The sequence below is a fragment of the Muscardinus avellanarius genome (genome assembly GCF_963383645.1).
Source record: "Muscardinus avellanarius genome assembly, chromosome: 11".
Taxonomy (NCBI): domain Eukaryota; kingdom Metazoa; phylum Chordata; class Mammalia; order Rodentia; family Gliridae; genus Muscardinus; species Muscardinus avellanarius.
In genome coordinates this window covers 51,918,503-51,989,852 of record NC_137797.1, presented here as the reverse complement: position 1 = coordinate 51,989,852, position 71,350 = coordinate 51,918,503, and the positions used below count along the sequence as shown (strand labels likewise).

Below are 71,350 nucleotides of genomic sequence, written 5' to 3'. Positions count from 1 at the left end.
TTGTTATAAAGAGCAAGCCTGGCCCCAGAGTCCTCCTGGCCTCCTGTTTCACCAGTGATCTCTTCCACATGGCCTCTACCATTGTGATGCCATCCCAAGAAGCCCTCACCAGCTGGGTGTGGTAGTGCATGCTTGTAATCCTGGTACTTGGGAGGATGAGACAGGAGGATCACAGGTTCATGGCCTGCCTCAGCCACTTAGGAATTCTGCAACTTAGTGAGACCCTGTTTCAAATGAAAGAATAAAAAATGGGGCCACGGTGTAGCTCAGAGGTAGAATGCCTCTGAGTTCAATTCCCAGTACTGGGAGAAAAAAAAAGTCCTCACCAAAGGCCAAGCAGATAAAGCACCTGATCTTGGACTTTTATTTATATCTGTGAACTAAACAGATCTCTCTTTGCTTTGTTTTAGGTACTGGGAATTGAACCCAGGGGCATTCTACCTCCACGCTACACCTCTAGCCTTCCCTCCTTTTTTGTTTGAAATAAGGTCTTGCTAAGTCGCTGAGACTGGCCTTGAACGTGTGATCTTCCTGTCTCAGCCTCCTAAGTGCTAGGATTATAGGTAAGAACCACCATGCTCAGCTCAAATCTCTTTTTTTTTAGTATGAAATACTGAGCTGTGGATAGATTGTTATAGCAACAGAAAACAGACCAAGACATAGTTTATCAGACTTTGTTTTTGACATCCTTGACAGTTTGAAGAGTACTGGGTTAGATATTCTGTAAAATAAGTTTTAACTGGGATTTGTCTGATGTTTTTCTCTTGCTCAGGCTGTTATGTTTTAGAAGGAATATCACAAAGGTAAATTATTATTTATTATTATTATTATTATTATTATTATTATTTTGGCAGTACTGGGGATGGAACCCATGGACATTCCACCTCTAGTGACACCCCAGCCCTATTTATTTATTTATTTATTTATTTATTTATTTATTATATATTTTTTTGCTCTGGGAATGGAACCCAGAGGCATTCTACCTCTGAGCTACAACCCCAGCCCTATTTTTTATTCGTGTGTGTGTGTGTGTGTGTGTGTGTGTGTGTTACTGGGGGTAGAACCCAGGGGCTTTCTACCTCCAGGTTATACTCCCAGACCTATTTTATAATTTATTTGGAAACAGGGTCTCACTAAGTTGCTGAGAGCCTCACTAAGTAGCTGAGGCTGGCTTCGAACCTGTACAATCATCCTGTCTCAACCTCCCAAGCGCTGGAATTACAAGCGTGCGCCACCACACCCAGCTTATTCTTTATTTTGCAACAGGGTCTCACTGAATTGCAAAGGCTCACTAAATAGCTGAGGCTGTCCTCAAACCACAATCCTCTTGTCTCAGCCTCTCAAATGCTGGGATTATAAACATGCGCCATCACACCCGTTGTAAATTATCATTTTTATCATATATGAAGGATACATATTATCAATGTGCCTTATCATTGTTGATGTTAACCTTGATCTGCTGGTCAAGATAGAATTTGTCATTTTTTTTCCTGAAAATTGCTGTCTTTTCCTCTTTTCATACTGTACTTTTTAAAAGAAAGTCACAGTGCACAGCCCACACTTATAGTCTACTTCCTTGTAAGCAGAGTATCGACATATTTGAAATTCCTCTGCAGTAGAGACTTACCTATTCTCCCCTTCCTTTATTTTTAAGTATGTTTACCTCAATCCAGAATGTTAGTATTACAAAACAATTTCAATTTTTTAATAGCTTAATACACATTTTTATTTCTTGCTCATTCCCAAATGTCTATTGGTTCAGCAGCAAATGCCTCTAACTCTACATAGTAACTCAGAAACCCAGGCTGCCAAAGGTTCCACCACCAGGTAGCTACACCTTCTGAAGCATGCAACTTCATCAGTGGCCAAGGAAGAGGAACAGCACTGGAATGCTTTGTTCCAGCAAATAAAGGTGTCAACTTAGCAATGACATTTCTATCTGATAAGTTGGGTCCCTCCCCTCCCCCATGTGATCTCCCAGCGGGGACAGGAGGCGGAACCCTGGAAACGGAGATAAGGAATCCAGGTGCCTCGAGACTCCAAACATCACGAGACTACAGATGTCTCGAGAGAATCAGCATGCCTATAAAACATTGGTGCTTCTGTTCCACCACATGACTCCGCCGATCAGAACTATGTGCAACTCTCCAGATGCATGGCCCATCGGTCCCTTCCCCCACGGCTGGATGACTCTCCGGAGGGTGCCAGGTTGGGTCCGAATAAAGCAGCAGTCTCTGATAACCCGGTTGGTGTTTTTACCTTCCTCCTAAACTCCCTAACTCTATTTCCAGCCTTTCACTATCCATCCTTCAATGACCAGTATTACACAGCTCTGCCTAACTACAAGGAGGTGAGGAAGTATCATTCTCCCCTGCGCTTGGAAGAAGAGCCAGGTATGAGTGAATACTAGAAGTTTCTGCCACAAGTCTCCTACCCTAATTGCCCACAAAATAAAATTTTATTCTTCCTCCAATTATCATTCAGCTGAAATGCTGTGAAAATGTATTGTCTCTCATTCATTGACAGATTTCTGGTCACACAAGCACTCCATCAGCACTTTGTTGGTATCAGCATTAAACAACTATTATATTAAATTGCAGTTTTAGTCTGCATGTCCAAAGGAGAAAATAACTATGTTTTGTTCACCTTGGTGTCTTCAGCATCAACCCAGTACCTCTTAAGTTGAAACAATTCAATAAACTTCTATTAGTTGTTGAATCAATTGAATGAATGAAATGAATGCTTTTTTTTTCTTTTTTTGAGGTACTGGGGTTGAAACCCAGGGGCATTCTACCTTCAAGCTACAGCCCAGCCCTATTTTTTATTCTTTATTTTGAAACAGGGTCTCACTAAATTGCAGAGGGCCTCACTATGTAGCAGAGGCTGGCCACAAACCTGTGATCCTCCTGTCTTAACCTCTCAAGTATTAGGATTATAAGTGTACACCACCACACTCGGCCTGAATGAATGAATTCTTAACATTTAAAACCAAATGTTTCACAGGACCTTCTTCTATAATAAAATCACTTGTATGTAATATATTTTCTTTTCTTTTTTCTCTTTCTTTCTTTCTTTCTTTTTTTTTTTTTTTTTTTTTTGGCAGTGAATGGAACCTAGGGACGTTCTACCACTGAGCTACATACACCCCCAGCTCTATTTTTTATTTAGTTGCTAAGGGCCTCACTAAGTAGCTGAGGCTGGCTGCGAACTGCGATCCTCCTGTCTGAGCCTCCCAAATGCTGGGATTACAAGCATGGGCCACCACATCCGGCCTTACTTATATGTAATTTCTTGATAATTCAGATGGAATCTTTTTCCCTTGTTAATTTTTCGGGGGGGTGGGGGTGGTACTGGGGATTGTACATGAGGGCATTTTATCTCCGAGAAAAACCTCCAACCCTTTTTTAAATTTTGAAACAGGGTCTCACTAGCTTGATGAGAGTCTTACTTCTTGCTAAGGCTGTCCTCAAACCTGCAGTCCTTTTGTCTTAGCCTCCCAAGTACTGGAATTACAAGCATAGACCACCACTCCTGGCTGAGGTCTTGTTAGGTTTTTTTTTTTTTTTTTTTGGTGGTACTGGGGTTCCTGGAAGCCCTTCTACCTCCGGGCTACACTCTCAGACCTATTTTTTTTATATATTTTTGAAACAGGGTCTCTTACACCAGTGCGGCTGGCTTCGAACCTGCGCGATCATCCTGTCTCCGCCTCCCAAGCGCGGGGATTACAAGCGTGTGCCACCACGCCCGGCTATGTTAATTTTAAATAAAATGTTTAATCATACCTTCAACTAGATTCTACCAAGAATGACGTGAGAAATTCTGTGTATCAAACATGGAATCTTATCTCTAATTTATTTCAGAGGACTAAATTAAATGTGCATTTAAAAATTATTCTTTGTAATTTTTTGGTAACTCTAAGTTATCTTTTGTAAGTATTTTTCAGTACTGAAGATTGAATCCAGTAGCACTCCAACACTAAGACTTTATTTTTTTTTTTTTTATTTTGAGACAGGATCTCACTAATTTGCTCAAGCCATCCTCACAACTTGTGATCCTCTTACTTCAGCCTTCTAAGCAGCTTTATTCCTAGTTGTTAAAAATATCCATCTGGCAGATCAGAGTTTATTGTCCTGTTATTTTACATCACTTGTAACTTACCAAGTTATTCTTTAATTGAACATCAGTTTGAATCGGCATCAAGGAAACTATTTTCCAATATAAATGTGTGAAATACCAAGACCAAGCCAGGAGTGGTGGCGCACACTTGTAATCCCAGCATTTGGGAGGCTGAGACAGAAGGATCACAGTTCATGGACAGCCACAGCTACTTAGTGAGGCCCTGTTTCAAAATAAAGAATAAATAATAGGGTTGGGGGTATAGCTTGGAGGTAGAATGCTCCTGGGTTCCATCCTCAGTACCACGAAAGAAAGAAAGAAAGAAAGAAAGAAAGAAAGAAAGAAAGAAAGAAAGAAAGAAAGAAAGAAAGAAAGAAAGAGAAGAAAAAGAAATACCAAGACCAGCTGGCCCTCTCCTCATTTTTGGGTTAGGCAGGCTTCACTGAAAGACCCATGTGTATGTGGTACTGTTTATGAGTTTGAGTGAATGAGTTGGAAGTAGACTGACCCATCTTGGCAACCTCACAGAAGTTTGAGTTATACTTGAATGAGTTGGCCAGGCGTGGTGGCGCACACTTGTAATCCCCGCGCTTGGGAGGCAGAGACAAGAGGATCGCGCAGGTTCAAAGCAGCCGTGCTGGCTTAAGAGACTCTGTTTCCTAATATAAAAAAGTATAAAATAGGTCTGGGAGTGTAGCCCGGACATAGAAGGGCTTCCAGGAACCCCAGTACCACAAAAACAAACAAACAATACTTGAATGAGTTGGAAATAGACTGTCCCATCTTGGCAAGCTCACAGAAGTGTGCTATAGACTGGAGTTGGGAGGACAGGGAAGAAATGCACCCAAAATAACTTGAGAGTGATGTCAAAAAAACAACAGCATCATCTCCACATAAACGTGTCCATGTAAATTATTGTTAATAAGAAGTTAGAGCATTTTATTTTGCTTGTTAAGGGTTGTAACAAATGGCTTGTTTGTCAGGGTGAAAGAATCTACAACAAGAAATATGTACCCTTCCTCCTACTTATGGCAGTTTATTCCCTTTCCTAACATGTTGTTATGTTATCAGAGCTCATTTACAAGTAGAAATCACTGAGTTCTAGCTCGATGGAAGAGAATTTAATGAATATACTGGCATTAGGTACAAATGGGAAGATTATATTATTGGGAACTTCAACTAAAAGTTCCTACTTAATATAGAAGTGAAATTCTAAAAGGAGGAAATGAAAATGAGAACATGTCCAGTTCTTTGCAAACAAAACCACATTTCTTCACATGTTTGAAAATTAATTATTTCATTATAGTTTCTCAATATTAAATTCCAGTTATTGTGTAAATTGAGAGGGGATTTTTGTAACATAACCAAACTGGGAAGGAAATTTGTTTATAATGTAGAAAGGAGAAGTGGAGAGTGAGGTTCACCAAAGTTCTAGTTGCTTTGGCCACAAATAAGATGACAAAAATAATTGGCTATTGAGAAAACATTCGTGAAAACATCAAAAGCCCTTCAGAATTGCTTAATCAGTGGTTCAATACCAACACCTACTCATAAAATAGCTTCTAGGCAGTCAATCACATTCCATGTAGAAAACTCACCTTTAAAATAAATACATATGAGTTTGTAAAACTATCAAGAAGTGAGATTTTTAAAAGAGTAAACAAGTTGGGCACAGGTGGCATGCACTTCAGAGTCTGAGATAGGAGGATCACATGCTCCAGGTCAGCCTGGGCAACTTAGTGAGATCTTCTGTTTCAAAACTTTAAAAACAGGCCGGGTTTGTGGTGGCACATACTTGTAATACCCATGCGTGGGAGGCTGAGACAGGATTGCGCAGATTCAAAGCCAGCCTCAACTATGTAGTGAGATTCTCAGCAACTTAGCAAGACCCTCTTTCCAAATAAAATATAAAATAGGTCTGGGAGTGTAGCCTGGAGGTAGAAGGCCTCTGGGTTCCATCCCCAGTACCACACACACACAAAAAAAGGCTTGAGCTCAGAGGTAAGATTGCACCTCAATCCTTAGGAAAGAGAAAAAAGAAGAAAGGAAGGAAGAAAAGAAAGAATAAAGGAGGAAAGAAAGAGAAAAAGCCTGGCGTGGTGGCCCACGCTTGTAATCCTAGCATTTGGGAGGCTGAGATAGGATGATGGTGGTTTGCAGACAGCCTCAGCTACTTAGTGAGGTCCTTTGTAACTCAGTGAGACCCTGTTTCAAAATAAAGAATAAAAAGATAGGGCTGGAGGTGTAGGTCGGAGGCAGAATGCCCCTGGGTTCCATCCCCAGTATTGCAAAAAAAAAAAAAAAAAGAAAGAAAGGAAAGAAAAGAAAAGAAAAGGAGAAAGGGAGAGGAGGAGGAATGAGAAAAGGGGAAGGTTTGGAGAGGAAAAGAGAAGAGAGAAGAGAAGAAAGGAGAGAAGAGGGAGAAAAGAGAAAAGAGGGGAACCGGATGTGCTGGCAGATGCTCGTAATCCCAGTATTTGGGAGGCTGAAACAAGAGGATTTCAGGTTAGCACCCAGCCTCAGCAACTTAGTGAGATCCTTCACAACTTAGTGAGGCCCTGTTTCCAAATAAAAAATAAATAGGGCTGGGGATGTAGCTCAGAGGTAGAATGCCCCTGGATTCAATCCAAGGAGGGATGGAGCTCTACTTTGTCAAGGAGTTAGACTTGGATCTCAATAGAATTTATTCTCTTTTTACATCAACTTTTACAAGGTAGTATGATAGATTTTAAAAAGGACAGAACCGAACTGAATCTAAATCCCACTCTGCCACTTCTTTGTAATATTTATTTGGGTGAGTTACTTTATCTCTATGGGATGCATATTGTTAATTTATAATATGCAAATAATACCTATAAGACCTTTGTAAGAATTATACTGTTTATTAAGTGACTAGTGCCTTATAAGCATTCAATAAACAAGAACAAGTATTATTTCCTTTTTTTTTTTTCTTTCTCTCCAAAAGGTCTGGACAATCACCAAGGTTGATAATCCAACCTCCTCAGTGTCTCCTGCGTCCTCTCTCTTCTCTCCATACCTAGATCAATGGCCATTTGCACTATCTGGTAGTTATTTTTGTGTGTGGTACTGGGGGTAGAACCTAAGAGCTTTTCTACCTCCAGGCTATACTCCCAGACCTATTTTATACTTTATTTGGAAACAAGGTCTCACTAAGTTGCTGAAAGCCTCACTAAGTAGCTGAGGCTAGGTGCTAACCTGAAATTCTCCTGTGAGATCCTCCTGTCTCAGCCTCCCAAGCGCTGGGATTCCAAGCGTGCACCACCACGCCCAGCTTTATCTGTTAGTTTCTTAGCAGCTCTCCCTGAGTCCATCTGGAGGAACTTTAAAAAAATTGTGGGGGGGTCCTTATTTAATCTTTACCTTAATACTCATGAATAGTTTCCCATTTTGGGGGGATTAAGTTCTAAATCCCACTGTCTTTGGGGTTAAGCTCCAGGTCTGGCTCTGCTCCCTTCAACTTTTTTTTTTTTTTTTTTTTTTTTTTTTTGCAGGTCTGGGGATGGAACCCAGGGGCATTTGACCTCCGAGCTACACCCCTGCCCTATTTTTTATTCTTAATTTTGAAACAGGATCTCACTAAGTTGCAAAGGGCCTCACTAAGTAGCTGAGGCTGTCCACGAATCATGCTCCTCTCATCTCAGCCTCCCGAATGCTGGGATTACAAGCGTGCGCCACCATGCCAGGCCATTTTCTTTGCTATTTTTTGTCACACATCTGAGCACTGTCTTCAGTGTGGTCCTCAGCCCAGTCCTGCTCTGAGCTCCAGAACATGCTTTCTCCGCCCACTCCCCAACTCTCTCACGGGGCAAACCACAATTCATCATGCAGATCTCCGTGGAACTGCCTAGAAGATTTGTTATCTCTGTTATACAGTTTCTCCTGTAAATACTGTGCTTTCCTTTTTGTAGAACTCACCAGACTTACTAGGTTTTGTTTTTGCTTTTGTTTTTGTTTTCAGTACTGGGGATAGAACCCAGGGGCATTCTACCTCCAAGCTATACCCCTAGCCCTATTTTTTATTCTTTATTTTGAAACCAGGTCTCACCAAGTTGCAAGGGGCCTCACTAAATAGCTGAGGCTGTCCTCACACTGCAATCCTTGGGTCTCAGCCTCCCAAATGCTGGGATTACAAATGGGCACCACCACGCCCGGCTGGGGTTTTTTGTTTTTGTTTGTTTGTTTGTTTGTTTGTTTGTTTTTTTCAATTGGAGTGACTTTCTTTCTATAAATGCTATGAGGGCAAGAAGGTCATGTGCCTTGTTCCTGCTACAACCTGAGATGCAAGCACAGTGCTTGCCTAGCAAATAGCAGCTGCTCAATAAACACTACCCAACACTTATTTCCCACTAACATCATGGGTGTGTGGCACACAGCAAAGCAACTACTGTAAGAAAAGTGTTGTCTGGGTCAATGGCACACACCTGCAACCTCAGCAAGCAGCGAGGCTGAGGTAGGAGGATTGTCCTTGAGGTTCAAGGACAAGCCAGGCGTGGTGGCACACCGCTTGTAATCCCAGCGCTTGGGAGGCTGAGACAGGAGGATCGCACAGGTTCAAATCCAGACTCAGCTACTTAGTGAGGCTCTTAGCAACTTAGTGAGACCCTGTTTCCAAATAAAAAATATAAAATACATCCGGGAGTATAGCCCGGAGATAGAAAGCCCCTAGGTTCCACTCCCAGTAGCAGAAAAAAAAATCAAGGACAGTTTGGGCAACCTAGCAAGACCTTAAAAAGGGTTGGAATATAGCTCATTAGTACAGAGTTAGTCCCTGGGGGTTCAATCACCAGAAGTGTTGGAAACAACTTAAGAGCTTCAAAGCCAGAATGTTTCCCATAAAAAATGTTTCTAAACTTTAAACATTCCTCTAAAAGGGCCTTGACTTCAAATATCCTTTTTGCAGAAATGTGCCTACCTTTGACACCATTGCTGGTGGTACCTATAGACGCCTTCCCTCCCTCTGCTCCACGCCTGTGCCCACCTTGCCAGTGCAGCCAGGACACTGCCCACCCCCAACCCCGCAGGCCCCCAGCTGCCCCGCAGCATCGCTTTAAGACTCAGCACACCTCACTCCCTTCCCTCCACACCTGCTCCCCACACCGCTCTGTTGTCTCGGGAGACCCTGCACCGGCACACAGCGGGCCAACAGGTGCTCAGATTTTGTTTGGCAAGTGAATGCCTTCAGGATGATGAGACACGGAGTTTCTCCTGTTGAGGGATTTGTGCTCTCAAGAGTAAAGTAAGACCCATGATGACACGTGTGTTAGAGTCGTCTAACACTTGAGTCCCCTTGTGGTCTTCAGTTTGACCATGATGGTCGCACTAATAGGTGATTATCATTGCAGGCCTAGCATGTGCCAAGCACAGGGTAGGCACCACAGCAAAAGGAGGTAAACCAGAGAACTATCGGCAACCAACCCAGCGTAAAGGAGATTTTCTGAAAATGCTCTTAGAATAATAGAAAAGAATATTGCATTCTGATGACGTTCAGTAGAACCTTCATAGAGTTTGGCAGGGTTTCCAGAGGCAGAGCAGCTGGGGAGAGCACATCTAATTGCAGGAATGGCAGGAATCAGGGCACAGAGGAGAACAAGCGCACAGCACAACCAGGAGCCATGAATTCCCTTCTATGGCTAGAGGTGGAATGCACGCCCAGCTCTTGCACAGAGGATCTTACCAGCGCTATTTAGCAAGCTATTTCAAACACAGCTGCTGTGGGTTTTGCTAGAGACTGGCTTAGTATTGGCCCTATTGTAGAAATACTTTCTTTTACCAAATCCTCTGATATAAATTGAATAATATTTCCTCTCAGTGGTAACCAGTTTCCTGATTGAAAGGCAACAATAGCAAGATCATAGCATAAATTAAAGTTAGGTGATTTCTGGAGTTTGGATAGTCAGGAAACCCAAGAAGGGAAGACCCAGGAAGGAAAGTCTCTGCCCTATTTGATCTAAATTTCAATGAGCAAGAATTTAAATTACAAAGTTTTTTTTTTGGGGGGGGGGTGGGTCTAGGGATGTAACCCAGAGGCATTTGACATCAGAGCTACACACCCTGCCCTATTTTGTATTTTTTATTTTGAAACAGGGTCTCACTGAGTTGCAGAGGGCCTCACTAAGTAGCTGAGGCTGTCCGTGAACCTCGATCCTCCGGTCTCAGCCTCCCAAATGCTGGGATTACACGTGTGTGCCACCACGCCCGACTCATGAATATTTATTTAATTATAGCATCCTTGCTTGTTCCATGGATGTGATGTGATATTACCTCTCTGAAATACTCATTATAGTTTGTATTTTATTTTGTGTTGCCTCTGTTTTTCTGAATTCTTATTTAAATATTTATTTGGATCTAAAGAAATAAAGAATTAGTAAATTATTGTTCATTATAGTACAAAATAATCTAGTATCTACAAATACCTTGCCTATAAAGAACAAATGTATATGTTGCATCAAATAAAACATGCAACCTGGACATGGTGGCACATGCCTGTAATCCCAGTACTTGGGAGGCTGAGATAGGAGGATCACAGGTTCAAGATAGCCTTGGCAAGTAGTGAGATCCTCCATAACTTAGTGAGACCATTTTTCAAAATAAAAATTAAAAACAGAACTGGGGGTGTAGCTTAGAAGTAGAATGGCCATGGGTTCAAGCTCCAGTACTAAAAAAAAAAAAAAAAGAAAGAAAGAAAAAAGAAAAAAAAACCATGCAATGCAGGGCGTGGTGGCACATGCCTATAATTCTAGTATTTGGGAGCCTGAGACTGGAGGATCACAGGTTGGAGGACACTCTTAGCAAGCAGACTCTCATCAACCTAGCAAGACCTTGTTTCAAAATAAAAATAAAACGGTGCTAGGAGTGTTATCTCAGAGATAGAATGCCCCCAGGTTCAATCCCCAGTACCACACACAAAATAAATAAGTAAATAGGTAAATAAATAAAATAAAACATGCAGTATATACAGAATTTCTGGGAGGAATTTCTCTGCCTCCTCAATTTCATGTCTACCTGCTATTTCACTTTTAAATTCCTTGCTCATTATTTTAAATGAATTATTAATAGCCAGGTGTGGTGGTGCACATTTGTAATCCCAGCTTTTGGGAGGCTGATACAGGAGGATGGTTAGAAGACAGTCTCAGCTACTACCTAGTGAGGCCCTTTGCAACTCAGTGAGACTCTGTTTCAAAATAAAGAATAAAAATAGGGCTGGGTGTGTAGCTTGGAGGTAGGATGCCCCTGGGTTCCATCCCTGGTACCACAAAAAGAAAAAAGAAATATTAACAATATTAACTGAATGTTATCATTTCCCCTATCTCCTGACCTAAGGGAAAAAAACTAAGGGAATCAAAAACATCTCTTTAGCATAGTCATACCATATTATTGCTATCAGTTTGACTCTGAGTATTCTTTATAGTTGCTCAAATTCATAATAAAATAGAAATTTCTTGTTTTGAAAACAGTGCTACTTTCCCAATTCTTCCTGAACCAAGTCTTTAAACAATATTGTTTTCACCATTTTCCTGTAGGTTAATTCTCAGAACATCACAATGTGAGCCAGGCATAATCCCAGCACTGAGACTGGAGGGTCGCAGATTTCAGGCCAGTGTCATCAACTTAGTAAAAGCCTGTTTCAAAGTAAAAGATGAAATGGGGCTAAGAATGTAGCTCAGAGTTACAATGCCCCAGTACCCCCACCACACACATATACATCACAATGTGTCTCTTCAAAGGTTTAAAGAAGAAAAAAAAAACAGTTTTTTTTAAGATCGGTGAGTCAATAAGTAGTTCCTGCTTGCACACAGCTCAAAAGGCGGAACTCCCAAACCACTAGAGAAAGAAGGAAGTTAGAAGATGTTAAATACTGGGGCCGGCTGACCCCAGTCAGCCTGGTGGTCTGGCTTCCCAGTCAACATGAAGGCTTTCCTTGTTCTGGGGCTTCTCCTTCTTTCTGCTGCTGTCCAGGGCATGGTCTACGACAGGTGTGTGTTTGCCAGATATTTAAAAGGAAAGGGAATGGACGGCTTCCGGGGAATCAGCCTGGCAAACTGTAAGTCCGCTCTCCTTCCTAACTCTGAATATAGCCACATATGGAACAGGTTCTGGGAGAGACTGAATGATCAGAGGGGCTTTGAGTGAACAGATGGTTTTATATATTTGTGGGTTTATGTACTTACAATGGTTAAAAACATCAATTTGGCCCCTTACAATGAGAGTGCAGGTGATAGAGTAAGGAGGGGGAGGGAGAGTCTGCACCATTCTAAGACAAACAGGGCCTGATGTCCTCTTCTAGAGCCACTAGGTTAGCTGCTTGCTTCAGACTCCTTGGCCCCTGTGAGCTGAGTGAACGACACACTGGTGGGCCCCTTTGGAGCTGGCGTTCTGAGAACTTAGAGTGAAGCAGCTATTCTCTTAAATTCCTCTGCCATGACATGGGGTTTTTAAGAGCAAATTTTGTAAACAACGTAAAATCTCAAAAAAAAAAAATTTTTAGTAGGAACCTCTTCCCCCTGCTTCATCACTACTTATAAAGATCTCTGAAATTCAGCATGAAATATTCTTTTTTTTTTTTTTTTTTTTTCGGTGGTACTGGGGGTGGAACCCAGAGGCTTTTCTACCTCCGGGCTATACTCCCAGACCCATTTTATATTTTATTTGGAAACAGGGTCTCACTAAGTTGCTGCGGCTGGCTTCGAACCTGTGCGATTCTCCTGTCTCAGCCTCCCAAGCGTGGGGATTACAAGCGTGCACCACCACGCCCGGCTCAGCATGAAATATTTTATTATTCTTCTTAATTCTAGATTAATTTTTTTTCATTTTCTTTCCCACAATTTAAAATCTGCCGTAAGGAAAAGTTTCTTTATGGCATACTCCATATTTTCCAAGGTAAATCAATGTACTTTTCAGATTGAAGTCAGACTATTCAATAACTATTTTTAAGTGAATGAGCAAGTGAATCATGAGTTAATGGAAGAAATCACAGAATAGCCATTCCCATTCTGTAATTCTTCTTTTCAAGATCCTAACTTGACATTCAAGTTTGCCTTTAGGAAAAGAAAATCCTTTTTTTCTAATAAGAAATATTTTCCCATCAGCCTGTATCTCTGCTATGAAATTGTAAAATCCACCCAATAACTCTTGATTTTTCTATTCTAGGCTGAATGTTGCCTGAGGGATGAGAGTAGGGCAAGAGTAAAAGCAATAGAAATGTGAATGGCCTCACTAAGTAGCTGAGGCTGTCCACAAACCGTACCTTACCTTGCCTCATTAGTATTACAAGTTGATTTGCACTACAAAAGGATCCTCTTGGGCCCCCTTAATGATGAAGGTGTTGAGCAGGATGTGGGGGCTCTCACCTGCCATCCCAACTCCTCAGGAGGCTGCAGGAGGGTCACAGGAGTGAAGGGGATCCACCAGGGCAACATAGTGAGACCCTGTTTCACAACAATAACAACAAAAACCCTAAAGTGTTGAGATGTTCCCTGAATGAAATGCACCTGTTTACTTACAAAGAAAGTCACTAGTGAAGTAGTATTAGCTGAGTAGAACTGATTTGGATGGACAATATAAATCATTAAGTGTTGCTGTTTATTACTAAAAACAATTTCTTTTCAGGGGTGTGTTTGGCCAAATGGGAGAGTGGATTTAATACTGGAGCTAAAAACTACAATCCTGGAGACAAAAGCACTGATTATGGGATATTTCAGATCAACAGCCGCTACTGGTGTAATGATGGCAAGACCCCGGGGGCAGTTAATGCCTGTCGTATATCCTGCAACGGTAAGACAAGGGAATCTGGTCATACGTGCAAGAATAGAAATTCAGTGTAAATGAGGTAGCTTAACGGGTTTACCAGAGAGCCAGAAAAAAGCCGTCTCAGCTTCTAGAAAGTGTTTGTTACTCTCCTCAAAATCTCCTAAGAAATTAGGGCTGAATGCGTGGTGGCACATGCTTGTAATCCCAGTTCTTGGGAGACTGAGACAGGAGGATCATGCAAGTTTGAAGCCAGCCTCAGCTACTTAATGAGGCTCTCAGCAATTTAGTGAGACCCTGTTTCCAAATACAATATAAAATTGGTCTGGGAGTGTAACCTGGAGGTAGAAAGCCCCTGGGTTCCATTCCCAGTACCACAAAAAAAGAAAGAGAGAAAGAAAGAAAGAAAGAAAGAAAGAAAGAAAGAAAGAAAGAAAGAAAGAAAGAAAAGAAATTAGGGCTGAAGATATAGTCCAGTGTTATTGTGTCTGCTTAGATCCTGGGTACATACCCAGCACCAGAAAAAAAAAAATTAAAGAGTCAGTATCATAAAAAGTTGATTTTTTAATATAAAAGCTTCTGGATAGCAGGCATGGTGGCACAACCCAGGGGCATTGTACCGCTGAGCTATAGCCCCAGCCCTATTTTATTTTGAAACAGGGTCTCACTAAGTTTATGAGAGAGTCTCACTACTTACTGAGCCTGTCCTCAAAACTGCAATCCTGTCTCAAGCTCTCAGGTACTGGGATTACAAGCATGCACCACACATCTGGCTTACTGTATTTCTAAATAGTTTGCATCTTGAAAAATACAGTTTCTAAGCCGGGTGTGGTGGCGCATGCTTGTAATCCCAGCATTCGGGAGGCTGAGACTGGAGGATCGTGGTTCGCAGATAGCCTCAGCTACTTAGTGAGGCCCTCTGCAACTTAGTGAGACCCTATTTCAAAATAAAGAATAAAAAATAAGGCAGGGGTGTAGCTCGCAGGTCAAATGCCCCTGGGTTTCAGCCCCAGACCCACAAAAAAAAAAAAAAAAAAGAAAGAAAAAAGAAAAAGACAGTTTCTAGATAATCATTATCACACCTAAAAAAATTAATTTATGGTCAGGTGTGATGGTGTATGCTTGTAATTCCAGTACTTGCGAGGCTAGATAGGAGAATCACAGGTTCACAGCCAGCCTCAACTACTTAGTAAGGCCCTCTGCAATTTAGTGACACCCTGTTTCAAAATAAAAGAATAACAAATAGGGCTGGGATGTAGCTTGGAAGTAGAATGCCCCTGGGTTCAATCCCTAGTACTGCAAAACAAAACAAAACAAAACAAAAAACTTATGGATATATGCTTTGGGGATGAAAAAAAATTTTTTTGCAGTACTGAGGATTGAACCCAGGGACATTCTACCTCTGAGCCACACCCCCCAGCCCTATTTTTTTATTCTTTATTTTGAAGCAGAATGTCACTAAGTTGTGGAGGGCCTCCCTAAGTAGCTGAGGCTAGCTGGGAACCTGTGATCCTCCTGTCTCAGCCTCCCAAGTACTGGGATTACAAGCATGGGCCACCACGTCCAGCTGGGATGAAAGTTTTTTACAAGAAAAAGAACACACATGCTTGTAATGTAAAACTTTATGTGTGTGTGCGCGCATGCGTGTGTTTGCGGTACTGGGTACTGGGATTGGAACCCAGGGCCGTTCTACCTCTGAGCTACAACTCCAGCCCTACTTTTTTTTTTTTTTTTTTTTTTTTTGGTGGTACTGGGGTTCCTGGAAACCCTTCTCCGGGCTACACTCCCAGACCTATTTTATATTTTTATTTGGAAACAGGGTCTTTTAAGCCACTGGCTTCCAACCTACAAGATCCTCCTGTCTCCGCCTCCCAAGCGTGGGGATTACAAGCGTGCACCACCACGCCCGGCCAGCCCTACTTTTTAATCTTTATTTTGAAACAGGCTCTGAGTTGCAAAGGGCCTCACTAAGTAGCTGAGGCTGTCTGTGAACCACGATCCTCCAGTCTCAACCTCCCAAATGCTGCGATTACAAGGGTGCACCACTGCATCCGGTTTATGTAATATTATTTTAAATCTATATCATTAATTCTACCATATCAATACTCCATAATGTATCAATCCAATTCTTATTGCTACATACTTAGGCTATTTCTATTTTCCCCTTTTATAAATAATTGGTATGGGCAGATTTGTATATATGTGCATGTGTATACATGTGTGCCAACTGGGTACATTTCTTCTATTAACTTATTTATTGGCTAGTCAACTGATTGATTGTGGTGCTTGAAACCAAACTCAGAGCCTCCAGTATGTGACATAAGTGTTCTACCACTGAGCTACCCAATGCTTTTATTATTTCTTTAAGATAAATTGTCAATGTAGAATAGGTGAGTAAAAAATTATTAGATACATCTCTTTTGTGTGTGGGGGGGTACTGGGAGTGGAACCCAGGGGCTTTTCTACCTCTGAGCTATACTCCTAGACCTATTTTATTTGGAAACAGGGTCTCACTAAGTTGCTGAGAGCCTCACTAAGTAGCTGAGGCTGGCTTTGAACCTGTGCGATCCTCCTGTCTCAGCCTCCCAAGAGTGGGGATTACAAGAATGCACTACCACACCAGGCAGTAGATACATCTCTTTAATAGTGTCAAGCACAAAGAAGACCTTCCAGCATTTAAGTTAATTTCAGAACTTCCAGTGGCTTTGGAAAATGAGAAACAGAATAAGTTATTTTATGTCAAATGGGAGAAAATTAAGAAAGTCTCCCAAACAATCATAAATATGGATTCTTAGAAAATAATTTCTGAACATACTTGCCTCAGCTTAGCAGAATGAAGCTATCTAAACTTCAAATAAGCCAAGTGTGATGGGGCATGCTTGTAATCCCAGTACTTGGGAGGCTGAGACAGGAGCATTGTAGGTTCAAGGCCAACCTCAGCTACTTAGTGAGGCCCTGTTTCAAAATAAAGAATAAAAAATACAGCAGGGAGTATAGCTCGAAGGTCGAATGCCCTTGGGTTCAATCTCTAGTGCCACAAAAAAATAAATGAATGAACCCCAAATGAAATTCCTATGGAAGTCATTTTCATTTTTCACCATCTCTCTTTCAGCCTTATTGCAAGATGACCTCGCTCAAGCTGTAGCTTGTGCCAAGAGGGTTGTCAGTGATCCCCAAGGCATTAAAGCATGGTATGTTTTTAAGGGGAAAAGGGGAAAGCTGTTTTACCCTATGTTGATACATTGAGAAAAGACTTTCAAAGACCAAAGTGTCATTCTGGACTGAAAGTTGCAGTTTGGACCTTATGTAAAATCATGTCTTACCTCCATCTCTGAAGGAAATATCTGCTTTGACTGATTGAGATTCTTATTCTTTTACCCCTCAGTTGGTTTTAGGGGACATTTAGAATTTTAAAAATTCTCCACATTCTATTAGTTCCTTGTCATATCTTGAAACTATTTGTAGAAAAGTAAGTATGCAAAATATATATCCCAACATTTATGTTTGGCATTCTGTGCTTTACTGAGGGCTCTATAAACATATCTCCATTTAATAAATAGCAGTCCCTGGGTCCACCTATGGCCCATATTTCATTTACTGATAAAATGTTTTGGTCCCTCAAGGTTTTAAATTGTGTGTGTTACAATGTAGATGTGTTTTAACCTCTGCTCCTGTGTTTTGCTTTTCTCTGCAGGGTGGCATGGAGAAACCATTGCCAAAACCAAGATGTCAGCCAGTATATTCGGGGATGTGGAGTGTAACTGAAAGATTTTCCTTTTTCAGCTCATTTTTTCCCCTCTTTGTCGCATTAAGGAGGAGTTATTAAATGAAAGATCAAATTACCATTGTTGCCCCTTCAAATAAAGAGCATTTTTATGAAAATAGGAGTGAAATAGAGTCTTTGTTGAAAAAACCCTACTGTTCACTGATGTCTTTATTATTTGATATTGACCCCACATTTTTCAGTTATTGTGAGCCTTACTGAGTTGCTGAGGCTGGCTTTGAACTTGTGCTCCTCCTGTCTCAGCCTCCTAAGTACTGGGATTACAGATGTGCACCACCACACGCAGATATTTTTTATTTTGAAACAAAGGGTCAGTGGGTTCTCACTCTCTTGCCTAGAACCTGCAATTCTCCTTCTCAGACTCCCAAGTACTGGCGATTACTGCACCTGGTTGTGTAAACGAAATAATAACTGTATTAGCTGAATGTTATCCCTCCCCTATAGCCTGCCCTTGGGGAAATAACTAAGGGGTTTAAAAATAACTTTTTCCTTTAAAATAGTTGCACTGTACCATTACTATCAGTTTGGCTCTTGGTGTCAAGCAAATATTTGCTCATTCCACTTCAAGAAAGTATAAGGGCATCATTGTTCAAATATTTGTCCAGAAAAAAATTAATCTTGGCCGGGCGTGGTGGCGCATGCCTGTAATCCCAGCGCTTGGGAGGCTGAGACAGGAGGATCTCAAAGGTTCAAAGCCAGCCTCAGCTACTTAGTGAGGCTCTCAGCAACTTAGTGAGACCCTGTTTCCAAATAAAGTATAAAATAGGCCTGGGGGTATAGCCCGGAGGTAGAAAAAGCCCCTGGGTTTCACCCTCAGTACCACCAAAAAATAAAAATAAAGATAAAAATAAATAAATAAAGGAAATAATTAATCTCACTCGCAGAAGTCTGAAACCAATATAGATAATAACTGGGTGTTCCTAAGTAATGAGTTAGAAAGAGTACAAGGGGACCAAAGACTCTTAACTGGTCTCTTTGGGTCCCCCAAAATCTGTCTCCCTGTTTATCATTATTATTACTATTACTATTTTATTATAATACTAGGGATTCAAACCAGGGGCACTCTTCCACTGAGCTAAATCACCAGCCTTTTGTTTGTTTTGTTTTGTTTTGTTTTTGTGAGACAGGGTCTTGCTAATTTGCCCAGATGCCCTTGAACTTGGCAATCCTCCTGTCTCAGAGTCCAGAGTCGCTGGGATTACTGGAGTGAACTACCACAGCCAGCTTCATTCTTTTTTTTTTTTTTTTTTTTTTTTTTGTGGTACTGGGGTTCCTGGAAACCCTTCTACCTCCGGGCTACATTCCCAGACCCATTTTTATATTTTTTATTTGGAAACAGGGTCTCTTAAGCCAGCAAGGCTGGCTTTGAACCTGCACGATCCTCCTGTCTCCACCTCCCAAACTCGAGGATTACAAGCGTGCGCCACCACACCGGCATTAATTCCTTATTATTCTATATTAAGAATCAAAAGTAGGCCTAAGTCAGGTGTGGTAGCGCATGCTTTATAATCCTAGCATTTGGGAGGCTGAGACAGGAGGATTGCAGTTCGCAGACAGCCTCAGCTACTTAGTGAGGGTTATTACAACTCAGTGAGACCCTGTTTCAAAATAAAGAATAAAAAGTAGGGCTGGGGGTATAGCTCGGAGGTTGAATGGCCCTGGGTTCCATCCCCAGAACTGTAAAAAATAAACAAATAAATAAAAAATAAAAAATAAAAAAGTAGGCCTTGCCTAGACAGTGGAATTCTTGATTTTTTCTCAGATCCTCCTGTCTCAGCCTCCCAAGTACTGGGATTACAAGCATGTGCCACCATGCCCAGTAAATTATTCTTTATTTTGATTTTTGAATGGAGTTCCCAAACAGTCATTTAGTCAAAGCAGAAAGTAACTGCCACTGATGAAAAATAAAGGGTAACTACAAAGTGATGACATTTTACACAGTTCAGAATCTTTCTTTGTAGCAGAACCAGAGCATAGTTGTGTTTGAATTTTTGTTGTTTTTTGTTTGTTTTTTGCAGGTCTAGGGATGAAACCCAGGGGCATTCAATTTCCGAGCTAAACCCCCTGCCCTATTTTTTATTCTTTATTTTGAAACAGGATCTCACTGAGTTGCAAAGGATCTCACTAAGTAGCTGAGGCTGTCTGCGAGCCATAATCCTCTGGTCTCAGCTTCCCAAGTGCTTGGATCATAAGCATGCGCCACCACACCGGGCAGATAGTGTTTTGTCTGTTTGTTGTTGTTGTTTTTGGTGGTACTGGGGTTCCTGGAAGCCCTTCTACCTCCAGGCTACACTCCCAGACCTATTTTTACATTTTTTATTTGGAAACAGGGTCTCCTAAGCCAGTACTCGCGGCTGGCTTCGAACCTGCATGATCCTCCTGTCTCTGCCTCCCATGCGCAGGGATTACAAGTGTGCGCCACCATGCCTGGCCTCTGATAGTGTTATTTTTAAAAAATATGCACAGCCTCCTATTTAGTGGAATCATTGAAAAATATTTTTAAAAATTGCTAAATCGAATATATTTTTTTTTAATATTTGAGGTTCTTTATTTAAAGAGGCAAAGATAAGAATGTCTCCCAGGGCCGAAGACGCCTACAAGGTGGTGTCTGAGACAGAGAGGCTGTGGAAGGCCTCCAGGGCCTTGGGCTGGCCAGTGGGTGTTGCCTCATCTTCTGGGCCGTGGGAGCCCTGGGGTCCGGCTGTGTCCTTCTGGGTGATGTCTCCCAGGTCCCAGCAGGGCTGCAAGACGTCGCTATTGTGGAAGTCCACCTCGAGCGTTCACGCAAAGCCGGTGATGGGCCCCTGGTTGGGGGGTTCCTCTTCTACCTGACCGTGGTGGGAGAAGCCCACAGTCCTGGGCCGCTGGCGGCCTCGAATGGGCTGTAACCCCAATCAAAGGTAAGCGGTCTGACGCTTCTGGAACCATTTCTGTACTTGGTCTTCCTTCAGGTCAAGGCTGGCTGCCAGGTCCTCTATGGCTTTCTGGGATGGGTAGGGGTCCAACCTGAAATAATTTTCCAGCTCCTGATGCTGATGCAGGCTGTAGATCTTGCCAAAGAGAGCCTGCCAGGGCTTCAAGGAACCCTGGAAAGTGCTGGGTTCTCCCATGGTGGCTCCTGCTCGGATTCCAAAAACTGCTAAATTGAATTATAATGAAGACAGGAGTGGTGGTGCATGCTTGTAATCCTAGCATTCGGGAGACTGAGACAAAGATTATGGTTCTTGGCCAGCCTCAGCTACTTAGTGAGGTCCTTTGCAACTCAGTGAGACCCTGTTTCAAATAAAGAATTAAAAAAAAAAAATAGGACTGGAAGTATAATGCCCCTGGGTTCAATCCCTAGTACAAAACAAAAACAAAAACAAAACTATAATTAGAAAGTCGGGTGTGGTGGTGCAAGTTTGTAATCCCAGTACTTGGAAGGCTGAGATGGGAGGATCCGGGTCCTCAGATAGCTTTTTGCAATTGAGCAAGACCCTGTTTCAAAATAAAGAATAAAAAATAGGGCTGGGGGTGTAGCTCAGAGGTAGAATGCCCTGGGTTCAATCCCTAGCACCAAAGAAACAAACAAAAAAAAACTATAATCAGTAGTGACTTTCTACCCTCAGCTTTATATCTTTTAGATTTTTGTTTTGTTTTGGTACTAGAAATTGAACCCAGGGACATTCTACCTCACAGCCATACCCTCTCAGACCTATTTTATTTTGTGTATGTGTGTGCGCTTCCAGGGATTAAACTCAGGGACATTCTATCTCTTAACTACACCCCAGCCCTATTTTATTTTTTATTTGGAAACAGTCTCACGAAGTTACTGAGAGTTTCACTAAATTGCTGGAGCTGGCTTCAAACCTGTGATCCTCCTTTCTCAGTCTTCTACATACTGAGATTATAGGCACTTGCCATCACGCCAAGCCTTCCTTTTTTTTTTTGGTACTGAACATGGAACTCAGCGGCATTCTACCTCCAAGCTACACCCCCAGCCCTATTTATTCTTTTTCTTTTTTTTTTTTTTTTGGAAATAGGGTCTCACTGAGCTGTAAAGGGCCTAAGTAGCTGAGGCTGTCCCCAAGACATGTTGCTTCTGTCTCAGACTCCCAAATGCTGGGATTACAAGAATGCATCACATGCCTGGCCCCAGCCTTACTTTTTATTTTGAAACAGGGTTTATTAAGTTGCTGAGGGCCTCCATAAATTGCTGTGGCTGCTGGGTGTGGTGGAGCAGGCTTGTAATCCCAGTACTTGGGAGACTGAGGCAAGAGGATGATGCATGTTCGAAGCCCGCGTCAGCTACTTAGTGAGGGTCTCAGCCACTTAGTGAGACCCTGTTTACAAATAAAATATATAATAGGACTGAGGGTGTAGCCTGGAGATAGAAAGCCCCTGGGTTTCACTCCCAGTACACACACACACACACACACACACACACACACACACACACATAATTTAATCTGGGTGTGGTGGTGAACACCTATAATCCCAGTACCTGGGAGGCTGAGACCGAAGGATAGCAGGTGGGCAGACAGCTTGAGCAATTCAGCAAGACTCTCGGCAACTTAACCCTGTTGCAAAACAAAATAAGAAAGGCTAGAGGTGTACCTTGGAAGTAGATCACCTCTGGGTTTGATCCCCCTGTATTTATGAATAAATGGCTTATATCGCTCCTTCTTGGGTCTCCATTTAAGATACTGATTTCCCAAAATAGAAGTTAAAGATTAAGTTCTATTTCTATCTTTGCCCCACTACGATTAAGCTCTAATTCTGTCTCTGCTCCCACTACACATGGCACCTGTCTCCAAAGCCTTCCTTCCAAATGTAATTATATATTAGTTCAATACTCAGTATTCATGTAGCCCTAAATACAACCACTTTCTTTTCTTGTACAACATTTTGTTTTCCCTAAAGCTAGTGACTGCGTGATTTTTAAATGTTTTCTTTTTTTCTTTTCTTTTTTTTTTGGTGGTACTGGGGTTCCTGGAAGCCCTTCTACCTCCGGGCTACACTCCCAGACCTATTTTTACATTTTTATTTGGAAACAGGGTCTCCTAAGCCAGCGCGCGCGGCTGGCTTCGAACCTGCGCGATCCTCCTGTCTCTGCCTCCCAAGCGCGGGGATTACAAGCGTGCGCCACCACGCCCGGCGTTTTAAATGTTTTCTGTTACTTCTCATTAACTCCCAAAGGCCAGGTCTAATATTTAAATTTCTTGAAGCTTTGGAGACAGCTGGAATTTTGTCAGTTCCATTCTTCTGAAGCACCACCTCCGGAAGACTTTTTAACTGAATCTAATCTGGATGAGTTGCCATCTATGCCTGTCCTTAGCTATCACCCTGGACTCTATTTCAGCATAATCTCTTCTATGTTTGATATTTATTGTTCACTGTATTTTATAATTTCCTTCTTCTTGGTTTATTTCCAGAACCTTCCTGAGAAACGGTGCATGCGACCTGTTTGTTGTTTTTTTGTACTGAGGAGGGACCCCAGGGGCTTTTCTACCTCTGGGCTATACTCCCAGACTTATAATATACTTTATTTGAAAACAGGGCTTCACTAAGTTGATGAGAGCCTCACTAAGTAGCTGAGGCTGGCTTCGAACTTGTGCGATCCTCCTGTCTCAGGCTCCGGAGCGCGGGGATTACAAGTGTACACCACCACGTCCGCCTGCATGCGACTTTTTTGAGATTCAGCACGTCTGAAGCTTCTCCGCACACACTTGGTAACTGGCTGGGTACTGAAAACCAAATCGGAAGTCATTTTCCTTCAGAATGTTGAGTGGTGCCTTATTTGCTACCCAATTCCAACGCTGCCACTGCGCAGTGTGAAGCCACTCTGATTCCAGAGCCTCTATAACCCTGAAGCGCGAGGCACCTTCTCTGGGGCCCCATGTTCTGGAAATCCACCATGATAGTCCTTGACGTGGGTCTGTGTCCGTCTTTCGGCTAGGTGCCTGGTAGAATGGTTCAGCGTGGAGACTCCTACCCTTAGGTTCTGGAGAAGAACTTGCCGACTTGCTGAAGCCACTTACCAAACCACTTTCCTCTTTCTACCCGGAACTCCCGGCCCGCCCCCTCCGGTTGCCATGGCAGCGGCCCGGCGCGTGCGCAGTGTGCGCGGCGTGCGCGCGAGCCCGTCACGCATGCGCACCGCGCCGCCGCCGCCGCCCCTCCCTCCGCTGCGCTCTCCGCCGGCGCGGGCTGCATGGCCTACCCCGACGCCGCCCGCCCGCAGGAGCCGGCCGGTCCTCAGCGCCGCGAGCCCCGGTGACTCGCCCCCGCCCCGCCCCAAACCCTCCGCCTGGGCCCGCGCGGGAGGAGCGGGGCCTGTTGGGCAGCGGCGACCCCGCCGGCCCCAGTCTCTTTTCCTGGCGGCGGCGGCGGCGGCTTCTTCCGTGGGACAATATGTTCAAGAGAATGGCCGAATTTGGGCCTGACTCCGGCGGGAGAGTGAAGGTCAGTGCCCCGCGCCGGGGGTCCGCCTGGCGCCCTTTCGCGCCTTTTCTCCGCGGGCTCGAACCGGGGTCCTAAGGCGGAGCGCGAGTCAGAGCCGCTGAGCGCGTACTCGGTGTTGATTGGGCCCCGCCGCCCTCGTCGCCGCCCCCTCACTTCCGCCAGAACGGACCCGCCCCGGGCGGAGGCCGAGGCCCCCGGCGGAGCCCGCAGTGACGCCGGAGTTGGTGCGCGTTGTGCCGCTGGAAGACGCTCCTACTGTGTACAAATAGGAGAACTGAGGCGTGGATTTGCCCGAGTTCTGGCGATCACAAAGCCCCCAGGCTGTGGCCAAGATAATACTCAAGACTTTTGAAGAACGTAATACTGTGCCTGGCATGTAGAGAACAGTTAGTAAACGTCCGCTTGTGTATTTATTTATGGCACTAGGGATTTTACCTCCGAGCTTCATCTACAGCCCTATTTTATTTTTATTTTGAAACAAGGTCTTGCTAGGTTGATGAAGGTCGCACATTTGCTGAGGCTGCCCTCCAACCCATGATCAGCCTCCCACGGACGGGATGACAGGCTTGCGCCACTACGACCAGCCTCATTTATAATTTTTTTTTTTTTTTTTTGCGGGTCTGGGGATGAAACCCAGGGACATTCGACCTTCGAGCTCCACCCCCCTGCCCTATTTTTTTATTCTTTATTTTGAAACAGGATCTCACCAAGTTGCGGAAGGACTCACTAGCTGAGGCTGTCCGTGAGCTGGGACTCTAGGGTCTCAGCCTCCCAAAGGCTGGGATTACAAGCATGGGCCACCACGCCTGGCTCCGTTTATAATTTTTAAATGTAGGTTATTTGTATATATATATGGATGTCTGTCTGTATATATGTACACACATGTATAAAAATTTAAAGCCAGGTGTGGTGGTGCATGCTTGTAATCCCAGTACTTTGGAAGCTGAGACAGGAGGATCCCTCAGGTTCAAAGCCAGCCTCAGCAACTTAGACCCTATTTCCAAATAAAATATAAAATAGATCTGAAAGTGTAGCCCGGAGGTAGAAGGCCCCTGGGTTCCATCCCCAGTTACACATACACACACACACACACACACACACACACACACACACACAGTCATAATTAAACCCAGTGGCATTCTACCTTCAAGCTACAACCCCCAACCCTTTTTATTTTTTGTATTAAAACAGAGTCTAAGTTGCTGAGGCTGACCTCAAACCTGTGATTCCCTGTTTCCATTCCCAAGCATTGGGATTACAGCTATGTGTCACCATGCCCAGCAAATGTATGTATTTTGCCCAAGTTTTGGACAGGTATTTTTACTAATAGGAAACTACTACAAAACAAGGGACTAAAACATTAATTATATTTATGTGTAGTACTGAGTATTGAACCCAGAGGCATTCTACCTCTAAGCTACACCCCCAACCCTATTTTATTTTTCATTTCGAAACGGTCTAGATAAATTGCTTAGGAGGAACCTTTGATCCTCGTGTTTCATTCTCTCAAATACTGGGATTACAGGTGTGTACCACCACATGTAGCACAATTTATTTATTTATTTTTTTGGCCGTACTGAGGTATGGAACCCAGGGGCATTCTACCTCCAAACTATGCCCCCAGTCCTATTTTTATTCTTTATATTGAAACAGGGTCTCACTGAGTTGCAAAGGGCCTAAGTAGCTGAGGCTGTCCAAACCTTGATTCTCCTGTCTCAGCCTCCTGAATGCTGCTGGGATTAAGAGTGTGTGCCACTACGCCCAGCTCAATTACGTTGTTTTTGTTTTTTGTTTTTTTTTTTTAGTGGTACTGGGGTTCCTGGAAGCCCTTCTATGCCTTCCGGGCTACACTCCCAGACCTATTTTATACTTTTTATTTTATTTGGAAACAGGGTCTCCTAAGCCAGCACGGCTGGCTTCGAACCTGCGTGATCCTCCTGGCTTCGAACCTGCGTGATCCTCCTGTCTCCGCCTCCCAAGCGTGGGGATTACAAGCGTGCGCGACCATTCCCAGCTTAATTATGTTTTTAAAAGCCTCTCTTTAAGCATTTTGAAGTTGTATGTTTAAATTTCTAGTTATGGTTATTTTTCTAATACAGAATAAAGTAAACACATAAGTAATAAAATGAAAGCTGTTCACTCTTCTTAATACCTAAAATCCTCTCTCAAACTGCCTTTCATTTTTGTACTAAACTTTGGTAAGCATGCCATAGGCTAATTAGCAAGGTCATTACCATCAAGCGATGCCATTCAAGTTGGAAATTTATTCATATTCCTAGCTTTAAGTTACAAAGTAAAGGACCTTTTGCCTTTCTTTAACAAAATTTCCAAGTGCTTTATGTGATTTATGTAAAAGCATTTTCAAAGAAGGAATGTTGTAATTTGGTATTCAGTTATTTGTGTTAACATGAAATGAGACTGAAATTGATTTGAGAAAGGCCTTTTATTTTTTTGTACTGGGAATGGAGCTCAGGGGTATTCCTACCTCCAAGCCATACCCCCAGCCCTATTTTTTATTCTTTATTTTGAAACAGGGTCTCACTGAGTTGCAAATGGCCTCGCTAAGCAGCTAAGGCTGTCTGCGAACCGCAATCCTCCTGTCTCAGCCTCCTGAATGCTGGGATTACAAACGTGTGCCACCACACCTGGCTAAAGGCCATGTTTTAATTAAATTCTAGAGTATTAGCCTACCATTCCTTAAAACAAGCTTTGAGAACTCTCATTCTATAATGGTACAGTATTTGCTGATTTTTAAATTATTTTTCTTTTAGGGGGTTACTATCGTTAAACCAATAGTTTATGGTAATGTTGCTCGATATTTTGGGAAGAAAAGAGAAGAAGATGGGCATACACATCAGTGGACAGTATATGTAAAACCGTATAGAAATGAGGTAGGCATTTGTTTTTCCTGAAATTGTTTTTGAAGCTACAATTTGTTTTGCTTGAAGATAAATTATAAAATATTTTAAAAGTAACTTTCTGATTAGAAAATTGACCCATTATAGAAGTGTTGCTAAAAAAAATTTTTGAGCCAGGTGTAGTAGCGCATGCCTGTAATCCTAGTACTTGGTAGGCTGAGACAGGAGGATTGCAAGTTTGAGGACAGCCTCAGCAAGTAGTGAACTCTCATCAACCTAGTGAGACCCTGTTTAAAATATGAAATAAAATTGGGCTGAGGGTGTAGCTCAGCAGTAGAATGCCTCTGGGTTCAATCTTCAATACTGCAAAGAAAAAAAATTTTTTAAAGTGAGAACTGTCATCTTCATGTAATTAGTAGAAATCAACTTTCTAAAACATTTATATATTTATTTTGGTGTGTAATACTGGGCATTGAACTTGGGGGCATTCTGCATTCCCGGCCCTATTTTTTTATTTTTGAAACAGGGTTGTTTTTTTTTCCTTCGGGCCTGGGAATGGAACCCAGGGACATGTGACCTCCAAGCTACACCCCCCTCCCCTATTTTTTATTCTTTTTTTGTTTTTTGTTTTTTTGGGGTTTTTTTGGTGGTGCTGGGGTTCCTGGAAGCCCTTCTACCTCCGGGCTACACTCCCAGAATTATTTTATATTTTTTTATTTTTGGAAACAGGGTCTCTTAAGCCAGCGCGGCTTCAAACCTGCGCGATCCTCCTGTCTCTGCCTCCCAAGCACGGGGATTACAAGCATGCGCCACCACGCCCGGCTTTTTTATTCTTTATTTTGAAACAGGGTCTCACTAAGTAGCTGAAGCTGTCTGTGAACTGCAGTCCTCCCATCTCAGCCTCCCAAATGCTGGGATTACAAGCATGTGCCACCACACCTGGCTGAAACAGGGTTTCTTTAGGTTGCTGACAGTCTCACTATTTGCTGAGGCTGTCCTCAAACCTGTGGTCCTCCTATCTCAGCCTCCCAAGTACTAGGATTACAGGTGTGTAACACCATGTTCAGCTCGAAAAAGTTTTTTAACTAAAATTAAGATAACAAGAATTATCCTGCTGGAGACACAGTATAAGTATACCTTCAAACATCCTATCTTAAGTTAACAAAGTATGCAATTATGTGTTACAGGAATAGCAGCTAATACTTAAAGTAATAATGTGGTAATATGGACATCACAGAATGTAGAAGACAGATCTGCTGTGTAATCCACTTACTGGTCATTTTGTTTTGCTGCCAGATTTCCAATTCCTGGAGAACAGCCAGTAGACAGGGTATTCAGCAGATGTCCATTGAATGAGTAACTTCCTCAGCTTGGAGAGGAATGTCACATTATTTGTAATAGCCAGAAATATAGAAACAACCCAAATGTCTGTTAGCTGATAAATGGAGAGATAAAATGTTGCATATTCATTCCATGGAATGTTACTAGGCAATAAAAAGAAGCAAAGTACTGATAAATGCTATGCATAATGATGGAAATTGGAAGCATTACGCTAAGTGAAAGAAGACAGACATAATATGTCTGTCACATACTGTAATACCATTTATATGAATGTCCAGAATAGGTAAATTCATAGACACAGAAAACAGATTAGTGGTTGCCAGTGGAGGGGTAAGAGGAAAGTCAGGGGTGAGTGATTTTGGGTATGGGATTGCTTTTTGTGTAATAAGAAATATTCTAAAATTGATTGTGGTGATAGTTGTATAACTATGAATATTACTGAAAACCATTTAACTGGACCCCTCACATAGGTAAACTGTATAGTAAGTGAATCATATCTCATTAAAACTGCTATAAGAAATCCCAACCCTTCAATGGCTATCAATTGCCTCATGATAGATTGAATTTTTTTCTTTCTTTTTTTTTTTTAGAAAAATTAGGGTGATGTGTGCATGTATGTCTCCACCATCTTTTATCCCACTAAGATGTATAACTATAATACACCAATAAAAAAATTTTTTAAAAAAGAAAAATTACCATGATCTTTTCTTTGCAGGCTTATGCCTGTCTGTTGCTCATCACTACCTCATTCCCCATATTCTACCAATACTAAACTACTCGCTAGTTACGGTCAAAGGAGCACTCTAAAATGTCTTCACTCATTTCTTCTTACTCTATTCCTGTTGGTTCTTTATGTCCTTCAAGTGTCATTTTCTTTCAACTACTTTTTTGACTTCCAAAAACTAAATTAGGCACCCCTCCTATGTATTCATAACTAATCCCCTCATAACACATTATATTGAGTGCTGATTTTATCTTATATTCCCTGCTCCACAGTGAGTGCCTAGTGACTGAGGACAATTATATTTACCATTGTATGATTAGCATCTGATATAGTGGTAGTCACTCAAATATTTGTAGAAGAAACGAATGAAGTGTTCTCCAAAGAGTGTTTAAAGATTCTTGTGAAAATCTGCCTCAGGAAAAATCATTACACTCTAACAAGTGACAAAAGCAAGGTATTAAGATACTATTAAGCTGAGTGTGGTGGCTCATGCTTGGAATCCTAGCATTCGGTAGGCTGAGACAAGAGGATTGCAGTTCACAGCCAGCCTCAGCTACTTAGGCCCTCTGCAACTCAGTAAGACCCTGTTTCAAAATAAAGAATAAAAAAGAGGATGCCAGGCGTGGTGGCGCATGCTTGAAATCCCCGCGCTTGGGAGGCTGAGACAGGAGGATCGCGCAGGTTCGAAGCCAGCCTCAGCTACTTAGTGAGGCTCTCAGCAACTCAGTGAGATCCTGTTTCCAAATAAAATATTAAAAAAACAGGTCTGGGAGTATAGCCCGGAGGTAGAAAGCCTCTGGGTTCCACCCCAGTACCACACACACACACAAAAAAAGAATAAAAAATAGGGCTGGGGGTGTAGCTCACAGGTAGAATGCCCCTGGGTTCCATACTCAGTACCACCAGAAAAAAAGATATAATTGCATTATAATACCAATGTCATTTTTTATTTATTAGTATGTTTGTTTGTTTTGTGGTGCTAGAGATTGAACCCAGGGGGCATTCTACCTCTAAGCTACACCCTCAGCCCTATTTTTATTTTATTTTATTATTTATTTAGCGGGTCTGGGGATGGAACCCAGGGGCATTCGACCTCTGAGCTACACCCCCTGCCCTGCTTTTTATTCTTTATTTTGAAACAGGGTCTCTCACTAAGTTGCAGAGGGCCTCACTAAGTAGCTGAAGCTGTCCATAAATCTCAATCCTCCAGTCTCAGCCTCCCAAATGCTGGGATTACAAGCATGCGCCACCACGCCCCACTCCTATTTTATTTTTTATTTGGAAACAGGGTCTCACTAAGTTGCTGAGACTGTCTTTGAAACTGCAATCCTCCTGTCTAAACCTCCCAAGTACTGGGATTACAAGTGTGTACCACCACACTGGGCTTTTATACAAATTTTTTTTGTGTGTGTGGTCTTGGGGATAGAACCCAGATACCTTTACCTCTGTGCTACGCCCTTGACCTAGTTTATATTTTTATTTTGAAACAGGGTCTCACTAAATTGCTGAGAGCCTTACTCGGTAGCTGAGGCTAGCTTTGAACTTGTGCAATCCTCCTGTCTCATCTTCCCAAGTGATGGGATTACAACTTTTTTTTTTAATTATTATTTATTTTGAGACAGGGTCTCACTAAGTTACAGAGTGCCTCACTAAGTAGCTGAGGCTGTCCACGAACTGCGATCCTCCATTCTCAGCTTCCCAAATTCTGGGATTACAAGCGTGTGCCACCATTGCCCAGTTTATACAAATTCTTAAAAGTGAAACTGGTGCCTAGCGTGGTGGCGCATGCTTGTAATCCCAGTACTTGGGAGGCTGAGACAAGAGGATTGCGGGTTCAAACTTTGCTTTTTTTTTTTTTTTTTTTTTTTGTGGTACTGGGGGTGGAACCCAGAGGCTTTCTACCTCTGGGCTATACTCCCAGACCTATTTTATATTTTATTTGGAAACAGGGTCTTACTAATTTGTTGAGAGCCTCACTCAGTAGTTGAGGCTGGCTTCGAACTTCTCCTGTCTCAGCCTTTCAAATGCGGGGATTACAAGTATGCGCCACCACGGCCAGCTTAGTTAAGCCTTGTTTAATAATAAAATAGGGCTGAGGGTTTATCTCAGAGTAGAATGCCCCTGAGTTCAATCCTCAGTGACATCCCCCCCTAAAAAAAAAATTGCATGTGTAGTCCAGCATGAAGCACATGCCTGTAATTCCTGTACTTGTGAGATTGAGACAGGATTATTACAGGTTTGAAGCTACTCTCAGCCATTTATTTATTTTTTTTTTATTTTGCAGTACTGGGAATGGAACCCATGAGCATTCTGCCTCCAAGCTACACCCTCAGCCCTATGTTTTATTATTTTGAAACAGGGTCTCACTGAGTTGCAAAGGGCTTAAGTAGCTGAGAACCTGGATCCTCCCATCTCAGCTTCCCAAATACTGGGATTACAAGTGTGCACCACCATGCCCGGCTCTACTCTCAGCCATTTAGCAGGAGAATCAGCAACTTAGATCCTGTTTCAAACTAAAAAAATAAAACAGGGCTGGTGTAGCTTAGAGGTAGAATACTCCTGTGTTCAGTCCACAGGACCAAACACACACACGCACACACACACACACACATACACACACACCCTGAAAACAAGTAAAACAATAGTAGATATTACTGTATTGAGTATGACTTATTCTAGTTTGCATTTTGAAAACAAATTTTTTTTGGCAGTTTTTGGTGGCTGAACTCGGGCTTTGCACATGTGTGCTCTACCAGAGTTATATCCCCAGCCTTTTTTGAGATAGGGTTTCACTAATTTGCCCAGGCTGGACTTGAATTTTCGATTCTCTCATCTCAGCCTCCAAAGTTGCTAGAATTACAGGCATGTGCCAGTGTACCACCTGGCTTTGAATTATATTAAAAAACCCCTCTACCAGCTAAAGCTCTTCTGTGTACTAGAACTAGTAAGTGTGCTTCTGTGCTTTAAATTAAAGCACAATTTTATTTATGTATTTATTTTTTATGGTTCTAGGGATTGAACCCAGAAGCATTCTACCTCTGAGCTACACTCCAGCCTTATTTAATTTTTAGTTGTTTGTTTGGTGCTGGGGATTGAACTCAGAGGCATTCTACCCTATTCTAAAATAGGACTACAACCCCAGCCCTGGTTTTTTTTTTTTTTTTTTTTTTTGGTGGTACTGGGGTTCCTGGAAGCCCTTCTACCTCCAGGCTACACTCCCAGACCTATTTTTACATTTTTATTTGGAAACAGGGTCTCCTAAGCCAGCGCGCGCGGCTGGCTTCGAACCTGCGCGATCCTCCTGTCTCTGCCTCCCAAGTGCGGTGATTACAAGCGTGCGCCACCACGCCCGGCAAGCCCTGTTTTATTTATATTTTGAAACAAGGTCTTGTCACTGCTTACTGAAGCTGTCCTAAACCTACAATCCTCTTGTCTCAGCCGCCCAAATATTGGAATTACAGGCATGCACGCCATGCCTGGCTTAAAGCATATCCAGCAGTTTTAGGTTGCTTTAGTTTTTTAGGGTGTGTGTTTGTGGTGCTGGGAATTGAACCCAGGGGCAGTCTACCTTTGAGACACACTCCCACCCCTATTTTATTCTTTATTTTGAAACAGGGTCTCATAAGTTACAGGGGCCTCACTAAATTGCTGAGGCTGGTTGTGAACTTGCATTCCTCCTGTCTCAGCTTCCCAAGTATTGGCATTACAAGCATATACCACCACACCCAGCTTATTTTATATTTCATTTGGAAATAGGGTCTTGCTAGGTTGTTGAGAGTCTCCCTAAATTGCTGAGGCTGTCCTCCAACCTGCAGTCTCTCTGTCTTAGTCTCCCAAGTACTGAGATTACAGGCATGTGACACCATGCACGGCTTCTTTAGTTTTATATAATTTTGTTCCCTAAAGTCAACTACAGATTTGCTTTGTTTATATAATTATTTCTACAAAAATACCAGAAATGTGTTATTTTTATAGTACTGAGGATTGAATCCAGGGCTTTTCTACTTCTGAGATACACCCTCAGCCCTATTTTTTATTCTTTATTTTGAAACAGGGTCTGACTAAGTTACAAAGGGCCTTACCAAGTAGCTGAGGCTGGCTGTGAACCTGCAATCCTTCTTTCTCAGCCTCCCAATTACTGGGATTATAAGCATGCACTATTACACCCAGTTCAAATACTTCTTTTTTTTTTTTTAAACAACAACAACAATAACAACAGGTATAACTGATTTTTAAATTGGATTGTATAAAATTTGGGGGAAAGTATGCTTTATAAAACTTGGTACATATGCTGAGTATATTCCCATTTTAGTTTTTGTATGTAGATGGTAGAACTAATTAATTTCTTTTTTTTTAGGATATGTCAGCATATGTGAAGAAAATCCAGTTTAAATTACATGAAAGCTATGGCAATCCTTTGAGAGGTACAGTAGTCTTTTAATTCATAATATGCAAAATTAAAAAGAGCCAGGAAATTCAATCAGTAATTTACAATTATTTTTTATTTTTTCTCCCTCATTTCAGTTGTTACTAAGCCTCCATATGAAATTACTGAAACAGGATGGGGTGAATTTGAAATAATCATCAAAATATTTTTCATTGACCCTAATGAAAGACCTGTGAGTAAAGTTATTCTTTGTAAATATAAACTAAATTTTTTTGTAATTTTGAAAATACCTAGTAAACAGCTAGTATTCATTCAAATGTGTGCATGGTGTATTTGAAGTGCCTTTCAAAAAGTCCCCCCCCCTTCAAATATGGAAAGAAGAGATATCATATGAACATCTATTAGAAAGAAACCATGATCTGGGCGTGGTGGCACAGGCTTGTTATCCCAGCATTTGGGACACTGAGACCAGAGGATCATGGTTTGCGGACAGCCTCAGCTTCTTAGTGAGGCCCTTTGCAACTCAGTGAGACCCGGTTTAAAAATAAAAAATAAAAAATAGGGCTGGAGGTGTATATCAGAGGTAGAATGCCCCTGGGTTCCATCTCCAGTACAGAAAGAAAGAAAGAAAGAAGGAAAGAAAGAAAGAAAGAAAGAAAGAAAGAAAGAAAGAAAGAGGCAGGCAAAATAAAGAATAAAAAATAGGGCTGGAGGTGTATATCAGAGGTAGAATGCCCCTGGGTTCCATCTCCAGTAAAGAAAAAGAAAGAAAGAAAGAAAGAAAGAAAGAAAGAAAGAAAGAAAGAAAGAGGCAGGCAAAATAAAGAATAAAAAATAGGGCTGGAGGTGTATATCAGAGGTAGAATGCCCCTGGGTTCCATCTCCAGTACCACAAGAAAGAAGAAAGAAAGGGGGGGGGGGAGGGAGGAAGGAGGGAAGGAAGGGAGGAAGGAAGGAAGGAAGAAAGGAAGCCATGAACATTAGATAATTGCTGCAGGAAAAAAAAAAACTTTGTTTGTTTTGTGGTACTGGGGATAAAACCCAGGGACATTCTACCTCCGAGCTACACCCCCAGCCCTATTTTTTATTCTTTATTTTCTAAGAAGCTGAGGCGGTCCTCAAACCGCATCTTCCTGTCTCAGCCTCCCAAATCCTGGGATTACAAGCATGCACCACCACACCCAGCTAAAATAGAAAACATTTAAAGCTCATTAGTACCATTAGTTGTTAGTGATGCTGAGTCCATTTGCTCTCTGAACTCTTAAAAACAATATTTTTAAGCTGACATCAGTATTAACAGCTTTATTTTTTTTATCATGCTCATACATTCTTATTAATATTAGTGACTTCTTTTTCATTGTTGTATTACTTATGTTGCTTGATAAGAATTTCTCCAAGCAAGGCTCAGAAATCAAGTCATGTGCTCAGAAACTTTCTAGTTTTTTTTTTTTTTTTTTTACTAAAATGACTATTTTTGTACCTTTCTATAAATCACAACTCATGGCTTTCATTCCACATATGTGTGGCTGGGATTTAATATTTATCACCATTAATTTTTCCTTAAAAATTTATTTTAGCACCAAACATACTTTTTATGGTGTTGGGGGTGACTGAGGATTGAACCCAAGGGCACTTTATCTCAGAACTACACCCTAACCCTGTTTTATTTTTTATTTTGAGACAGAGTCTTGCTAAGTTGCTGAGATTAGCTTCAAACCTGAAATTTTCCTGTCTCAGCCTCCCAAGTCCTGGGATGAGAGATGTGTGCCACCACCATCCCCAGCTTAGTTGACTCTTTTTTTTTTTTTTTTTTTTTTGCCAGTAACTGGGGATGAAACCCAGGGGTATTCTACCTCCAAGCAACACTCCCAGCCCTGTTTTTTATTTTTTGTTTTGAAACAGGGTCTCACTGAATTGCAAAGGGCCTGGCTAAGTGGCTGAGGCTGGCTTCAACCTGCACAATCCTCCTGTCTCCGCCTCCCAAATGCTCGGATTACAAGCATGTGCCACCACGCCCGGCTTTTGGTGGCTCTTTTTAGCTGCTATTTCTTGGCTTAACTCAAGTCTGCTCCATTTTCACAAGGGCTTTAGAGGTAAAATGCCCTGGGTTCAGTCCCCAGTACCACAAAAAACGGGAGAGGTTATTACCCTCTCTTATCTCTGATAATGATACTCACCTCTCATAATGACATCATTTTCATGGAATTAGAACCTATCCTGATGATGATGTGTGTGTGGCACTGGGGATTGAATCAAGAGGCATTCTACCTCTGAGCTAAACCTCCAGTCTGATTTTATTTCTTATTTGGAAACAGGGTGTCACAAAGTTGCAGAGGGCCTCAGTAAGTTGTTGAGGCTGGCTTTGAACCTGTGATCCTCCTGTCTCGGCCTCCCAAGTACTGTGATTACAAGTGTGAGCCACCATGCCTAACTATCCTACTATCCTAATGATTTTTTTTTCTTAGTGCTGGGAATTGAACCCAGAGGCATTCTACCTCCAAGTTACATACCCAGCCCTAATTTTTATTTTTTATTTTAAAACAGGGTCTCACTAAGTTACGAAGGGCCTTACTAAGTAGCCGAGGCTGTCTGCAAACCTGCAATCCTGTCTCAGGCTCTCAAATGCTGAGATTACAAGCATGCGCCACCACGCCAAGCTTCTAATAATTATTTTTTTTTAATTGGTGGTACTAGGGATAGAACCCTTCTACCTCTGGGCTACACTCCCCGACCTATTTTATATTTTATTTGGAAACAGGGTCTCTTACGCCAGTAAGGCTGGCTTCAAACCTGTGCAGTCCTCCTGTCTCCGCCTCCCAAGCACGGGGATTACAAGCTCTTGCCACCACGCCCAGCCTAATAATTTTTATTAAAGATCTTGTGTGTGTGTGTGTGTGTGTGTGTGTGTGTGTGTGTGTGTGTGTGTGTGTGGTACTGGGGGTGGAACCCAGGGGCTTTCTACCTTCGAGCTATACTCCCAGATCTATTTTATATTTTATTTGGAAACAGGGTCTCACTAAGTTACTGAGAGCCTCACTAAGTAGCTGAGGCTGGCTTCGAACCTGCATGTTCCTCCTGTCTCAGCCTCCCAAGTGCATTACCACACCCAGCTTTTATTAAGGATCTTAACTGTGTTACCCGGTCTGGCCTTGAACTCATGATTCTCCTGCCTCAACATTCCAAGTTGTTACTACCAACTCATGCCACCATTCCCTGGCCATCTTAATTACATTTTCAAAGACCCAAATAAGGTAATATCCACAAGTACTAAGGAGTTAGGACTTCACCTTATCTTTTTGGAGGACACAGTTCATCTCATAATATCTTCTTTTCTCATTTTCCCACCCCTTTTCAAAGAAAACCACTTTTTACTTTTTTTTTTTTTTTTTCTTGTCATCCTAGGGATTGAATCCAGAATCTCACACATGCTAGATAAGTGTTCTACCACTGATCCACATCCCCAGGCTTTTGTTTTATTTCAAGACAGGGTCTTGCTAAGTTGCCCAGGCTGGCCTTGAACTTTTTTTTTTTTTTTTTTTTTTTTTTGCGGTACTGGGGATGGAACCCAGGGGTATTCTACCTCCAATTCCAAACTACACCCTTAGCCCTATTTTTTATTCTTTATTTTTTATTTTGAAAAGGGGTCTCACTAAGTTGCAAAGGACCTCACTAAGTAGCTGAGGTTGTCTTGAACCCTGATTCTCCTGCCTCAGCCTCCCACAAGCATGCACTACCACACCTGGCTCTGGCCTTGACCTTTCTAATCTTTCTACCTCAGCCTTCCAGGGAGCTGGGATTACAGGCATGTGCCACCACAGGAAAACCACTCTAACAGTTATTGTTTTCGATTCCTCTAAAAATTACCCCATGCATCTTATATATTTAAACCTCTAACTTTGGATTTCCCAACTTTAGTAACTGTCCACGCCTAATGATGCCAGATGATCCTTTTCATTTTCCTCTCTAGGTTTCTTTGCTAGAGGCATTTTTTTAGAAATGATGCTTGAGCTGGGCATGGTGGCTCACGCTTGTAATCCCAGAATTTGGGAGGCTGAGACTGGAGGATCGCGGTTTATTGACAGCCTCAGCTTCTTAGCGAGGCCCTCTGCAACTCAGTGAGACCCGGTTTCAAAATAAAGAATAAAAAAAAAAAAAATAGGGCAGCGGGTGTAGCTCAGAGGTCAAATGCCTCTGGGTTCCATCCCCAGACCCACAAATAAAAAGAAAAAAAAAAAGAAATGATGCTTGAGAAATAAACTTTCAGAGCACTGTCTGTATGAAAATGTCTTTATTTCTTCTTCATACTTGATTGTTCAGGTGAAAAATTCTAAGTATCAAAAGGGGATATGCTAGCTAGGTGTGGTGACGCTCACTTGTAATCCCAGCATTTGGGAAGCTGAGACAGGAGGATCACGGTTTGTGGACAGCCTCAGCTACTATTTAGTGAGGCCCTTTGCAAGTCAGTAAGACCCTGTTTCAAAATTTGAAAAAAAAAAAAAATAGGGCTGGGGTGTGTAGCCCGGAGGTAGAATACCCCTGAGTTCCATCCCCAGTACTGCAAAAAAAAAAAAAAGTGGGACGGGGGATATGGTTTCTTGTCTATGAGAGGAGAGAAAAGGAGGGTCAACAAACGTAGCTACACACAGTTTTTGTGATTTGATACCCACCCAGTTGCTCTTGGATCCTCTCAGGGATTCCTAGGAGCTCTGGCTCCTACATCTGATGCAGTTTTCTGACTTAAGTAGTCAGGAAGTTTTTGGTTATTCTGTGTTATGATTTTTTATTCTACTGTGCAATAGCATCTGCTTTCTGCCTATTCCAGAAATTTGTCAAATTATCTGCTTTAAACATGGCATATGATTTATATTCTTCTATTTTCAGATTGCTTGCCTGTACTATTACTTTAGTTGAATTCTCTGCATTTCATATTTCCATATTTCCCCCTCCCTGTGGCTCCCAGTGCTGGGAATTGAAACTAGAGCCTTATCCGGGCGTGGAAAACACTGTTTCAAAAAAATAAATGGGAGGAGGGATATAGCTTGGCAGTAGAATATTCCTACCCCTTAGGTTCGATCCCCAGAACCAACATAATAATGACAGCAAAAACATAATATTTATAATGATTTTATATCATTTATATTTTAGATCCACAAGGAAAGTATTTGGCTCTCACTGAACATTTTAGTGTTGGTTATACCTTTTGAAAATAGAAAGCCGGGCACGGTGGTGCATGCTTGTAATCACAGCATTCTGTAGGCTGAGATCCAAGGATACTGGTTTGTGGATAGCCCAGCTACTTAGGCCCTCTGCAACTTGGTGAGACCCTATTTTAAAATAAAGAATAAAAAATAGGGCAGGGGGGTGTAACTTGGAGGTTGAATGCCCCTGAGTTCCATCCCCAGACCCGCAAAGAAAAAGAAAATATAAAAACTTTTTTTCTGTAGTAAATTTATAAACTCAAATCTTTTTGTGTGTGGAGGGGGGTACTGGAGATGGAACCCAGGGGCATTCTACCTCCAAGCTACACCCCAGCCCTATTTTTTATTCTTTACTTTGAAACTGGGTCTCACTGAATTGCAAAGGGCCTAAGTAGCTGAAGCTGTCCGCGAACCAGGATCCTGCTGTCTCAGCCTTCCAAATGCTGGGATTACAAGTGTGTGCCACCACATCTGGCTTAAAATCTAATCTTCACAGACATCTAATTCACTTAGCAATTTTCCAGCTTAATTTCCATAGCTGTTTGGGTTACTTTTGTATATAGTTACTCAATGGAGATGCCTGAATAGAGCCTTATTTACCTTCTCTAGAATATTTGTGTTAAGTAGGTGTGGATGAATTACCTTAAAGGAAAATAAAAATACAGAGAGTTCAGGTGATTTGTCATGATAAGTTAGGCAGTTGAAACAGGTCCTCGATTTGCTGTTTGCTAACTCCAATCTCTAATTCAGTTAAAGAAATGTCTCATGATGATAAAACCATTACACCGATGTGACATCTTTCTTTACTTCTTAGGTAACCCTGTATCATTTATTAAAGCTGTTCCAATCAGATACCAATGCAATGTTGGGGAAAAAAACGGTGGTTTCGGAGTTCTATGATGAAATGGTGAGATTTTATGAATTTGTTAACGCATTTTAAATTAAAGAACTTTAAAATTATTGAGGCTTTCTTCCTTCTTTTTTCCCCTTAAGATATTTCAAGACCCAACAGCAATGATGCAACAATTATTAACAACATCTCGTCAGCTAACATTAGGAGCCTATAAGCATGAAACAGAATGTAAGTGTCATGTATTCATAATTAATCCTGAAAAATATTGTCTCCTGGAATGGAGAAAGAATTACTTGATTAATGGCTATTAAACCTATTTTTTTCTTTTAATAATATAGATATCCAGGCATGATGGCACATGCTTGTAATCCCAGCATTTGGGAGGCTGAGATAGGAGAATTGCACAGATTCAAAGCCAGCCTCAGCTACTTAGGCCCTTTGCAACTCAGTGAGACCCTGTTTCAAAATAAAGAATAAAAATAGGGCTGGGGGTGTTACTCGGAGATAGAATGACCCTGGATTCCATCCCCAGTACCGCAAAAAATAATAATAATAAGAAGAAGAAGAAGAAATTTCTTAGGAGTTAGAAAACAAGATAAGTCCTACTGTAGAATATGTAAGAAGGATGTTTTAAATTTTTCTCGGCCTACTTCCCAAAAGGTAAAAGTCTCCACATTCCCTGAAATATATTGTCTACTTTTTTTTTTTTTTTTTTTTGCGGCAATGGGGATGGAACTTAGAGACATTCTACCTCCAAGCTACACCCCCAGCCCTATTTTTTTAGTCTCCTTTTTTATTTTTTTGAAACAGGTTCTCACTGAGTTGCAAAGGGCCTCACTAAGGAGCTGAGGCTGTCCAAGAATCATGGTCCTCCGGTTTTTGCCTCCTAAATGCTGGGATTACAAACACATGCCACCACGCCTGGCTATATTGTCTACTTATTTGGGGGGGGGGCGGTCTCGAGATGGAACCCAGGGGCATTCGACCTCCGAGATACACCCCCTGCCCTATTTTTTTATTCTTTATTTTGAAACCGGGTCTCACTGAGTTGCAGAGGGCCTCACTAAGTAGCTGAGGCTGTCCGTGAACTGCGATCCTCCCGTCTCAGCCTCCCAGATGCTGGGATTACAAGCGTGCACTACCACGCCTGGCTTATTTTTTTATTCTTTATTTTGAAACAGGGTCACACTGAGTTGCATGCAAAGGGCCTCACTAAGTAGCTGAGGCTTTCCACAAACCTCAGTCCTCCTGTCTTGTAATCCCAGTACTTGGGAGGCTGAGATAGGAGGATTGCAGGTCGACAGTGTCAGCAAATACTCTCATCAGCCTACTGAGACCCTGTTTAAAAATGAGAATAAAGCCAGGCATGGGGACGCACGCTTGTAATCCCAGCACTTGGGTGGCTGAGTCCGGATGATCGCAGTTCTCGGAAAGCCTCAGCTACTTAGTAAGGCTCTTTGCAACTGAATGAGACTCTGTTTCAAAATAATGAATAAAAAATAGGGCAGGGGGTATAGCTCGGAGGTCGAATGCCCCTGGGTTCCATCCCAGACCCGCAATAAATAAATAAATAAATAAACAAACAAACAAATAAATAAAAATGAGAACAAGCATGGTGGCATATGCTTGTCATCCCAGTGCTTGGGAAGCTGAGACAGGAGGGTCACACAGGTTTGAAGCCAGCCTTAGCTACTCAGCAACTTAGAGAAACCCTGTTTCCAAATAAAGTATAAAAATAGGTCTGGGAGTATAGCCTGGAGGAAGAAAAGCCCCTGGGTTCCACCCCCAGTACCACAAAAAAATAAGTAAAATATTTTTAAAATAAGAATAAAATAAGACTAGGGATATATCTTGGAGGTAAATCCCCAGAATCCTCCAAAACAATATTCATGAAGAACCTTGCAGAGTCAGATGTGGTGGCGCACACTTGTAATCCCAGCAGTTGGGAGGCTGAGATAGGAGGATCGTGGTTCACGAACAGCCTTGGCTACTTAGTGAGACCCTTTGCAACTCAGTGAGACCCTATTTCAAAATAAAGAATAAAAAATAGGGCCGGGGGTATAGCTCAGAGGTAGAATGCCCCTGGGTTCTATCCCCAGTACCACACCAAAAAAAAGAACCTTGCAGAAAATAGTTATACTTTTGTGTACTGAGAACTAGTTTATCTCACATTTTTAACTATGCCACATTATATACAATTATTTACTGATTAATGGTATATTGGTAAATACCTAAATACCATGTGAATAATCACATTATATATCCCCTGTAAGCTGATATGTCTTCAGAATATTCTAACATTACTTCTACTGCCAGTTACTTGCACTTGGCATTCAAGACGACTATTTGCCATCTCTGTGTTAACATGTCACTGCTCAGTCATTCCTTTGACTTTATAGTACATGCAGTGCACAGTGTATACTGGGCACCATTTACATAACAGGCATTGCTCTAGGTGCTGAGGATAGGTGCTGAGGTGCAGTGTTCAGATCAGTTAAAAAGGTCTGCATCATGGAGCTCTCATTCTATTGGGCGGAAGGTAGTTACTAGTAAAGTATAACAGCACATAAACCAGAACAATAAAGTAGAGGTAGTTATTAGATGCTATGGAGAAAGAAAAGGCCAGTGTGGCTAAACAGAGAACAAAGAGAAGAGGAATGGGGCATAAAGCCAGAGAGTAATAGGGGCCAGGTCTCACAGGGACTTGAGGATAACTGTAAGAACAGTTATCCTGGCTAAGTGACTCAGTCTGGCCTCAAACCTGTGATCCTCTTGTCTCAGCTGTACTGGGATTGTATCCATGCACTATCACACTCAGCTCAATTTTATTTATTTAATTTTTTTTGGTGGTACTGGGGATGGAATCCAGGTGCCTTCTGCCTCCAGACTACACTCCCAGACCTATTTTATATTTTATTTGGAAACAGGGTCTCTTAAGCCAGCTGAGGCTGGCTTCAAACCCATGCGATGCTCCTGTCTCAGCCTCCCAAGCGCGGGGATTACAAGCATGTGCCACCATACCCAGCTTCCACTCAATATTTAAATAGTAATATTTAATTTTTTGTTTGTTTGTTTGTTTTGGTGGTGCTGGGGTTCCTGGAAGCCCTTCTACCTTCGGGCTACTCTCCCAGACCTATTTTATACTTTTTATTTTTGGAAACAGGGTCTCTTTTTTTGTGTGTGTGGTACTGGGGTTCCTGAAAGCCCTTCTACCTCCGGGCTACACTCCCAGACCTATTTTTACTTTTTTTTTTTTTAAATTTGGAAGCAGGGTCTCCTAAGCCAGCATGCGCGGCTGGCTTCGAACCTGCGCGATCCTCCTGTCTCTGCCTCCCAAGCGCAGGGATTACAAGCATGCGCCACCACGCCTGGCTGGAAACAGGGTCTCTTAAGCCAGCATGGCTGGCTTCGAACCAGCGCGATCCTCCTGTCTCCGCCTCCCAAGCTCTAGGATTACAAGTGTGTGCCACCACGCCCAGCGATAGTAATCTTTAATTTTAAAATAAAGATTGATTGCTAGGACACAGGGGCCTGCAAGTAGTGTCAGTACTTGGGAGGCTGATACAGGAGGATCGCAGGTTTGAGGCCAGCACACTGTCACTTAGAGGAACTCCGTTTCAAAATATAAAAATTAAAAGGGTTGTGGGTGTAACACCATTGTAGAATGCCCCTGGGTTCAATCCCCAGTTGCCTCCCAATACATACACATGCACAATAAAACATACCAAAGGTTTTGTTTTTTGTTTTAACACTTAACTATCTTTAATTAAACTGGAACTTGTTTGGGTAAATATTATCAAGTAATGATCTAAATTAAGCTTTCCTCCCAGTTTACCAACTATGCCAATACCACTTATGAAATCAACCTTTTATTTGATTAGAAAATAAAGATAGTATAAGACATGTAATTTACTGATTAAAACTTCTCAAAGTCATAAAGCTCTCTATATAAGCTTTAGTACATCAGGTTTAATTTTCAGAAAAATATTTTAATAAAACACATTATTTGTATCATATACACAAGTGAATTAATATTAGTTTTGCTGAAAACACAAAAATGTGGGCACTTGAATGTTATTTTTAGGTACTAGGGATTAAACCCAAGGGCATTCTATTTTACCTCCAAGCTACACCCTTTTAATTTTTTATTTTATAACAGAATCTCACTAAGTTGCCAAGGCTGGCCTCAAACCTGCAATCCTCCTGTCTCAGCCTCTCAATTACTAGGATACATTTTAAAACTTACTGAAAACCGGGTGTGGTGGAACACCCTTGTAATCCCAGCATTCTGACACCTGAGGATCATGGTTCATGGACAGCCTCAGCTTCATAGTGAGGTCCTCCGCAACTTAGTGAGACTATGTTTCAAAATAAAGAATAAAAAATAGGGCAGGGAGTGTAGCTCGGAGGTCAAATGCCCCTGGGTTCTATCCCTAGACCCACTAAATAAATAAATAAACAAACTAATTCAAGTTTTTCAGATTTCAAAGTTAGTTTTTTTTTCTACCAGACAGTTCTGTTTTTAGTTAATGGTCATTTTCTTTCTTTCTTTTTCTTCTTTATATTATTTATTTATTTATTTATTTTTGGTGGTACTAGGGGTGGAACCCAGGGGCTTTTCTACCTGTGGGGTCTACTCCCAGACCTTTTTCATACTTTATTTGGAAACAGGGTCTTACTAAGTTGCTGAGAGCCTCACTAAGTAGCTGAGGCTGGCTTAGAAACCTGCACGATCCTCCTGTGTCAGCCTCCCAAGTATTGGGATTACAAGCACCTCCACCACACACAGCTCCTATTTTATGCCTAGTGAGTGGTCATCTTAAATTTACTTGGGAAAGTACAACTATAATAGTCATCAGCAACAATTGCCTAAAATGTCCACAAGATGGAGATGTCAGATGAAAGTAGGAATTTTTCTTTATAAAACAAAGCTGTACTATCCAACTGGCATATTTATAGATGTAGTTTATTTTGCAGTAATTTTACTTTTTCTTTAGCAGTTTGTTATGTATAGAGCTGGAAGTATATGTGGGGGGTACTAGAGATTAAACCCAGGGGTACTCTACCTCTGATACATTCCAGTCTTTTTTTTTTTTTTTTTTTTTTTTTTTTTCTTTTTTTTTAGTGGTACTAGGGATGGAACCCAGGGACTTTCTACCTCCAGGCTACACTCCTGTTTTATTTTTTATTTGAAAACAGGATCTCATTAAGTTGCTGAGAGCCTCACGAAGTAGCTGAGGCTGACTTTGAACCTGCACGATCCTCTTATCTCAGCTTCCCAAGCGCGGGGATTACAAGCGTGCACCATCACGCCCAGCTCTTATTTTATTTTATTTTAAATTTGGTAACAGAGTCTCCTAAGCCAGTGCGGCTGGCTTCGAACCTGCGCAATCTTCCTGTCTCCGCCTCCCAAGCGCAGGGATTACAAGCGTGCGCCACCACGCCCGGCCAGCTCCTATTTTATTTTGAAACAGGGTCTCACTAAATTATTGCTCCCTCGCATCAAACCTGTGATTCTCCTGTCTAAGCTTCCCAAGTATTGGAATTATAGGTGTATACCACCATGCCCAACTTAGAATTTTTTTTTTAATTTTTTGGTGGTACTGGGGTTCCAGAAACCCTTCTACCTCCGGGCTACACTCCCAGACTTATTTTATATTTTTATTTGGAAACAGGGTCTCTTAAGCCAGCAAGGCTGGCTTCGAACCTGCGCGATCCTCCTCTCTCCGCCTCCCAAGCGCAGGGATTACATCCACTTGTGTTTAATGTAAATATCTTAAGTTGTTCTCACTTCATGGAAACATTGACCTAAGGAAATGTCATATTGATGACACATCTTGGATATGTGAGAAAAATAATTCAGTACAATTATTTTTCTTTAGTTGCAGAACTTGAAGTAAAAACCAGAGAAAAATTAGAAGCTGCCAAGAAAAAAACAAGCTTTGAAATTGCAGAGCTTAAGGAGAGATTAAAAGCAAGTCGTGAAACTATAAATTGTTTAAAAAATGAAATCAGGAAACTCGAAGAAGATGATCAGACAAAAGACATCTGAACAGCTCTGAAGAGAACTTGGTAGTGAGCGCAGCTGGAAGCAAGGTGGACTTGAACGGCAAATGGACGTAATGCAAATGCTGCGGTGTTCCTAGAGGAGCCATGCAGAGTCTTCACCAAGCATTTCTCAGCAGTGGAGTCAAAGCATTTGTGCTCTTCTTGTATCTTCAGTGCGAAATATATGTGTATAACAAGATTGGGTACTGTATAGGCCTTTTATCACCCCATTTTAGGGAAAATATGATGTTAAGCACAATTTTTAAAAGTTTTTATTGGAGTATATGTGTAGTTTATTTTCCTTTTGATAGGCATCAGAATTTCATTATAAAGAATAACTTAAACAAATTTTATACTTCTCTAGTAGTTAGAATTAGTAATAAGATTAGTGTGTGTATTTAAGTTCTTACAGCTCCCATTCTACCTCTTTTGTATATGTGCCCAGTAAATATTCAAAAAATATAATTTGTAGATCCTGTTTCTGCCGCCTAATGCACTTCTTTCTCTTTGAAGACTTTGTGGTGCTCCCTTAATACATTAATGTATCTCCGTAGTATTGTGACCTCATTGTCTAAGAAACAGTTTATCTCTTTTTAATTTGTGGCATTTATAAGCATTTTTGAGGTCTCACAAAAGTGTCTGTGGTCTGAAACTTCTGCACTCTGGAGCTTGAGGGTGGCATTTACAGTGGTGGCAGGCATCAGTTTTCCTGCCCCTTTTAGAGGAATGCCTACTAGGCCCCTGAAGATAAGATGCCCCACAGTACAGGTGTCTGTGCATCAGAAAAGCCCATGAGGGAAAAGGCTCATTCTAGTTGAGAAACTGATAAGAGTCATCATCTTGCTGTTCACAAAATCAAAGTCTATAAGACACGTCTGATTTTGTACATGGGTGGATATGTGGGTTCAAAATGTGTCATCGTGGCTCAATCTTGCCCTCGGTTGGCTCTTGCTACTGTTGCTGTCTGTAATCTTGGATCTCCCTATGAGATCATCAAGAATTCCTATAGCTCAATTATTAAAAAACAGCCCAATTAAAAATGGGCAAAGAAGCCGGACATGGTGGCGCATGCTTGTAATCCCAGCATTTGGGAGGCTGAGACAGGAGGATCGCAGTTCAAGGACAGCCTCAGCTACTTAGGCCCTCCATGACTTAGTGAGACCCTCTTTAAAAATTAAAAATAGGGCAGGGGGTGTAGCTCGGAGGTAGAATGCCCCTGGGATCCATCCCCAGACCCACACACACGAAAAATGGGCAAAGAGCCTGTTGGTGAGGAGAGCACATGCCTGTAATCCCAGTGACTCAAAGGAGCCTGAGGAAGGAGGATCACATGTTCAAGGCCAGCCTTGCCAACTTGGCAAGATCCTGTCAAAAAAAAATAAAAGAGCTGGAGTATAATGTAACTCAGTGGTTGAGTGCCCTGGATTTAATCCCTAGTACCACAATCAATGAATCAATAGGGGAAAGGACTTGAACAGACTCCCAAGAAGATACAGGAATGGTGAATAAGCATATGAGAAGATGCTCAATATCATTAATAAGGAAAATACAAGTTAACCACAATTAAATACCACCTCACACCCATGAGGATAGCTATAATTTTAGACAAAACAGAAGGATGTGGAGCCGGGCGTGGTGGTGCACGCTTGAAATCCCAGTATTCAGGAGGCTGCGACTGGAGGATCACGGTTCGTGGACAGATGCAGCTACTTGGGCCCTTTGCAACTCACTGAGACCCGGTTTCAAAATAATGAATAAAAAAATAGGGCTGAGGATGTAGCTCAGAAGTAGAATGTCCCTGGGTTCTATCCCTAGACCTGCAAAAAATAAATAAAAAGTTAAGGATGTGGAGAAATGCTAGTGGGAATGTAAAATGGTGTATCCACTTGGGAAAGTAGTTTGGCAATTCATTGAAAAACATACTTGCATGGTGGCTTACACCTACAATCCCTACCTACTTAGGAGGTTGAGGCAGGGGAACCATTAGAACCCTCAATTTTGAGGATAACCTGGGTAACAGACTCCAACTGATTTTTAGTTTGGTTTGATACTAAGGATTGAACTCAGGAACATTCTACCTCTGAGGTACACCCCTAGTGCCTCCTTTTTAAAATTTTTTGAGCTGGGCATGGTGGCGCACACTTGTAATCCCAGCATCCGGGAGGCTGAAACCAGAGTATTGCAGTTCGCAGACCGCCTCAGCTACTTAATGAGGCCCTGTTTCAAAAATGAAGAATAAAAGCTGGGCGCGGTGGCGCATGCTTGTAATCCCAGCATTCAGGAGGCTGAGACTGAGGATCGCAGTTCATGGACAGCCTCAGCTACTTAGGCCCTCTGCAACTTAGTGAGACCCGGTTTCAAAATAAGGAATAAAAAATAGGGCAGGGGGTGTAGCTTGGGGGTCTAATGCCCCTGGGTTCCATCCCCAGAACCCCACCCCAAAAATAAAAGAATAAAAAGTAGGGCTTGGAGGTATAGCTTGGAGATAGAATGCCCCAGGGTTCAATTTCCAGCATAGCAAAAAAAAAAAAAAAAAAAAAAAAAAAACCAGGCATGGTAGAATATGTTTCTTGGGAGGCTGAGACAGGAGGATTGCAGGTTCAAGACCAGCCAGCCTTAGTAACTTGACAAGACCCTGTTTCAAAATAAAAAAATCAGGGTGGGGATATATCTCGAAGGTAGAAGGCCCCTGGGTTCAATCCCTACTACCACACACACAAAAAGTAAGTATAATCACCCGCTGATAGAGCAATTCCATGCCTAGATAACATATACAATGAACATTGTTCACACAAAAACTTGGACACGAGTGTTCAGAACATTGAACATAATGGTTTAAAGGGAACTGCCCAAGTGTACATCAGTGTACATGAATAAAATGTAGTATAGCCATATGATGGCATATTGGCTAGTCATAAAAAGGAGATACTGATCCTGCTACAGTGTGAATGAACCCTGAAGACATTACCCTCAATGTGATAGAAGCAAGACACAAAGGCCGCATAGAGTTCCATGTGTATGGAATGTTCAGAAAAGGCAAATAAGGAAAAACAAAGTCGATTAGTAATTTCCAAGGAATGGCGGGGGGGGGGGGGGGAAGGTGGAGAAAGTTTCCGAGAAATTTTCCTTTTGGACTGACGAAATTTTCTAGGATTAGTAATGATAGTTACATAACCTTGTGACTTACTATATTAAAAACACTGAATTTAAAACTTTTTTTTTTTTTTTGCAGTACTAGGGATGGAACTCAAGGGTGTTCTACCTCTGAGCCACACCCCAGCCCTATGTTTTTATTCTTTATTTTGAAACAGGGTTTCATTGAGTTGCAAAGGGTCTCACTAAGTAGCTGATGCTGTCTTTGAACCATTATTCTCTGGTCTCAGCCTCCCAAAAGCTGGGATTACAAGTGTTCACCACCACGCCCGGCCATAAGGTGGTGATTATTTTAAGTGGCCAGTTTTATTTAGAATTATAAAACCAATTAAAATATCTTACGCCAGGCATGGTGGTGCACACTTGTAATGCCAGTGCTAGAGGAGGATCGCACAGTATAAGATAGGTCTGGGAGTATAGCCCAAAGGTAGAAAAGCTGGTTTCTACCCCTAGTACCACAAATAAATAAATAAATAAATAATAAATAAATAATAAATAAATATCTTACAAGATCTTGACTTCTATTTCCTCATTCTATTTTTCTTTTTTAGGTACTGGGGATGGAACCTAGGGGTATTCTACTGCCGAGCTACACCCTCACTCCTATTTTTTTATTCTTTATTTCAAAACAGGGTCTTATTAGATGCAAAGGACCTTACTAAGTAGTTGAGGCTGCTTGCAAACCATGATCCTCCTGTCTCATCCTCCCAAATGCTAGGATTACAAGTGAGGACCACCACGCCCAGCTAGACTGAGCTTATTTAATTTTTTCTATTATGTATGTATGTATGTATGTATGTATGTATGTATGTATGTATGTTCTTTTTGTTGTTTTTCTTTTTGCAGGTCTGGGGATAGAACCCAGGGGCATTCGACCTCCGAGATACACCCCCTGCCCTATTTTTAATTATTTATTTTGAAACCGGGTCTCACTGAGTTGCAGAGGGCCTCACTAAGTAGCTGAGGTTGTCCGTGAACCGCAATCCTCCAGGTCTCAGCCTCCTGAATGCTGGGATTACAAGTGTGCACCACCACACCCGGCTCCTGGTCTCTATTTTGAAAGAGTGTCTAAGTTGCAGAGAGCTTCACTAAGTAGCTGAAGATGGCTACGAAATTGGGATCTTCCTGTCTCAGCCTCCAATGTATTGCAATTACAAGCATGCACCACCACGTCCAGCTAGACAGCTTATTTAATTTTTTCTATTATGTATGTATGTGTATTTATTTATTTATTTATTTATTTATTTATTTATTTATTTTGTGTGCGTGTGTGGTACTGGCAGTGGAGCCTAGGGGCTTTTCTACCTCCGGGTTATACTCCCAGATCTATTTTATACTTTATTTGGAAACAGGGTCTCACTCAGTAGCTGAGGCTGGCTTTTTTTTTTTAATTTATTTTTATTGGTGCATTGTAATCATACATCACACTGGAATACAAGACTTAAGAGGATATACAAGCACACATCATCCAATTAGCCCTCATCCAGTCCCCATCCCATTCCCTCCCCCTCCCTCTATCCCATGCTTGTTTGGTGATTAACTTTGATACATTTGTTTATGTACCTCCTGCTTTTTAAAGAGGCTCCATCCTCCCCTATTCCATACCCTCTGATTGGTCACCTTAATTGCTTCACTATAGGGCCCTTTGTATAGCTCAACCACTTCCTGTTGCCCCTTTCCTCCTAGTTATTGCTGATTAGGGGAAGCATCTGGTTTTAATTTTCTGTGATATTTCTCTGTGCATGCCGCGTGGCAAATACCGATCCCACTCTTGACGGCCCCAGTTGTGGCCTGGCTACCAGGTGGACTGATCCAGACCTGGTTGGCTTAAGCAGCGGCCTTGCCTCATAGGAGGCCCTGATTCTGGTCTCTCTGGCCCTGACACCAGCCTAACCCCTCAGCTGGCTCCGATCCCGGCCTCGGAGGCCCCAGCACTGGCCTTCCTCACGGCAGGCTCTGATGCTAGCCGATGGCCCCGGCATCGGCCTAACCCCTCGGCAAGCTCTGATCCCGGCCTCGGAGGCCTCAGTAGCAGCCTTGCTTCACGGAAGGCTCCGATGCCGGCCGCTGGCCCCCGGCACTGGCCTAACCCCTCGGCAGGCTCCGATCCTGGCCTCCGAGACCCCACTGAGGCTGGCTCTGAACCTGTGCGATCCTCCTGTCTCAGCCTCCCAAGCGCTGGGATTACAAGCATGCGCCACCATGCCTGGCTCTATTTATTTGTTTGTTTGTTTATTGCGGTACTGGGGATGGAACCCATAGGCATTTTACCTCCGAGCTACACCCTCAGCCCTATTTTTTTATTCTTTATTTTGAAACAGGATCTCGCTGAGCTGCAAAGGGCCTCACTTTGTAGTAACTGAGGCTGTCTGCGAACCGTGATCCTCCTGTCTCAGCCTCCCAAATGCTGGGGTTACAAGCGTGCGCCACCACATCCAGCTTAGACAACTTATTTACAAGCCATAAATAGAACCAGATGTGGTAGTGCAGGCTTGTAATCCCAGTACTTGGGAGGCTGAAACCAGAGAATCACAGGTTTTCAATTAGTCTCAGCTATTTAGTGAGGGCACCTGCAAATTAATGAGACCCTGTTTCAAAATAAAAGAATAAAAAGATAGGGCTGGGGGTGTAGCTTGGAGGTAGAAAGCTCCCAGGTCCAATCTCCAGTACTACAAAATAAATAAATACTCTTTTATTTTGGGCAGTACTTGGAATGGAACTCAGGGCCATTCTACCTCTAAACTACACCCCCAGCCCTACTTTTGATTCTTTATTTTGAAACAGTGTCTCACCAAGTTGCAAAGAGCCTCACTAAGTAGTTGAGGCTCCTGGATCCTCCTGTCTCAGCCTCCCAAATGCTGGGATTACAAGTGTGTGCCACCACACCTAGCTAATACTTTTTTATAAAAAAATAAAAAAGGGCTGAGAACATAACTCAGTGGTAGGGTCCCTGGGTTCCATCCCCAGTACTGCAAAGAAAGGGGCATAAATATGGCTCATAAATAATACTTGACCTCATGGAATACAAGGATGTGCAAATTCATATAGCAAGTATTTCTTATCTATGTACGATGGTGTAGATAAGCGATGGTAACAAAGAAGATGCTACTGATCATACCACAGGAGAGATCACAAACATGCCTTCTGGCCAATGGAGATGGATGATCTTTATTTTTTTTTTTTTACCTGAAATTCAAATGCACCAGACATCTCACTTCTTTCTTTCTTTCTTTCTTTCTTTCTTTCTTTCTTTCTTTCTTTCTTTCTCTCTCTCTCTCTCTCTCTTTCTTTCTTTCTTTCTTTCTTTCTTTTTCTTCCTTCCTTCCTTCCTTCCTTTCTTTTTTCTTTTTTCTTTTTTTTTTTTTTTTGGTACTGGGGATGGAACCCAAGGGCATTCTACCTCTGAGCTACATCCGCAGCCCTATTTTTTAGTCTTTATTTTGAAACAGGGTCTCACTCAGTTGCAAAGGGCCTTACTAAGTAGTTGAGGCTGTCCATGAACCATGATCCTCCTGTCTCAGCCTCCCAAAAGCTGGGATTACAAGCGTGTGCCACCACGCCCGGCCCACATTAGTATTTTCTTTTTTTTTTTTTTTTTTTTGTGGTACTGGGGGTGGAATCCAGGGGTTTTTCTACCTCCAGGCTATACTCCTAGTCCTATTTTTTATACTTTATTTGGAAACAGGGTCTCACTAAGTTGCTGAGAGCCTCACTAAGTAGCTGAGGCTGGCTTCGAACCTGTGCCATCCTCCTGTCTCAGCCTCCAAGTACTGGGATTACAAGTGTACACCACCACGCCCGGCCACATTATTATTTTCTAACTCTATGTTTAGAAAAGATTTTAAAACAAAGCAGAAAAAGAAATTTAAGACCAAGAAGTGTTCGCAAGGGAGTAGAGAGACAGCTACTATCACAGGATGGTAGGATTGTAAATTGGTTCAACAGTTTTGGAGGACAATCTGGCAGTATCTACTAAAATACTCTGTGACTCAACAATTTCACTTAGAAAGTTTGCATTTGTTTAACTTTTCACTGAAAGCAACTAGACTTCCAAGAATATATTATTTAGAAACACTTATCCAAATATGCAGGATATGTAAAAGGATGTTCACTGTAGTATCTTTTTTTTTTTTTTTTTTTTTTTTTTTACGGTACTGGGGATGGAACCCAGGGGCATTCTACCTCCAAGCTACAGCCCCAGTCCTACCCGATTTTTTATTCTTTATTTTGATTCAGGGTCTCACTGAGTTGCACAGGGCCTCACTAAATAACTGAGACTATCCACGAATCGTGATCGTCCTGTCTCAGTCTCCCAAATGCTGGGATTATAAGCATGCACCACTATGCCCGGCTCTAAATTTTTTTAACATAGAAATGTATTTAATTTGAGTGAAAGAAAAAAAAAGAAATTTAAAAATTCAATTAAGAGGAAAAACAAGCCGGGCGTGGTGGTAAACACTTGTAATCCCAGTACTTGGGAGGCTGAGACAGGAGGATCACAGTTTGTGGCTATCCTCAGCTACTTAGTGAGTCCCTTTGCAACTCAGTGAGACTCTGTCTCAAGATAAAGACTAAAAAATAGGGCAGAGGGATGTAGCTCAGAGGTAGAATGCACCTAGGTTCCATCCCTGGTATTGCAAAAAAAAAAAAAAAATAGAGCCTGACATGTGGCGTATGCTTGTAATCCCAGCATTTGGTTGGCTGGTTCAAGGAGAGCCTCAGCTACTTAATGAGGCCCTTTACAACTCAGTGAGACCCTGTTTCAAAAATAAAGAATAAAAAAATAGGGCTGGGGGTATAGCTCAAAGGTAGACTGCCCCCTGAGTTCCATCCCCAGCACTGAAAAATAAAAAATAAAAAAGGCCAGGGGTGTAGCTCAGAGGTAGAATGCTTCTAAGTTCAATCCCTAGTTCTACAAAATAAAAATAATAAAAAAAGAATGAATGAAAAGGATAAAACAGGCAGACACATTGGCACATGTCAGTAATCCTAGTATTTGGGAGGCAGAGACAGGAGGATGGCAAGTTTGAGGTTAGCTTAAGCAACCTAGATATACTCTTATTTATTTAAAAATAAGAAGGGCTGGGGGTGTAGCTCAGAGGTAAAATGCCACTGGTTTCAATCCCAGTCACACACACACACACACACACACACACTGAAGAGCAGATGTCATTGCCTCCTATGAACCAGATCATAAGAATGTATCGTGACAGTTCAAAGAAATAAAGCATGGGCTGTAATGACCAGTAATGGTGTAAGGAACTAAGGAGACCAGACGTTTTCAGGAACTTTATTGGAAAGATGTACTAGTGAGATCCCTGCCATTCAGTGCATCGTCTAGTGAACTAAATACTCATGATCCTAGCCGGGCGTGGTGGCGCACATTTGTAATCCCCATGCTTGGGAGGCTGAGACAGGAGGATAGCACAGGTTTGAAGCCAGCCTCAGCTGGCTTAAGAGACCCAGTTTCCAAATAAAGTATAAAATAGGTCTGGGAGTGTAGCCTGGAGGTAGAAGGCCCCTGGGTTCCATCCCCAGTACCACCAAAAAAAACAAAAACAAAAACAAAAAAAAACCAACAAAAAAACTCATGATGCTGAATGAGCTTTCTCTCTTTCTTTCTTTCTTTCTTTCTTTTTTTTATTTAATTTATTTTTTATTGGTGCAATGTATTCATACATCATAGTGGTATAAAGAAAATACTTTTGTAGACATACATGCACATCTCGCCCAGTTAGCCCCTACCACGATCCCCACCCCCTTCCCTCCCCATCCCTCCTTCCCACGCTTGGCTTACTGGTTGACATCTAGTATTATAGCAATTTATACAATATTAACATTGATAATCTCACATAACAGTTTCATTTGTCTGGTACCAAACTTTTGATGACTTAAAGATAACATTTCAATATTTCTTTTTGCTTTCTTTCTTACCAGAGAATATTTTTTTCTTTTTTTTTTTTAGGTGAAACTATCATACATTTATTTATTTATTTTCTTTCTTTCTTTCTTTCTTTCTTTCTTTCTTTCTTTCTTTCTTTTTTTTTTTTTTTTTGTGGTACTGGGGTTCCTGAAAGCCCTTCCACCTCCGGGCTACACTCCCAGAACTATTTTATACTTTATTTGGAAACTGGGTCTCTTAAGCCAGCTGAAGCTGGCTTCAAACCTGTGCAATCCTCCTGTCTCAGCCTCCCAAGTGCAGAGATTACAAGCGTGCGCCACCACGCCTGGCATCAACGTATTATTTCTGATTGTTTTATCATCTTCACTAAGGACTAGTGGCAGGAGCTTTTACTATCTTATTTGATAGGTTTTACAATGGTGTGGATGTCTTACTGGAAACCTCGCAGTCTGTTTTGACATCAATGACTTGGGCTTACCCATGTGCACACAATACACTAGAAAAAAACTCCTAAAAGAGACACCATTCTAAAGATGTTGCGATGGAGTCAGACATGGTAGCACATGCCTGTAATACCAGGACTTGGGTGCCTGAGACAGAAGGATCGCAGATTCCAGTCCAACATGTGGTAATTTAGCAAAATGAAGGGCTAGGATATAGCTTAGAGGTAGAACGCCCATGAGTTCCATCCTCAGTACAAACAAACAAAAAATGTTCAGATAAATGCAAGCACTGTGAGTTATGCAGAACATTATGCCAGGCATGGTGGTACACGCCTGTAATCCCAGTATTTGGAAGGCTGAGACAGAAGGATCACAGGTCCATGGCTAGGTCTCAGCAATTTAGCAAGGTCTTGTTTCAAAATAAATAAATGAATAAATAAATAAAGCTGGGAATATAGCTTGGACGTAGAATGTCCCTGGGTTAATCCTCAATAACACATACAAAAAAAAAATTTTTTGGCAATGTATCAAGTCCCTGTTTCAAAATAAAAAATAAAATCAATGGCCAGGCATGGTGGTACATGCTTATAATCCCAGTACTTAGGAGGCTCAGACAGGAGGATCACAGGTTCACAGCTACCCTCCACAACTTAGTGAGACCCTGTTTCAAAATAAAGAATAAAATAGGGTTGAGAGGGAAGATGCCCCTGGCTTCAATCTTCAGCATCGCACAAAAATAAATAAATAAATAAACAGGCCGGATGGTGCAAATCAGTAATTCTAGTACTTAGGAGGCTGAGGTTCAAAGCCAGCCTCAGCAATTTAGCAAGACCTATTTCCAAGCCAGGTGTGGTGGCGCACACTTGTAATCCCAGCATCTGAGAGGCTGAGACCGGAGGATCGCGGTTCACGGACAGTGTCAGCTACTTAGTGAGGCCCTCTGAAACTTAGACCCCGTTTCAAAATAAAGAATAAAAAATAGGGCTGAGGGTGTAGCCTGGAGGTAGAATGTCCCTGGGTTCCATCCCCAGTACCACAAAAAAAAAAAAAAAAGAAAAAAGACCTATTTTCAAATAAAAATAAAATGGAAGCCAGGCATGGTGGCACACATTTGTAATCCCAATACTTGCAAGGTTAAGACAAGAGGATCACAAATTCGCAGCCAGCCTCAGCTACTTAGTGAGGCCCTCCACAACTTAGTGAGACCCTGTTTCAAAATAAAGAATAAAAAATAGGGCAGGGGGTATAGCTCAGAGGTCAAATGCCCCTGGGTTCCATCTCCAGTACCTCAGGTTAAAAAAAAAAAAGAATTAAAAATAAGACTGGGGTATAGCACAGAGGTAGAATGCTCCTGGGTTCAATCCCCAATACCACAAAAATAAAACAAGGCTGGGGATATAGCTTGGCAATGGAATATCCTTGGATTTACTACCCAGCACCACAAAAAAGCAATCAATAAATAAAAGATAAAAGAGATCCGGGTGTGGTGGCGCACACTTGCAATCCCAGCATTCGGGAGCCTGAGAAAGGAGGATCTGGGCTCATAGACAGCCTCAGCTACTGAGTGAGAGCCTTTGCAACTCGGTGAGACCCTGTTTCAAAATAAAGAATAAAAACTAGGGCTGTCGGTATAGCTCGAGAGTAGAATGCCCCTGGGTTTCAACCCCAGTACCACAAATAAATAAATAATAAAAGATAATACATTTTAAAACTTTAAAAAGGCGCTGGGGTGTATGTAGCTCAGTAATAGAACACCCCTGTGTTTACTCGCTACACACACACACACACACACACACACACACACACACACACACACAGTAGTTAAAGGTATAGTTTCATCTGTCTCAGCCTGTACTCTGTCTAGCTTTATAATTAGTTTTAGTTATTTTTAATTAAAATAAATTTTAGTTAATGGGCACCCTAGATTCCAGTGGCCTTATGTAATATGCTTCACACAAGTCCCCAGCTGCTCCCCTCTGTTTACTTTTTCTCATTCCACTGGCTGCCACCCTAGGCTCTGCCCTCTCGAGCAGGCGAGGCGGGCCACAGCTCTTTAGTCATTGCTTGCCCCACCCTAAGGAGCTGCCCCCTTGTCACTGCACTTTGAAAGTTTCCAGTCAACTGACTCACCGTTTTCCTCATTCACTCAATGGATACAGTCAGAGAAGTGATTTTTTTAAAAAATTTTTTTATTGGTACATTATATTCATACATCATATTGGGGTAAAAAGAAAACTTGTGTGGACATACACACTGAATGGTCACGCCTATCTGGTTGGTTAATGCATGGACTGAAAGCACAATGTGCTTACCCGCATCCCGCACGTCAGCAGATGCCCTCGGTCCTCACGTCTCTGAGGTCACTGCTGCCATTCAGTGGACTCTGTAAACTTTCATCCACAAGTTTCTCTTTGTTCTAAAAAATCCTGCTTTCTTGCATCTCCCTAAATGTTCTCCGCATCTGTAATGTCAATTCCAATTTACGCTATGAATTGCTGCAAGCCGGGTGTGGTGGTGCATGCCTATAATCCCAGTACTTGGGAGGCTGAGACAGGAGGATCGCAGTTTTCTTTTTCTTTTCTTTTTTTTTTGGTGGTACTGGGGTTCCTGGAAACCCTTCTACCTCTGTGCTACACTCCCAGACACCTATTTTTTATATTTTTATTTGGAAACAGGGTCTCTGAAGCCAGCGCGGAGGCTTCGAGCCTCCCAAGAGCGGAGATTACAAGTGTGCGCCACCATGCCTGGTTTAGGATCACAGTTTGAGGACAGCCTCAGCAAGCACTGAGACTCTCATTAACCTAGCATGACCCTGTTTCCAAATAAGAAAGAAAATTGGGCTGGGGGTGTAGTTTGAAGGTAGAATGCCTCTGGGTTTAGTCCACAGTACCACACACAGACACACAGACACATACACACACACACACACACATACACACGTCTGTATTATTGCAAGTTTTTAATAATATGAGGGTAAATCAACTTTCCTGGGCTTCAGTTTGCTGCAGTGAATATGTACACTGAATTCTGTTTGAGGATAAGCAAAATAGAGCATATAAAAGCACTTTGAACACTAGAAATGGAGAAGACAGTAATGCTATCTTTTTTTTTTCCGGTCCTGGGGATTGAGCCCAGGGACATTCTACCTCCAAGTTACACCCCCCAGGAGGATTGCAGATGTGCAGCCAGCCCCAACAACTTAGTGAGGCACTCTGCAACTTAGTGAGACCCTGTTTCAAAATAAAAAATAAAAAATAGGGCTGGGGGTGTAGCTCAGAGGTAGAATGTCCCTGGGTTCCATTTTCAGTACTGCAAAAAAAAAAAAAATGTTGATTCAAGAAAAATAGACAAAGAATATCAATAAATAATTCACTAAAGAAAAATTACAAATGTAATTTTACAAATGTAAAAAATTACAAATGGGTAATAAACATTTAAAACGATGTATGATATTGGGAGTAATCAGGGAAATCTAAATTAATATATTCATTATAAACACAACATTTAAAGAAGTGTGTGTGTGTGTGTGTGTGTGTGTGTGTATGTGTGTATTACTAGGGATTAAACCCTGAGTCCCAGCCTCATTTATTTTTTTAATTTTTAAACAGATTCTCACTAAGTAGCTGAGACTGGCTTTAAACCCGCAACCCTCCTGTCTCAGCCTTCCAAGTACTCGTATTACAAGTGTGTGCCACAAACGCCCTGCTTAAAAATTTCTAGTATGGCTGGGCATGGTGGCGCACGCTTGTAATCCCAGTGCTTGGGAGGCTGAGACAGGAGGATCGCATGAGTTCAAAGCCAGCCTCAGCTACTTAGTGAGGCTCTCAGCAACTTAGTGAGACCCTATTTCCAAATAAAATATAAAATTGGAAAAATATATAAAATAGGGTTGAGGATATAGCTTGGAGGTAGAAAGCCCCTAGGTTCGACCCCCCCAGTACTACACACACACACACACACACACACACACACACACACACTAAATTCTAATATGCAGTCATAGAGAGTAAAGAAAAATTGGTACTCATACATGATTGGTATGAATTAATAGTCTTTTAGTATTACCCATCAGTAGATACATTTGAAATGTATCTACTACTTAACCAAGAAATTTCACTGCTCATTGCTCGTTCATGACAGTGAAAATTGAATATAAACTAAATGTGTACCAATATGTTGTACACAATTTCATATAAATTCTTAGAAAAAATTATCAAGAAGCATTATTTTGGGGAAAGCAATGTAACTGGAGCAGGAGTTAGGGAGTGGATTAAGGATTAAGAAAACTTTCTCTTTCTGCATTAGAATTTGACCTATGGTTAGTTTTCTAGCTCTGTTTCTCAGGCAACTTGATAAGGATAGCGTGTCAACTGTGTGTGTGTGTGTGTGTGTGTGTGTGTGTGTGTGTGTGTGTGTGTGTGTGTGTGTGTGTGTGTGTGTGTGTGTGTGTGTGTGTGTGTGTGTTAGAAATGCCCTGCTTGGTAAACTACTTCTGGAGTGAGAGAACTATCAATCCCTAGCTGGAAGTCACATTCCTAGGCTTCCCTGCTGAGTCTTATAATTGGCATGACTCTCACAGAAACCCTGGAAACCATACCATGAAGTTGTCCCAAGAGAGCTCAGCTCCTGTAGAATGTCAGTAATCCAAGGCGGCTCCATGCTGGCCTGATGACCTCTTGCTGGGTGGAACCTAAGCCTCCTGGGCTCCCCCAGACTGACGCCCTTCGGTGCTTCCTTTGAGTATCCTTTAGAGTAACACAGTGTGGACGGTGAGCTAAAGTTCAGTTGATCCTAAAAACAGTCCTTGTTGGGCATAGCTGAAAGGGACTTCATGGTAAATTGAAAACAAGTTTCCAGATTAGAAATAAATTAGTTTTAAAGCTGGAAGTGGTGGCTCACATTTGTAATCCCAGCATTCGGGAGGCTGAGACAGGAGATCACGGTTCATGGACAGCCTCAGCTAATTAGTGAAGCCCTCCACAATTTAGTGAGACCCTGTTTCAAAATAAAGAATAAAAAAATAGTGCAGGGGGTTTGCTTGGAGGTCAAATGCCCCTGGGTTCCATCCCCAGACCCGCAAAAAAATAAAAAATACATTAGTTTAGCTAGATTTTACAAATATGTGGGTTTTTTTTTTAAGTTTTGGTGACTATAAGTAAGCTATTTTTACATCTCTAAAGAGAAAACGAATCCCTATGACTGTCCCATCTAATCCTCTAGGTAGGGATCCATGGACTCTGTGTGTGTGTGTGTGTGTGTGTGTGTGTGTGTGTGTGTGTGTGTGACTGGAGATTGAACACAGGGGCATTCTCCCTCAGAGAAACACTCCCAGGCCTACTTTATTTTTATTTGGAAACAGAGTCTCACTAGATTGATGAGTCTCACTACTTGCTGAGCCTGCCCTCAAACCTGCGATCCTCCTGTTTTAGCCTCCCAAGTACTGGTATTACAAGTGTATGCCACCATGTCTGGCTCCTGGACATTTTCTGAAAAGAGCCAGCTAGCAAATATTTTATTGTCTTTGTCACAGTAACTGAACTCTGCTACTGCAATGTTAAAACAGTCATACGAAAGCAATCGAGTGCTGTGTTCCAATAAAAATTGATTTTTTGACACTGAAACTTGAATGTCATGTCATTTGTACCTGTCACAAAATATGTTCTCTTGTTTAGTTTTTTCCAAATGTGAGCAAATCTATAAAACATTCTTGTTCATAAGCCATACAGAAACTAGCAGCAGATCAGATGCAGCCCAAGGAGTGGCTGATGGCTGACTGATGCTTCTGACACTGCTTGGCTCCATTAAAACACAAGAATCACCGGGCCTGATAGCGTACGCTTGTAATCCCCGCGCTTGGGAGGCTGAGACAGGAGGATCGCACAGGTTCGAAGCCAGCCTCAGCTACTTAGTGAGGCTCTCAGCAACTTAGTGAGACTCTGTTTCCAAATAAAGTATAAAAAATGGGTCTGGGAGTATAGCCCAGAGGTAGAAAGTCCCTGGGTTCCACCCCTAGTACCACCCCCCAAAAAAAGAAAAGAAAAGAAAAGAAACACAAGGATCACCCACCCCAAGGGGGAGCTCTAGGATTTGTTCTGGAAATTCAAAGCTTGAGATCAGGCCCTTGTTAGTGTCCTGAGCTATCTAGATCAACCCAAGTCACCCTTCAAAAGGGACTTCCAAAGCTGGGTGTGATGGCACATGCTTGTAATCCCAGCATTTGGAGGCTGAGACAGGAGAATCCCCAGTACTGTTGAAAGAAAGAAAGAAAGAAAGAAAGAAAGAAAGAAAGAAAGAAAGAAAGAAAGAAAGAAAGAAAGAAAGAAAGAAAGAAAGAAAGAAAGAAAGAAAGAAGGAAAGGAAGGAAGGAAGGAAGGAAGGAAGGAAGGAAGGAAGGAAGGAAGGAAGGAAGGAAGGGGAAAAAAGGCAGGCATGGTGGCACACGCAAGCTTATAATCCCAACATTTGGGAGACTGTTCGCAGATAGCCTCAGCTACTTAGTAAGGCCCTTTCCAGCTCAGTGAGACAAGAATAGGGCTGGGGTTGTAGCTCGGAGGTAGTATGCCTCTGAGTTCCATCCCTAGTACCATAAAAAAAAAAAAAAAAGACTTGCATAAGAACCATGAAGCACAGCCAAAGAACTCATTTATTTGTATTTCATCTCACCCAAGGCTTATCGCCTGGGTGTTGCAAAAGCCTTACATCACCAGGAATTTATTTCGTAACCTAAACGCATTGCAGTTTGGCTTTGTCCTTCACTCTGATACCCACATCATCAGACACCTTTTTGGGGCCACATCCAGATGGCCAGTTGTCAGGGCTTATCTAGACTTTTAGCATCTGACAGAAATTGACCGCATACTTCCACCTGGAACTTCCTTTCTCTTTCCTCTCTTTTCCTATCACCATAGTTATTTTTTCCCCTACGCAGAAATAGGGATGGAGCCGAGCAGTGAGTGCTCTACCACTGCGCTACACCCGCAGCCATGTATGGTTTATTTTTTATCTTGAGACAAGGTCTCACTTAGCTGCCCAGGCTGGCCTGAACTTTGAATCTGCTTAGCCTCCCTGGTCACTTGGATTACAGGCCTGTGTCATCATGCCCAATGATTTTTTTTCTGGTCCTTTTGACCAATTTTCTCAGTCTCTTTCAGCATTTTCTTTTGTTCATCCTGTGTGTTTTATTCTCTGAGGATCTATCCTGAATCAGCCTTTTTTAAAATATGCTTTCAGCCGGGGTGGTTGCACATGCTTGTAATCTCCGCGCTTGGGAGGCTGAGACAGGAGGATCACACGGGTTCGAAGCCAGCCTCAGCTACTTAGTGAGGCTCTCAGCAACCTACTGAGACCCTGTTTCCAAATAAAATATCAAAAAGGTCTGGGAGTATAGCCCGGAGGTAGAAAGCCTCTGGGTTCCACCCCCAGTACCACCAAAAATAAATAAATAAATAAATAAAATATGCTTTTATGGGTGCCTTATAGTCTCACAACGTAATGTAAATCAGTTGGCAGTGACTACATGCACACAGCACTTGGCGCCCCCCACCTCCTCATCTCTCCTTTCCCAGTACAGAGTACTGAGATAGACATTGGTATTTTCACATATGTACACTTGGTTGATGGTAATATCTCCATTAATAAACCTCACTCTTCCTCTCCCCTTCCCTTAGACCACCTCCCTGATTCCGCTGAGGTTTCTCCTTTATCTGGAGTCCATCTTGTATTCTAATTACTCCCTAGCTTGCGCATATTAAAGAGAACATATGACCCGTCATTTTCTGTGATTGGCTAATCTCACTTAACATAATCTAAAACAGTTTTTTTTTTTTTTCTGTATTGGGGATTGAACCCAGGGGCATTCTACCTCTGAGCTATACTCCCCCCTCCCCCCACAGACCTATATTTTATTCTTTATTTTGAAACAGGATCTAAGTTACAGAGGGCCTCCCTAAGTAGCTGAGGCTGGCCGCGAACCTGCGATCCTCCTGTCAGTCTCCTAAGTACTGGGATTATAAGTGTGCGTCACAATGCCCAGTTCTGAACCAGCTTTTTAAAAATGTTCTTACTCACCCATGGTTTGGGAGATTTTGTTGTTGTTGTTTGTGGTACTGGGGATAGAATCCAGGGGCATTCTATCTCTGAGTTATACCACCAGTCCTATTTTTATTCCATCTTTCTTTCTTTCTCCCTTTTCTTTCTTTCTTTCTTTCTTTCTTTCTTTCTTTCTTTCTTTCTTTCTTCCCTTCCTTCTTTCTTTCTCCCTTTCTTTCTTTCTCCCTTTCTTTCTTTCCTTCTTCCCTCCCTTCCTTTCTTTCTTCTTTCATTTTCTTTCTTTTTTGCGGTACTGGGGATGGAACCCAGGGGCATTCTACCTTCGAGCTGTACCCCCAGCCCTATTTTTTTAATTTTGTTTTTGTTTTTTTATTTATTTATTTTTTAATTTGGTGGTACTGGGGGTGGAACCCAGAGGCTTTCTACCTCCGGGCTATACTCCCAGACCTTTTTTATATTTTGTTTGGAAACAGGGTCTCACTAAGTTGCTGAAAGCCTCACTAAGTAGCTGAGGCTGGCTTCAAACCCATGTGATCCTCCTGTCTCAGCCTCCCAAGCACGGGGATTACAAGCGTGCACCACCACGCCCGGCTTCCAGCCCTATTTTTTATTCTTTATTTTGAAACAGGGTCTCACTCTCAGTGAGTTACGAAGGGCCTTACTACATAGCTGAGGCTGTCTGTGAACTGTGATCGTCCAGTCTCAGCCTCCCAAATGCTGGGATTACAAGTGTTATGCCACCATGCCTGGCTTTTTTATTCCTTTTTTTTTTTTTTTTTTTTTGGCGGGTCTGGGGATGAAACCCAGGGGCATTTGACCTCCAAGCTACATCCCCTGCCCTATTTTTTATTCTTTATTTTGAAACAGGGTCTCACTAAGTTGCAAAGGACCTCACTAAATAGCTGAGGCTGGCCTTCAACCTGCAATCCTCCAGTCTCAGCCCCCCAAATGCTGTGATTACAAGCATGCGCCACAACGCCCGGCTTCACTCATGGCTTTAAATACTGTTTTTAAGGCCTAGATTCCAGGCCAGATTCTCTGCATTGAATTTTCTCTTAGGTAATGAACTCGTATGCTCTTAATTAAAATACAGAACAAATGAATTTATCCCACACTTGAGTTATCCTCTCCTGTTTCATTTTCCCCACCATGAAATCCCTACCCCAGTAGATGACATTAGTACAAACCTGGTTGCCCAGGTTGCTGTCAGTAGATATCTCCAACCCAGGGTCCTCTAATGAGAACTGCAACCCATGCTCACAGAAGTTAGTCCCGTGGCTACGTTTCTATGACATGACCCTTCTCCCTAGCTACACTGGACTTGAGTGGATGCTGAACGCAATCTGGACCAATCAGATTCTCACCTGGGATTATCTTCATCTACTACTGATGCTTGAACTACAGCTGAGGTAGCTATGTGTGTGGAGAGTAAATTGGTCCAATAGAATAAAACTGTTACAGCCAGGTGTGGTGGTGCACGCTTGTGGCCCCAGCATTTGGGAGGCTGAGACAGGAAGATTGTGGTTCACCGCCAGCCTCAGCTACTTAGTGAGGCCCTTTGCAACTCAGTGAGACCCTGTTTCCAAATAAAGAATAAAAAATAGAGCTGGGGGTGTAGCTCAAACTTGGAATGCCCCTGGGTTCCATCCCCACTACCAAAATAAATAAATAAATAAATAAATAAATAAATAAATAAATAAAGCTGATACACCAAGAGAAACAGAGAGTAGCAAATAGGCCTGTGGGTAGAATAATCTCGGCCTCCTTTCCAACTCCCCACGGGCTTGCACCAAGACCTGCAGGGTGGCCCCTATCCCTAGATCATTTTTCTCTGGATACAAAACGTTTGCCTCTAAGCTTTTGTAACCACTCCCTAAATTAATTTCAATTGTTTGAGTTATTTTCATGAGTTTCGCATTCCTGGCTGGACTCTGGCTGATGTAGATGTCTTTGCAAATATGCACAAGAAGTCTGTATTGTTTAAGAGCTGCCTGTGCTCCACAGTACGGACATTCCACCATTTTTATTCATTTGGCTATTGATGAATATTTATTTATTTATTTATTTTCCAGACTGGGGATAGAACCCAGAGGCATTCGACCTACGAGCTACACTCCCTGTCCAATTTCTTTTTAATTCTTTCTTTTTTTTTTTTGAAACAGGGTCTCACTAAGTTGTGGAGGGCCTCACTAAGTAGCTGAGGCTGTTTCCGAACCACGATCCTCTGGTCTCACCCTCCTGAATGCTGGGATTCAGGTGTGTGCCACCACGCCCGGCTTTATTGATGAATATTTAAATTGTTTCCTTTTTTTCTTATCACAATCAGTGTTGTAATAACCATCTTTGCATAGATGTGTATTCTATAGAGCAAATTTCTTTTGTGTATGTGTGTGCACATGCATGCATGAGTGTGTGTGTGTATGTGAGTGTGTGTGTGTGTGTGCGTGTGTGTGTGATGCTGGGGACTGAACACCCCCTGCCCTATTTTTTATTATTTATTTTGAAACAGGGTCTCACTGAGTTGCAAAGGGCCTCACTAAGTAGCTGAGGCTGGCCGCGAACCACGATTCTCTGGTCTCAGTCTCCCAAATGCTGGGATTATAAACGTGCGCCTCCACGACCAGCTCCAATTTTTATTTTTATTTTGAAACAGTCTTGCTAAACTGCCGACAGCCTCACTAAGTTGTTGAGGCTGTTTTTGAACCTGTGATCTTCCTGTCTCAGCCTCCTAAGTACTAAGATTACAGGATTGCACCACCATGCCTGGCTCTTAGAACAAATTTCTTTTTTTTTTTCTTTTTTTTTCTTTTTGCAGGTCTGAAGATGGAACCCAGAGGCATTCTACCTCCGAGCTACAGCCCCTGCCCTATTTTTTATTCTTTATTTTGAAACCGGGTCTCACTGAGTTGCAGAGGACCTCACTAAGTAGCTGAGGCTGTCTGCAAACTGCAATCCTTCAGGTCTCAGCCTCCCAAATGCTGGGATTACAAGTGTGTTGCCACTAGGCCCGGCTCAAATTTCTTTTTCTTTTCTTATTTATTTATTTATTTATTTATTTATTTATTTATTTATTTATTGTAGTACTGAGGATTGAACCCAGCGACATTCTGCCTCTGAGCTACACCTCCACCTTAATTTTATTTTTATTTTTGAAACGGGGTCTCGCTAGGTTGATGAGAGTTTTACTGCTTGCTGACGCTGTCCTCAAACCTATGATCATCCTGTCTCGGCTTCCCAAGTAATGGGAGGCCGAGACAGGATGATCACATGGGTTCGAAGCCAGCCTCAGCTACTTGGTGAGGCTCTCAGCAACTTAGTGAGACCCTGTTTCCAAATAAAATATAAAAAAGGTCTGGGAGTATAGCCCAGAAGCAGAAAGCCTTTGGGTTCCACCCCAAGTACCACCAAAAAAATAAATAAATAAAAATAAAAATCTTTGAAGTTTCATTATCTATTTTAGTCTTTTACCTTTTTCTTTTCTTTTGTTTTTCTTTCTTTCTTTTTTTTTTTTTTTTTTTTTTTGGTGGTACTGGGGTTCCTGGAAACCCTTCTACCTCTGGGCTACACTCCTAGACCCATTTTTTTGTGTGTGTATTTTTATTTGGAAACAGGGTCTCTTAAGCGAGAGCGGCTGGCTTCGAACCTGCGCGATCGTCCTGTCTCTGCCTCCCAAGTGCGAGGATTACAAGCATGTGCCACCATGCCTGGCTCTTTTAGCTATTTCCAAATTGTATTGTTTGCTTTTATTTTTGCTAATTTTTAGGATTTCTGTTTGGAATATTAATATACCTTCAGATATAGCATGGGGAAATATTTTATCCCATTCTATCAGTAACTTTTAATTCTGTTTACATTGTCTTTGGATGTACAATATTTTTCTATTTTTTATGAAATTTGTTTGTTTATTCTTTTGTTGCCTGTGCCTTTGGAATCATATCCAAGAAATCACTGCCAATTTTAATGTTGTGAAGTTTTTTTTTTTTTTGGGTGGTACTAGGGGTGGAACCCAGAGGCTTTCTACCTCTGAGCTATACTCCTAGACCTTTTTTATGTATATTTTTTGGAAACAGGGTCTCACTAGGTTGCTGAAAGCCTCACTAAGTAATTGAGGCTGGCTTCAAACCTGTGCAATCCTCCTGTCTCAGCCTCCCAAGCGCAGGGATTACAAGCGTGCACCACCACGGCCAGCTAATGTTGTGAAGTTTTATGACCCAGGTTTTCTTCTAAAAGTTTGTAGTCTTAAGATTTACATTTAGGTCTTTTATCTCTTTTGAGTTAATATTTGTATATGATGTTAGGTAAGGGCCCAATTTTATTCTTTTTCATGTAGTTATTATTTTTCAACAATATTTAGTGAAAAGATTATTATTTCCTTCACCAAATGTTCTTAGAAACCTTGTTAAAAACAACTTGACCATATATGGAAGAAAAAAACAAACAAGCATATCAAAGTTAATCAGGAAACCAAGCATGGGAAGGAGAGAGGGGAGGAAAGTGTTAGGGATTGGGTAGGTGATGTGTGTGTGTGTATCTCCACAAGTTTTTTTTTATCCCATTAAGATGTATGACTACAATGCACCAATAAAAATTTATTTAACAACAACAAAAATAAATAAGTAAATTAAAAAAAAAAAGCAGAGCATAGTGGTGCACTTCTGTAATCTCAATACTTGAGAGGCTGAGACCGGAGGATTGCAGGTTTGAGGACAACCTCAGCAACTTAGTGAGGCTCTCATCAATTTAGCGAGAGCCTGTTTCCAATTAGCAAATAAAACAGGGCCGCGGAATGTAGCTCAGAGGTAGAATGCCCCTGGGTTCCATTCCCAGTATCAAAAAAAAAAAAAGTCTAGATCAAAGGGGATATGACTTGTTTTGTTTTGCGGGTCTGGGGATGGACCCAGGGGCATTTGACCTCTGAGCTACACGCCCTTACCTATTTTTTATTTTTTATTTTGAAACAGGGTCTCACTAAGTTGTAGAGGGCCTCACTAAATAGCTGAGCTGTCCGCAAACCACAGTCCTCCTGTCTCAGCCTCCCGAATGCTGGGATTACAAGTGTGCACCACCACACCTGGCTTGGTATATGAGTTTTTTTTTTTTTTATGGTGGTACTGGGGGTGGAACCCAGGGGCTTTCAACCTCTGGGCTATACTCCCAGACCTATTTTATATTTTATTTGAAAACAGGGTCTCACTGAATTGCCAAGAGCCTCACTAAGTAGCTGAGGCTGGCTTCGAACCCATGCGGTCCTCCTGTCTCAGTCTCTCAAGCGCTGGGATTACAAGCGTGCGCCACCACGCCTAGCTCAGGGATATGAGTTTAAAACTTCAATAATATTGGCTAATTTGTCACCCAAATTTGGACCAGTTAATACTTTGAACAACTATATATTAGAATACTTGCTTATTTATACTCTGGTCCACTTTTTGCCAATCTCAAAATATTACATTGTTTGATTTGCATTTCTTTACATTCTGAATGAGATTGAGTGTCTTTCCATATACCAATCGGTTATTTTTGTGTTATAATGGGGGATCAAATCCAGTATTGTTCTACTACTAAGCTATTCCCCTAGCCCTTTTCATTTTTCGTTTTGAGACAGTCTTGCTAAGCGTCCCAGGTTGGCCTTGAGCTTGTGCCCCTCCTGCCTCATTCTCCCGAGTTGCTGAGAATTACAGGCAGGAGCCACTGTTCCTTTCTATTTGCATGTCTTTTTCTGCGAGATGCCTTTTAACTGGTTTTATTTTTGCACTTAATATTTTATGACATGAACTCTGTTTAGAACAATAATTAAATCATCACCTATAAGATCTGCCTACTTTTCATTCTATGACTGTACTATAAATATTCTTTTATCCTTGAACATTTAGTTGTTTCCAGTGCAGGGCGTGGTGGCGCACGCTTGTAATCCCCGCGCTTGGGAGGCTGAGACAGGAGGATCGCGCAGGTTCGAAGCCAGCCTCAGCTACTGAGTGAGGCTCTCAGCAACTTAGTGAGACCTTGTTTCCTAATAAAATATAAGATAGGTCTGGGAGTATAGCCTGGAGGTAGAAAGCCCCAGGGTTTCACCCCAGTACCACCAATAAATAAATAAATAAAAATTTTAAAATAGATTGTTTTCAATATTTCCTAACACTTGCACATTTCTCCATTTTCTTTTAGTAGTGAGAATGATCTAAAGTAGCAATAGCTCCGCGTGAGATGCTCACAGCCAAGGCCATGTATAGCCAGGCTTCCCCTACAGAGCCAGGGCTGTGTCTCCTCGTAGGACAAGTAGCTCCTCTAAGCCTTGCCTCTTTCTTCAAGGAGAATGCGAAATGGAGGCAAAGTACTTTGGACAAGTCCTTGATTCATAGTAGATGCTACATATGTACTAGCTAATATAACACAGAATGTAAAATAGGAGCCGGGCGTGGTGGCGCACGCTTGTAATCCCAGCATTTGGGAGGCTGAGACAGGAGGATCGCGGTACACAGACAGCCTCAGCTACTTAGTGAGGCCCTCCGCAACTCAGTGAGATCCTGTTTCAAAATAAAGAATAAAAAATAGGGCTGAAGGTATAGTTTGGAGATAGAAAGGCCCTGGGTTCCATCCCCAGTACTGAAAAAAAAAAAACAAAAAACAATGTAAATGGGCCTGTAGCCTATGAAAACATTTTAAAATATACCTTTCATCTAGAATTCCTTAATTCTCTTTTCAGAATTAGCATCTATTTTGACTTAAAATGGTTTGTCATATCCCTATTTTCTGGATAGCTGCTATGAAATCTACAGTGTTGTCATTACCACAATGTAATTTTAGAATATTTCCATCGCCTCTAAAAGAAACCTCATGTCCTTTTGCAGTCACTCCCTGCTCCCTTGTCAGCTCCGTAGAAGCACCAATTTTTTTTTTTTTTGCCTTTATAGATTTGCCTTTTCTGGACATTTTATTAATTAATTTATTAATTTATTTATGTGCTGTACTGGAGATGGAACCGAGGGCCATTCTACCTCCAAGCTACACCCTCAGCCCTATTTTATTCTTTATTTTGAAACCGGGTTTCACTGAGTTATAAAGGGCCTCACTAAGTAGTTGAGGCTGGTCTCAAACCTGATATCCTCCTTTCTCAGCCTCCTAAATAAGGACAAAAATTATTACATGTGCCACAGAAGATTTAGAATAAACTATTCTAAATTGAAATATTCTACAGCTGGGCTTGGTGGTGCATGCTTGTAATCCCCGCGCTTGGGAGGCTGAGACAGGAGGATTGCGCAGGTTCGAAGCCAGCCTCAGCTACTTAGTGAGGCTCTCAGCAACTCAGTGAGACCCTGTTTCCAAATAAAGTATAAAATAGGTCTGGGAGTATAGCCCAGAGGTAGAAAAGCCCCTGGGTTCCATCCCCAATACCACCCAAAAGGACAAAAAAGGACTGAAAATGTAGCTCAATGGTAGAGTGCCCTTGGGTTCAGTCCTCTGGAAAGAAAGTAAGAAAGGGAGGAAGGAAGAAAAGAAGAAGAGACACAGGGAAGCAGGACCGGGAAAGGGAAGACTACTTTATTTTAGCAATCAATTAGGAAAAAGATTGGTTGCAAATGTCAGTAATTCCAGCCACTTCTGAGGCTGAAACAGGAGGACCCTGAGTTTGAGGCCAATCTGGGCAACATAGCCAAACCCTTTCTCAAAAAGAAAAGAGAGAAAAAAAAAATAGTCACAGAGAGACTGTGAGGGTGTGCTTTTTTGAGTTGCAGGAGGATAAAGACAGCCCAAGAAGAATTTCAATAGAAATGTTAATGAAGGGCCCTTTCTTAGTGGTGAGACCTGAAAGAACAAGCTATTCCCCAGAGATGCCCAGGCACATCTGATAACTAAGAGGGGCCGTCCAGACAGCAGAGGATCCCAGCTGCCAAAGAAAGAGTTGAGGCTGCACGAAGAAGGAAGGATCTATCTAGATGAAATTTACCTGGGGCTTTTCTCACCTAGAATAGTTGGCCTGCCCTAGTACAGCGTGGTGTGTGTGTGTGTGTGTGTGTGTGTGTGCGCGCGCGCGTGTGTGTTACTGGAGACTGAACCCAGGAGCGTTCTATGTTCTATACCTCTGAGTCACACACCCCAGCCTAGCCCCCTTTTTTTTTTTGGTGGTACCGGGGTTCCTGGAAACCCTTCCACCTCAGGGCTACACACCCAGACCTATTTTTTATATATTATTTATTTGGAAACAGGGTCTCTTAAGCCTGTGCGATCCTCCTGTCTCCGCCTCCCAAGCGCGGGGATTACAAGCATGCGCCACCACGCCCGGCTCCCCC

General features: G+C 42.0%; 2 protein-coding genes across 3 annotated transcripts; both read left to right on the top strand.

Annotated features, from left to right (window-relative positions):
* Nucleotides 1–11,982: 11,982 nt before the first annotated feature.
* Nucleotides 11,983–17,642, top strand: LYZ (lysozyme; the record flags this gene model as incomplete). Its single annotated transcript, XM_080705647.1, has 4 exons — nt 11,983–12,178; nt 13,744–13,908; nt 16,994–17,072; nt 17,576–17,642. Exons 1-4 carry the CDS (start codon nt 12,043–12,045, stop codon nt 17,640–17,642), a joined length of 447 nt encoding a protein of 148 aa, XP_080561773.1. The 5' UTR covers nt 11,983–12,042.
* A 6,416-nt stretch (nt 17,643–24,058) lies between these two features.
* YEATS4 (YEATS domain containing 4) lies at nt 24,059–45,522 on the top strand (the record flags this gene model as incomplete). Of its 2 annotated transcripts, XM_080705078.1 has the most annotated exons (7): nt 24,059–24,109; nt 26,881–27,000; nt 33,390–33,456; nt 33,557–33,651; nt 39,432–39,524; nt 39,611–39,698; nt 45,353–45,522. In XM_080705078.1, 7 exons carry the CDS (start codon nt 24,059–24,061, stop codon nt 45,520–45,522), a joined length of 684 nt encoding a protein of 227 aa, XP_080561204.1. The 2 variants fall into 2 exon arrangements, with proteins under 2 accessions (XP_080561204.1, XP_080561205.1); XM_080705079.1 differs by lacking the exons at nt 33,390–33,456; nt 33,557–33,651.
* Between the last annotated feature and the right edge of the window lie 25,828 nt (nt 45,523–71,350).